This window comes from Humulus lupulus, chromosome 9, assembly GCF_963169125.1.
Source record: "Humulus lupulus chromosome 9, drHumLupu1.1, whole genome shotgun sequence".
Lineage (NCBI taxonomy): Eukaryota > Viridiplantae > Streptophyta > Magnoliopsida > Rosales > Cannabaceae > Humulus > Humulus lupulus.
The window spans coordinates 68,969,395-69,041,483 of NC_084801.1; positions in this window are offsets into that span (position 1 = coordinate 68,969,395).

Below are 72,089 nucleotides of genomic sequence, written 5' to 3' on the forward strand. Positions count from 1 at the left end.
TACAAATATCATAGGTACACGAGGTCCATGCATATTGCCACTAAATACAAAAGGATCCTCAACTTCAGGCTCAAAGGTTAACATTTTCCTTATGCAATCTATGGTCGCCCCATACTTCTCTAAACAGTCCCTACCCAGAATGTAATGCCCTACTTCCTTAGAGTTGTTACTGAGTGAATTTGAAACGTGAATTTAACTTGCTAATCAAGAATTCAGGTCAAAAGTGTAACTAAACTGTAATCAAATCACATAATTTGAAAATGTAGTCATTCATTGAAAATTATAAAGCGTTTAACATTCAGGATCCCAAAATACTGGTTATAAATATTTACAACTCAAAAATATGATTAAAGTCGACTAAACGACAAAATATGATTTAGTACAAAACATCTCCCAAAAATACCCCTGGCCGTGGCAACCAGGCAGGCCGAACATGTACGTGTCGCTTCACGCTCTCCGTACTCATTGTTGGTCGACTTTCTCCTTGCCCTTACCTGCACCACAGAGCACCCGTGAGCCAAAGCCTAACAAGAAAACTCCACACAAATAAATAACATATGCATATTAATCGCTTATTATATAACAAAACTGCCAACAGGCTAAACACATACGGCCATGCCGTCCTAGGCGCTTTACCAGGCCCTGGATTCGCGTTCTACACCATGAGTATATCCCAGGTATCCTTTAGGGTCTCACCCTAGCAACTCCCACTCCACGTGATAAACGCTACTCCCGGCCCATTGCCGTTCTCAGCCTTCGTCGTTCCTAGCTCTTTGCTGTTCATTCACATATATGCACACATAACATAATTAGACAAATACTTAAACATGTATAAACATATTCAATGGGGATACGCCCTGCAACACAATTATATAGGGTCGTGCCCTGCAACACAAACTATAGGGCCTCGCCCTGCTCTATGGGTACAATCATTTTCTTACCTATGTCCCGAGCTTCTTGAGCACCAAAATCCCAAGCACAGTCCTCTAACCCGAGCCTCGCTGAAAACCTAGTCACAACACATACATAAAACTCTCATTAGTAACCAATTCATAAACATACCCCTGGAACCAATCCCCTACTCTCGGGACCTCCCGTTTCCCCACACAAGGCAGAGAAAGCGTCCCCCGAGCCCCCTGAGCCAAAACACTAAAAAAACAAAATCCCCATATCATGAAAATGGCCTAGCGTCGTGGCACAGCCCTATAGGGGCCGCAGTGCCTAGCAGGGCTCCCTTGTTCTGATTCAACCCAGCGTCACGGCACAAAAGAACAGGGTCGCGATGCTCATACGCGAACCCAGAAAACTGGGTTTTCCCCAACATTTTTCCCAAGCCAAAACTGATCCAAATCACTACCAAAGTACACCCAAGTCCCAATTTGGCTTAAAAACTCAAATAAATAGTATAGGAACTCAGAAACAACAGCAACAAACCCAAACACACAATCAAGCCCAAGAATCACCTAGTGGTTTAAAATTCACAAAAACTTAAACCACACTTCACAATGTTTAAACCACCCTTCAGAAAACTTAAACCACACCAGCAAATAAACTTCAGAGATGCATTGAACTCTTACCTCAAGTAGAAATTCGACCCTGAGCTGCTTTCCCAATCAAATTCCAAACTCAAATCCACAATTCCCCAAGCATAATAACATAATTTAACTCACTATTCTAACATTTCCAGCAGAAATTCAATAGAGAATTGACTAGGAAACTTACCCTTGATCTCAATTATGCTTTTGAATACTTGAATCTTTGGCCTAGGTCCTTCACAATCAAACACCTTAGAGAGGGAGAGAGAACCGAAAGGAAGAGAGAGAGAGAGAGGGAGAGCTGAGAGAATTAATCCTTCTGCCTTCCTTTTTCTCTATTTTTCCTATGTGGTTCTAGAGTCCCTAACTCCTAAATGAAGTCTATCCTCTTGCCAAAATGACCAAATTACCCCCCTTAAGTTAACCTAAGTCCTCAAATAACACTAAGGGTAGTTTATTCATTTGACACATCGTGCTAAATCCTCGAGTACACCTAAAAATCCCTATTCAATCCTGACATACCATATTATTGATAAGCTACTCACCATTACTCAATAATTCCCAAACACAAGTTATATTCCCAAAATACCCCTAGGCTCCTCCCGAGCTGGGTAATTGACCCCGTTGTGACTTTCTAGCTATACCGCTCTCTAGGTTCTTCCTTTAAGCCCTCGGTGGGCTAAAATTACAAATATGCCCCTAACAACCAAATGGGGTCCACATGCATATTTAATTCACCTAAACATGCATTTCTTATCACATACTTATCAAATTCACATGCTAATACAATATATCAATTATTGCCCTCTAGGCACGCTAATCAAGGCCCTAAGCCTTATTAGCAAATTTGGGACGCTACATAAAATCATGTCAAAGTTTGTCATAACCAACTCTATTTAATAACCTGATAGCTCTGTGCCCTCAACTATTACTAGCAATGATCTGACCCATCTCCTGCATACTACTAACTCCCCAGTAGGCAATAAGGTCTTGAACCCCACAACATAATAATCACATGGTCTACACAATCTATCAATAATTCTACTAGCAACAAAAGAATGTGTAGCACCATAATCAATGAAAACAGTATAAGGGGTCTCATCACTAAAAAGCTGACCTATGACTACTGAGGGACTAGCCTCAGCTTCTGCCTGTGTCAACGCGAACACTCGAGCTGTGGTCGAGCTGTTCACCTTTCTTGGTTCTTCCTTTCTTGCCTTTGGGAAATCTTTCTTTAAGTGCCCCACTATCATACATAAAAAGTAGGCCTTTGCCCAACACTCCCCTATATGGTGCCTCTTGCATGTGGCCAAAATTACAAAAATGCCCTGCTAATAAGAAACGGGGCCACTTATTGCCCTGCTATTACAAAAAGGCCCTGCTAATACAACCTTATAATAATACAACTCATATAATCAAGCCTATAATCACATAATAAGACAATAAACCAATTATTGCCCTCCTGGCCCCCGAATCAAGGCACTATGCCACATTAGAGAATTTTGGATGTTACACCCTTCACCAACAGTATTTGAACAAAGCGTGTAAGGCCTTTTTATTGTAACTAGATAGTAAGTCATCAGTATTTGACCAATTCAACTCAGATTTTACCATTATTTTGCTAGTTTTTGCGTCAACCTCAGTTGGTGTTGACCAACCAATCAAGAAAGATTTCCATTCCTTCTCATCTTGAGATTTGATGAAGGCTTTCATTCTCACTTTCGAGTAAGGATAGTTTGAATCATTAATAAATGCTGGATGAGTTATAGAACTCCCTTCTACAAAATACGACATGTTGCAAAAAAATAATACAAACAAACAGAAATAATACCACAAGATCTCACTAAGAGTTTAGTGACAAATCTGATACAAATTGAAATTCTATTTTTTAAGATTAGCAACTGGTTTTATCAAACAATTTAATTAATGTGGAATAGTTAAACAATTATTTGATTAGAAGGATATTCTAATGAATCAGGACAGGTTGCTGATGAATAAGAATATTCGAACAAAAAGTAAATACTCTAAAAGTAACATGACACAAGAAGTTTTTACGTGGTTCAGAATTCCTAGTCAACGGGGCCACGCCCAGAGATAAAATCAATCAATAAAGTCTCAAGAATAAAATAAGCAATTGACTTAGACAAGTTTAGACTCCCTCTAAATACTTTTCGCAACCTTGAAGTACTCCACTTTTATAAACTTATTTTGATAAACACCAAGAACATGAAATCTTTTATGAACTTGATTAGTGCTCTTCCTCCCGAATTGAGTCTTATGGAAATCTTCTCTTGAAGATTGTGTGTCATGTTCACAAGTTTCATGACATGTTTAAGAATAAACAACATAAAGCAAAACAAACAAACAAAGAGATAGTTGAACAAAGACTACTCTTTACATATAGAAGATCTCTTCAAAGCATGAAACGTTAGAAAGGTGAAGAGATGAGATTAGTTGCTGCTTTGGTCTATATTTGTAGATTATATGAAACCCTAAGCCAGCAAATCTCATTCATAGTCCCAATTAGACCAAATCAAGAAGCTACTCAAAATAGCTTCCAATTACATTAAGTGCACGATTTTCCAGAAGAGACAAAGAATCATTCTGTAGCATCAAGAAAATGGACGAAGGTAGACTTAAATCCCAACCATATGCATTTCAAAATTTCCTTCCTTGGGCACAAAGCATCATTCAGTTTCCTCTTTTTAAACCAAATAAAATCAAGGAAAATATGTCGAGAATAATTCTATCATACACATACTTATTATTGACAATGTTCCCATAAATAAATAAGGAAACTTGACAATATATAAAATGCACTTAATAAAGAATTTATTCTTACGAAAATGAGACACAATACACTTACTTACCCAATATATAACTTCAAAAATACCTATTAAATAATAAAATATATTTATTTAAAAAGCTTAGCAAAAATAGGATTTACAATGTATATAAAAATATTTAAAAAAGGTGTATAATATTTAGAAAAAGTAAAATTATCTATAAAAAAAACTTATAGCTAAAGTGATTTAAATGCTCATACTTTTAAAACTTAAACACTTAATTGAAAAAAAAAAATTATCAAGGGACTATATTTCTAAGTAGTGAGAAGTTCAGGGACATTTATGTGAAAAATCCCTTAAACATGGGGGCTTATATTTGCGCTCTAAGAAAGTACAAGTACACCCCATTTTATTTATTAAAATATTATTTTTATAAAGACACCCACCTCTTTTTACAAAATTGGGTCTTCTTAAATATATAGAAAACTTTACCTTTGTATAAATGATTTATACATTGATGAAATCTCAATATTGTATTGTTATTTAATTTTTTTAGTTCATAATTATGTTAAAATTTGGGTAAGTATGGTGTACTTATTTAGCATTTGAACATTTATTTTTATAAGATCAAGCTTTTCTTTTCAGACGATTAATTTAAGCATTTTTATCAAAACTCTCAATTTTAGAATTTTAACATTCGTTTCAAGTTCATCATTTCTGTAAGAAATAGATTTAATGATTTTTGCATTTGATCTAATCACAACACACAACTTAATTCATTCATCATACATTTTTTTGCAAGATTCTTCTATTGAATCTTCATTGACTTCTGATTCATTAGAATCAGTCTCAACAACATCTGTAGTTATTGTCGTATTATGAGTAGCCTTATTTACCAAAACAGTATAGTTTAGGCAAATTTTTTTTCTATTTTTCATTAAAAAAATACGAAAAATTTGATAGTACAGATTTTAAAGCAACATTTCTCTTCTTCATCACTACTTTTAGAATCATTGTCACTCCAAGTAGCATTCATACATTTTTTTATTTCTTTTCAAGGTATATGCACATTCTGATTGAATGTGACCAAATAATTCACATTCTGTGCATTGAATTCCCTTTCTATTATTAGGAAAAGAGGGTTTTGAAGAAGTATTACCTTTAGAGAAATTATTTTTGTTGCCCAATTTTTTCACATATTTTTTTAAATTTCTTGTCAATAGGGCCAACTCATTATCATCTTCAATCACAGAACTTACCTACTCAGAACTTTTTAGGGCAATAGATTTCTATTTTTCTTTTACCTTGGTCAGTTTTTCTTTTTGTCTAATTTGTTGATTTAGTTCAAAGTTTCAAAGAGAACCCATTAATTCTTCTACCTTCATGGTATTCAGATCTTTGGGCTCCTCCATAGTCGTTAGCTTGATGTTAAACCTGTTAAGTAAGACACGTACTGTTTTTTGAACTAAAACAAGTTCTTCTAATTTTTATCCTAAGGCAAAAAAATTGTTAGCAATATAAGACAATCTTTCATAAAATTAAGTAAGAGTCTCAATCTCAAACAATCTAAGATCCACAAATTTTGTTTGCAACATAATGGACCTAGAACTCTTGACATCAGCAATTCCTTCAAATTAAGTTTGAAGGATTTGCACAGCTTCTTTGGCTGAATCACAAAAGGATATGAGTTTAATATATCCTCTGCCAAACCAATTGATTAAGGCATGTAAGGCTTTGTTATTGTAACTAGACAGTAAATCATCAGCAGTTGACCAATTTAACTCAGATTTTGACGTTGTTTCTCCAGTTTTTTTGTCAACTTCTGTTGGTGCTAACCAGCCTATCAAAACTATTCTCCATGCCTTCACATCTTGACATTTGATGAAGGCTTTCATCCTAACTTTCCCGTAAGGATAATTTGAATCTTTAAGCAACGGTGGTCGAGTTATAGAACTTCATTCTCCAAAAAATACAACAAAAATACAAAGAAACGGAAGGAAAACCAAAAGATCTCACTAAAAGTTTAGTGAACCGCTCTGACACCTATTGAAATTTCATTTTTTAAGATTACCAACTGAATTTAGAAAACAATTTAATTAATGTGGAATAGTTAAACAATTGTTTGAACAGACATATATTCTAATGTATCAAGATAGATTGTTGATGAATCAGAATATATGAAAATAATGTAAATACACTAAAACTAACGTGACACAAGAAGTTTATTACGTGGTTCAGAAATCCTAGTCCACATGGCCACACCCAAAGATAAAATCAATTAGTAAAGTCTCAAGAATACAATAAGCAATTGACTTATACAAGTTTAGACTCCCTGTAAATCCTTGTCATAACAATGAAGTACTCCACTTCAACAATCTGATTTTGAACATGAAATCCCTTCTGAACTTGATGAGTGCTTACTTCATCTCGAAGTAAGTCTTATGAAAATATTCTCTTGAAGACTTGTACGTCACATTCACAAACTTTATGAGTTGTTTAAGAACAAACAACACAAAGCACAAACAAACAAAGAGATAGTAGAACAAGAACTAGTTTTTACAAATAAAATAACTCTTCCAAAGCATAAAATATTAGAATAGTGAAGATGTGAGAATGGTTGCTGCTTAGGCCTAATATTTGTAGAGTTCAAAAATCCTTAAGCCAGCCAATCTCGTTAATGGCCCAAATCAGACCAAATCGGGAAGTTACTCAAAATAACTTATCATTTCATTTATTCCAAGAATTTCCAGATGTAATAGACAACCATTCTATAACATCAGGAAATAGACGAACCTAGTCTTAAAACCCAACCAGGTTCATTTCGAAATTCCTTTCTTTGGGCACAAGCATCAATCAATTTCCTTATTTTAGACAGATATAATCAAGGAAAAATATACAAAGAATAATTCTTTAATATACATACCCATTATAGACAAGGTTGTCATAAATAATTAAGGAAACTTGACTATATATAAAATAACCTTAATAAAGAATTGATTCTTACCAAAAAGAGAATACCCAATAAACAATTTCAAAAAATACCCATTAAATAAAAAAATATATTTATTAAAAGGGTTAGCCAAAATAGGATTTTACAGGGCTCTCACTAAATTCATTATCATAGTACATACATAAATTACGCGCGTACCATAATAAATTTAAAAAACATAGTGTTATTTCATTTGAAACATGTAAACAAGAACTAGTTTTCTTATTATATAGATACATTTTTCCTCTTAAAACAACATAACTTAACTACTATGAAATTACACCCAACATACAGAAAGACTATTTATAGGCCATAATCACATCCACAGATAATATATATAATAGTGAATTAACTTTTACATATATATTTCTTCTTACTTATTACAAGCCAAAATGTCCTAACCTACATTTTCTTTTTATTCTCATCAGGATATCTTTGTAGGAAAAAATAACGATGTTAAAGACTATAGCATCTCAGAATTTTACTTAATTAGCTAGATGTAGTATTTTAGATTTCGCAGATATTGGTTCAAACTGAGACTTAGTTGGAAACTCCTAACAATAGTTATGGAATTTATAAGTTTAACCTATAGTTTAAGAACATTAATTATAACATAAGGTTTGATTAATATTGATGGTCCTAAATATATTTCTTATTATAACATATGGTTTGGATGGAGCCAATAGGAATATGACACTTGTCATAAGCATGATTATTAAGGAATTATTATTTTAATGATAAAATAAGGAAATACAAGACTTAGTCTTCGCCAGAAACTGTTAGGGTCGTAGTTTGACTCAGTCAAGGTAGTTATCCAACCTTAATTATGCTGAAAAAGTGCAATTACGTGTTTAAAGTAATCACGTATGCTGATATATCACAGCATGGGAGCCGATATATCGCCTGACGAAGAATACGAAAAACACGTTGACGTTGCACGATTGTACGAACGGAGACTCGGGACTAGGGGGCAGCCAATATATCGCCACATAGGGACGATATATCGCCTATATTGTATTTTTTATTTATTTTTGTTTTAATTTTTTTAAAATAACTTTGACTCCTTAGACCTACCTCTGATAGTTTTGACTGAGTCTTCAGCCTCTGATTGACGAATATTCAAATATCTTCAATTAAATTCATTATTTTTATTCAAGCGAAAAAGAATATTTTTTATTCCTAGAACTCTATAAATAGGACTTATTACCCAGCCTTTCATTACTCTTCAGCTGTGATCAGACTCCAAGGTGCTAGTGGGATCATAAGAGTAATAAACACTTGGGTTGGGAAAAAAGCTTTTCTATTCTTATGCTTTATAAAACACTTTGGAAAGTGAGGTTAGTGCATTTTGGTATTGGTGATAGACCAATCCATAAGGTCAATAAAGGTACCCTTATTCTTAAGTTCAATTCTGTTTGATTCCTTAGTTTCTTCAGCTTTCATTCAGGTTCTAACTTTTGTTATGGTTTTGTGGTTAGGCTTTTAAGTTCTTTGAACTTAAGGTGTCTTTTCTGTAAGTTTTCTCTTGGTGCTTTATTTCTATTCCTTTCATCTCTTTCCTTTAGAAATACTCATCATTTTTATTGCTGGTTTTAGGAGTGTTCCAAGTCCTGCATTTGTTCTCAATTATCCCGGTGTTGGTAAGGAAAATTAGATAGTTTAGTATTATGATTTTGTTTATGTAATGTATGATATAGTTTATGTTTGTATGACCTAACATTTCAGGTATAATAAAGGGGTAAGTATGTCTAGACCTAAGGTGTCCAATGATGTATGACGAACTATGTCCGGTAGGCTCGGTTGCCAAAACTTTATGACAGACCTATGTCCGGTGTATGACGGACTTTTGTCTGGGGCTTAATTGCCACCCCTGTATAAACACTTGTATTTTTATTATATTTGACTTGTTATTATAGTTATGATTATGATATATGACCTATAGTTATGATTATGATCTATGATCTATGACTTATGACCTATGACAGATGACTCAGAGTATGATTTATGATTTATGACTTAGATTATGATTTAGAATTATGACATAAGTTATGATATGATCTAGAGGTTTGTGTTTGTATGACTCATGTGAATTTATGTTATGTTTGATTATATGACTAACCCTTTGTTTGTATTTTCCTTACTGTGCTTAGAAGCTCACTCCTTATGATGTTGTTATTTCAAGAAATTAAGGATAGAAATGTTGGTGGAGAGTGGGACCTAAGAGCTTCGTGATGTATTTGTTGGGGACCATATAGTCGAGCAAGATCAAGCGGGCCAAATTATTTATTTATTTATTTATTTTTAAGAAAGTTATTTTAAAATTTTATTTAAATGTTGCTCATTTTTTTTTATCTTAAAGACAAGTATTTTATTTTTGTAAAATCATGGATCCATGTATTTATTTTTAAGTTTTTATTAAATAAAAGAGCAATATTTACGATTATGACCCAATGTTGTGTTCTCGGTAATCTATTAGAAATTATGGCGTTACAAAGAAGATGGGAAAGAGAAGAGCAACGACATGAAGGAGATGGAAAAGAAGAACAATGACAAGAAGGAGAAGGAGAAGAAGAGCAACGATAAGAAGGATAAAGAAAAGAAGATCAGCAAGGGCAACAAAGACAGAAATGGTGGACAGAGCAATAAATCCCTCATCAAGAAATTTTTGGATGGAAATAGAACACATGTGTGGGTGATCTAATAATTAATGAAAATATTATCAAAATGATGAATTCATACCTGTTTTACTCTATACATCTATGGGAAAATGTTATTAGGTGTAAATATGTACCTAATGTTTCCCATTATGCAAATAAAAATCATAATTAATATGTATAGGGTACTTAGGATATTTATATATATTAATATTTAGTATTTTTCCTCTTGAACTTTTTACATTACCAGAATGTGCCCCTAAAATATACGGTTTGTTAAAATTTTCACTTGACCTATTGATACTATCATATTGTGCCCCCTGTTATAAATTGCATAAAACAATTAGCACTTTTCCCCCCAAACATGATAACTACTAAATTTTTTCCCCTTTAATTATAAAAATTTAAAAATCTATTTTTCTATTAGTTCTTAAGAAATTTTAAAATATTATTAAAAAAATTCTATAAAAGACAAATTATTTAGAATTCTTTTTAAATACATTTGAGTTTAAAAAAGTTTTTTAAAAGAAAAACTAAATAGTTACAATTAAAAAAAACATATTCCCTTCTTCTTTACTCTATTTTTATTATTTTTCTAATTACTTTCTATTCTCTCATTTTTTCCCCCTAAAATCTTTTTAAAAATTATATATATAATATTATATTTTGTAACCCAAAATAAACGCTAACTGGATCACTCAGCTCGGGGTGCAGCTGGTAGATAAGCGCATGGAGAAAGCGAACAACTAAAACATCAAGCTAACCCTGGCATGAGTAGTTCAAGTCAAACATCACAGTACGATACCCAGATATTCTTCAAGTCGCCAAATGCACCAATAACTGAGTTCAAGATGCATGATGACTAGATCACCTTCTAGGTACTGAACATGGCCCATGTCAAGTTCAATTAGCTCTTCGACATCCAGCTCGAGGGAAGTGTTCAGCTCGTGGAAAGCCATCACAGTGAAGGATCCCAGAAGACTCAAAGAATCCTTATACGCTCATTAATGCCCAAATTGTATCAAATATTTATCACCTAAGATAGCGGATGATAAGTCCATAGGCAATCATATCCCTATGTAAATGAGATATTATTCTAATTGATTATTGACCATATTTATGCGCGTGGTTACCCAAAGCTATCCAGAAAAAACCCACTATAAATATCATGGGAATGGACAATTTTTTGATATATTGAAACTCTGCTGAAATTGTAACAAATAATTTCATCCGGAGCCTGAAAGAGATTATAATATTGTCTCGTGGACTAGGTGGATTTTAAACACTGAACCACGCTAAAGTGTGAGTGTTTGAGGCATTATTCATTTGATTAATTACAGTTTAGTAAGAGAGCAATCATATCTCTCTTATTGGATTTCTCAATCTACTGTTGGCGAAAAATCGTGTCAACAGATTGGTACTTTCGTTGAGAGCTCATTAGTCCTTAATCCCTCACACAATGTTTCACACAACATTCATCATGGTGGTCACCCAGTCTATGGATGAAAATGAAATGGAACAACCTGGTGATGAGGAGGCGCATCATACGCCAGTTTCTGCTGGAAAAGGCCCAGACTCTTAGCAATGCACTGGAAAGTACCATGCAGGCCAAGATGATACTGGGAGTTTAACATCACGCCCATCGAATCCCGATCCGGGGTATCTGACAACCATCGAGATGGAAAATGCCCAATTAAGGAGCCATCTATCTAGGGCTAACAAGCAGATCGAGGAGTTCCTAACTTGGTTACCCCCTCTTGCTATCGATGTTAAAATCGGAAGAGGAAAAATGGGTCCCATATGTCCCACAGGAATAACTGATCCAATCCCAGTTGTTCCGTCTGTACTGCAACTCCGAGCTCCGTACCTTCAGAGTGAAATTAGTGGAGTACTGAACCTACCAATCATCATAGGAACCATCTGCCCCATGTTAGTCGATCAGTCAGAACAGCGACCCCTAGCTCCATGCCTTATGAGAAAATTCCAAGGAATGTTCAGAACAACCCAACAGGGCATGTTGGGACCAATTCCAGGAGGAAAAACACCCCAGAAAATCCATTTGAGCCACGATCATATCCTCCAACACAGAGGACCCAAGAAATCGGAGTAGAACCGAGACAGGCTAACCTAGTGTGCTCCGGTGGATTGAGGGTAGCATCACCGATAAGACTCCCGCCATCACCGGTTAAACATCCAACACCACCTCGCCTGCAAAGGAATGCTCTAGTTCGAGGGGATAACAGGAGAAATTATCCTCCCTAAGAAGACATCTATGTCCCATGACCTCGCGCTAATAATCCAAGTCGTCGATATCAGTCACAGGTTGTAAGTTTTGCTAACGAATGTTACTAGACAGAGAGCCAGCGTTGTGGCAAGTCTGAAAGCGACTTGAGGAACCATTTGAGTTCTGCACAAAGTATTTGTTCCAATCCACACCATGACATGCACGATCATCTGAATTCACAAAGGAGGTATCCAGCTCGGCATGATGAAGTGAGTTATAGTCAGCACGGGGGAGATCTGTTTATCGTACGTGATAATGGGAATGTCCCACCTATCCAATCTTAAGCTTGGAGGGAAAACAACCCATCTAACGCGTATAGTAGGATTGGGGCTGGCGATTAGCTCCCAACTAACCTAGAGACCAATGATCAACCATCGAGTGGCTAGCCTTGATGGAGGAGCAGATGAAGTGGCTCCTGTTTGGAAAATGAGTTGATGATCGTGATTCCAATGAGGAGTTCGAGCCTTTTTCTCCAAACATCATGGCAGCATCATATCATGTTGTCTTTAGGATGCTGACCATGCCTGCATATGATGGAAACATAGAACCATCCAATCACCTCGAAACATTCAATACACTAATTATGGTCAACAATGTGGGGTTTGACCTGAGATGTTTCTTCTTCCCCGCTAATCTAATTGGAACCGCCGGGTTGTGGTTCAACATATATAAAAAGACCTTCAATCACCTTGTTGAAGAAATAGTCTTTTGAATTTAAGAGACTATTCCAACCTATGAAGGAAACTCGCGTTGAGGCCGATTCATTTGCCAATGTAAAACGACAACCTGGCGAGTCCTTGAAAGCATATCTAAGCAGATTCAATAATGCAGCAGCACGAGCTAGGGATGTTGATGATAGCTCCTAGCGCATGACGATGATGATGAAAATCACGGTCGGAGGTGATTTATGGCATGAACTCCAATGAAAATGAGTAAAATGTGTAGATGAATTCCTAGCCTGAGCTTTGGAATGGATAAATCTGTAGGAGGCACGATCTACTATCGTGTAGATGAATTCCTAGCCCAGACCTATGTTCAGCCCGTTGGAGTGGTGGCAGATGTTGTAGCTATAGCTCAACCTGTTATCCAAAATAACTATGTGGGGGACAATAAGAGGAAGGGGGCTGGTGAGGGCGACCAGACCGGAGCATAAAAGAACAAGCCAGGAGAAAAGTTCAAGCCCTTTACTCCAAATATGTTTTTGGCGAAATCAAATCACCTTCCATGGAAGAAGCCAAAGCCATTGAGGCACCAGAGGGTGAAGAGAGAACCCTCTAAGTTCTGCCAGTATCACAATGACATCGACCATAACACTGATGATTGCCGACAATTAAAGGATGAAATCGAAACTCTCATCTAAGCTAGACCGTTAGCCAGTATGCCCGAAACTGAGTAGTTCTAAACCAGCAAACCAGGAAGAATACTCATCCAGCTCTGAATAATCCGAATGGCCAACCCCGGGCTTAGACAGACCAGGGGAACAAAGTCGATCCCCTTCAAATAGTAGGAGGGGATATAACCACCGTTGGCACAAGCAATGGGGCCCAAAAAAGGAATATACAGGAGCTCAAAACCCACAATAGTGCCGAATTTATCCCGAAGCAATAATTATCAAAACAATAGTAGTTGGAGAAACAACCAATCATTTCATAGAAGAGGATGCTAGCCACGTTCAGTTCCCGCATAAGGATCCGCTGGTGGTAACTGTTCAGCTTGCCAACTGAAGGGTACGAATGATATTGGTTGATAATGGGAGCTTAGTAAATGTTTCATTCAGGTCCACCCTAGAAAAGATGGGGTTGTCTGTAGCCGATCTTAAGGCAACCTCAATGACATTGTATGAATTCTCAGGAGAAGGAACGAAAGCCATAGGGACGATCAGACTGGTAGTCACGCTAGGAGATGATACGTGAACTACATCTAAAATATTGGAGTTCGTCGTAATTGATTGTCCAGTCGCATACAACGCGATCTTGGGACGACTCGCGTTGTTGACTTTTGAGGCTATCATCTCAATCTGACACCTAGCGATGAAGTTCCCCTCAACCACGGGTATATGTACTGTGAGAGGAGACCAACTTGCTGCCAGGGATAGCTATAGCATTGCTGTGAAGGGAAAATCACAACACGGGCAGCAAGCAATGGTCGTGATCGAAGGAGGAGAGGTGGCGCAGTCAATGGAAATATCCTATGAGGTGGAAGAACCTCTGGATGAAAGTAACGAGGTCAACTTGGAGGACGACATTGATCCATGATTAGGCGAAGAAAGGTCCGAGCTCCAAGCGTTCGAAGAGCTCAAGGAAATCGACATCAACCTGGAAGTACCTTCAAGTGTGGTAAAGGTTGGATAAAACCTTGGAACTGAGAGGAAGAAGAAGCTAGTCTTATTTTTGAAATACAACTTGGACGTCTTCGCCTGGTCGCATGAAGATATGGTGGGAATCAGTCTGAATGAAACAATTCATACTCTGAATGTAGACATGAATGTGCCTGCAAAGTCACAAAAATGAAGGCTTCTGGGGAGAGAACGATCAGAAGCTATAAAAGAAGAAGTGGCTCGCCTACTTAAATATGGGTTTATCAGGGAAGCAAAGTATCTGACCTAGGATGCAAAGCCTATATTTCTCCCAAAACCCAATGGGAAGTGGAGAACTTGCATTGACTTCTCCGATCTAAATAAGGATTTTCATAAGGATTGCTTTCCACTACCACAAATATATTAATTGGTAGACGCGACATCCAGTGACAAGCTCATGTCTTTCATGGATGCATATTCTGGATACAGCCAAATCGTGATGAATCCTGCGGAGCAAGAGCATACTAGTATCATGACTAATCATAATGCATACTGCTACAAAGTTATGCCATCCAGGCTAAAGAATATCGGTAAAATGTACCAACAGCTGGTCAACAAAATGTTTATTAACCAGATTGGGAGAAACATGGAAGTATACATCGATGATATGCTCGTTAAATCAAAGACTGCCAGTAACCATGTATCTGACCAGGAAGAATATTTTGGCGTGCTCAGGAAGTATGTCATGAACTAAGCCCCCATAAGTGTACCATTGTGGTTTCATTAAGAAAATTTCTGGGCTTCATAGTCAACACGAGGGGAAAAGATGAACCCAGAGAAGATCAGATCGTTACTAGAAATGCCTTCACCTAGGTTGCATAAAGAAGTACAAAGCTTAACAGGAAAGGTGGCAGCCTTAAACCACTTCATTTCAAATTCCATTGACAAGTGTCTCTCATTTTTTAACTTGCTTAGGGGGAAACAAAAAGTTTGAATGGACCGAAGAATGCAAACAGACATTTCGGGATCTCAAAACTCACCTAGCTGAACCCCCCGTACTATCAAAATCGTCCTCTGGAGAATGTTTGCTCCAATAGCTAGTTGTGACAAAGAAAGCGACCAGCGCCATATTAGTTCTAGAGGAAAATCAGGCGCAGAAACTGGTGTACTAAGTGAGTAAAATACTTTTGAGAGTTGAGTTTGGATATCTGTTAATAGAAAAACTCACGTTCTGCTTTATCCTCACCTTAAGAAAACTCAGGCTGTACTTCCAGTCGCACACCATCCACGTCTTAACCGATCAACCTTTATGGCAGGTCTTGCAAAAGCCTAAAACATCAGGACGTCTGCTTAAGTGGGCCATCGAAATTAGCTAGTTCAAGATATTATATATTCCGCACACAACAATCAAGAGACAAGGGCTCGCTAACTTTGTGGTCGAATGCACAGGTTTTCAGGACTAGCCAATAAGAGAACCAGCGCAAGAGTTATGGCAAATATTTTTTGATGGATCATCCAACAAGAATGGGTCTGAAGCTCGGATAACTCTGATCTCACTTGAGGGGCATCAGTTCCATACAACCCTAAGGTTCGGGTTTGAACCATCCAACAATGAGGCAGAGTACGAATATCTACTTGCATGGATAAGAGTGGTGAAAAAAATTGAAAGCAAAGGCAATACAATGTTATAGTGATTCTCACCTTGTGGTTCATAAGATATTAGGGGAATATCAAGCTCGTGGTATCAAAATGGTGGCTTACCTAGCTATGGTTAAAGGTGAGTTGTCAGAGTTTGAGTTCTGCTCCATTGAGCAGGTACCCCGTGAGCAGAATTCCAACGCTGATGCCTTAGCCCGAATTGCCACCACCAAAGAGGCACATACACTAAATGTAGTCCAAGTGGAGTTCCAAGAACAACCAAGCATAATGGAGGAATCGGTTGAGGTCAAAGTGATTGACACAAAACTGACCTGGATAACCCCTGTTGACGCGGTTCTTCGGCAACAGGTAATTAAGAGAAGAAGAGAAAGAGATTAGTACTTAAAAGTAGAACCGCCGCAGATATGAAATCTTTGTGAAAAGAACTAGGTGACCTTAAACACGTTTTTAAGTGGTTCGAAGGTTAAAATCCTTCTACTCCACTAGTCAATATTATTGATCTTTTCTGGGTAATTGGTTTACAAAATATATAGTTCTTACAAGACTATTTTTTCCAACCCCTATCAATTCCCAGGGTCTCCATATTTATAGGAGAAGGCACCTGGAAATTGGTAGGGAGGTCATCCCGTGACCTTTCCATTTGTCATATCAAGTCTGTGATATTCATGATTAATTCCTAAACCTGACACACAAGTGCGGTCTAATCAGTATGGAAGGAAACAATGGGCCGCACGGCCCAACCTGTCCGTGGGTGTCTGAATACGCACGTTCCTGCTGCGTGTCCGAGAAGTCAGGGGGATATCGGACACGTGATGGCAGGATTATGCACGTTTATCTTGCGTGTTGACTTCCCATAGGGTCAGAGCTTCCTGAGAAGCTCGCTGCCGAAACAATCCATAACCCGAGCTAATCCGTCAGTGGTCGCCGGATGTTGTTCCCAGCTCCTGGAACAGCAAGAGGGAGCAGGAAACTCCATCCCCTCGAGCTAGAAAGGGCCCGTCCTGAAGATAAAGCCTCTGGCCTGTGGGAGCCTCGGGCTAAATCATGTTTAGTCCGAGGATCGTCCTGCTAAACAGCCCGTGGGAAAGCCAGGGCGTACATCTGCCCCCCAAGCTCCTGCTCATGGTCCATGACGTCAGATATGGGAGACCACAGTAGGAGCTTTTAGACTTCTCCCACAACCCTTCGCATTCCATGCTTTTCGCATGCGTTTGATACGTGGAACGCCGTGGGTGGCGACGGTACACTCTACGAGAACCGCATTAAATGGCCTAGCCTACTGTCCAGCCATCGTTTCACATTTCGAGTGGAGGGTCTCCCAGGAGCCTTTTACACGTGATCCTCCCTTGTATAAAAAGGGGGCGGTCATCCCACGCACGGGCCACCTTACCATTCAGAACCTCTCAAATTTCCTTCTTTTCTCTCTGACCTTCCGAAGAACAAAACCCTCATTTCCATTGCTCTCATCTTCTCCGTTCACGAAGCTTAAGCGTGCGAGTTCCTTCAAGGCCTTGGAGACTACTGTGCCAACGAAGCTCCTACCAGCGCAGCAACCTCGCTCACCATCCAACCCTATACTGTAAGTCTTCTGTCCCTGTATATTTTTGAAAGCATGCCACTGTAGCCTAGGTAAAAAATTTTACTGTAGCCACATGCAGAGGTTTTCTGGGTCGCGCGGATATGGAGGGTGATGGCCCTTCTTAGATTAGGGCACACTTGCCATGGGACATCGCCTTAGAACATGGGTTCCATGATTCTCTCTTAGGAACAATTTCTGGGTAGGATCCTTAGGAACTTTGGGTGCAAAAACCGGGTAGCTTAGGGAATACGCCTTAAAAGCGGTTTTGCCACGCCTTGCCTGTTGAAACTTTCCCCCCAAGGCAATTTTTTTACTCTGAGCCATCTGACACACGAATTCCGAGTAATCTGGGATCTGTTGAGGGCATAGGCGCGTGTTCCTTGGAACGCGTGGCACCACTCTCCACGGGCTGGGCTTACCCCAGCTTGTGTACTTAATACTTGCTTCACTCTCCTGCTTGGGTCGCCTTTTCTAAAGTGTTTTCTTTTGTTCGATAGGCGACCAGATGGCTCCAAAGAGAAATCTGCCACAGAAGAATGTGGGAAGTTCGGCCTCCCAGAAGGATAAAGGAAAGGCGGTGGTGACCAACTCGCCAATTCCTCACTTTGGGCCGGCGGTGGAGAAGCAGGCCGAGGTGGCTCCTGACGCGTTTTTCGAGGCGGAGAGAATCGTCTCGAAGATAACCAGCCAGGCAAAGATCACCAAAATCTTCCTTAACCACAACATTCCTCTGGGGAAGACCTCCGTGATCGCCCGACCTGCTGCGGATGGGGAGAGGAGCTGCACGCCGCTCGACGAGTCGTTCGCGGCCTGGAGCGGGGAACACTTCAAGGCAGGGGCCTTCCTCCCCTTGGATCAGTATTTTGCTGATTTTCTGAACTATGTGGGGTTGGCCCCATTTCAGGTCCCCCCCAATTCCTACCGTCTGCTGGCGGGACTGAGGTATTTGTTCCAAAAGCATGAGTGGGAGGTCCCCACTCCTGCTGATATCCTATATTTCTTCTGCCTCAAAGCCAGCCCGGACCAGCGGGGGCGAGGCGACGGGTTCTATTACTTAACCCGCTTCCCTAACACAGCAGCAGTGATCGAGCTGCCGAGCCATCCAAACGACTTCAAAGACCAGTTTTTTATGTCTACTGGGTTCCGAAACTGCGTTCATCATTATTTCAACCGCCCTCGTAAGTAATCCTCCATTTAGCTCGCCTTTTAACGGTTATCTTATTTTAGCTCGTCCCTTATTCCAATTCTGATTTCAACCAACCTTGCAGCCATCTACTCGAGGACCGAAAAGTCCGTGACCCTCGGGGGTCAATACGATACACTGGCGAACCTGCCCCCCAGTGAGAAAGACTACCGCGTGCTCGTGACGGACGAGGCGATGGTATTCTGCAAGCTGATTTTCCCAAATCAGACTTTGAATTTGAAAAGGCCCCGGGGTCCTCCCCCAGCCCGCGACAACAGGCCGATCGTCGCGGAGGAGGTCGCAGATGACGAAGGCGAGGAAGAAGGTGAGGAAGTTCCTCTGGTGAGGAACAGGAAGAGGAGCTTGGAGGTCGCCCAGGGGATGAGCGAGGAGAGGGCCCAATCCGGAGCAGCCGCGGGTCCTTCCGGTCAAGGTAACTCTTACTTATTTAAGAACGTAGATAGGGCCACTGCAGACCCCCGGCTGGTTAGGTTCAACCCTAGGCAGCTCGTCCATCGTCACCCAAGGAATCCGAACCTGGACACGCTTCTGCTCCACTGCGTTGACCAGCTCGTGCTGGACAACCAAGAGAGTCGGCCCAAGGGTACCGTAGTAGTAGATAATACCCTAGCCTTTAGGTCGGCCATTTTTGAGGAGTACGGGACCAATTTACGCACGTGGCCTGCGCTCCAGAGGGGCGTCTACGCTCCGGGGATTAGGCAGTACGTAGAAGAGTCCAGCCCCGATTCAGAACCGGACCTAGAACCTTCGCCAGTTCGTGAGATAATCGTCCTAGGCTCTTCCAGCTCGGGGGGTAGGGCTCCCTTAGTATTTTCTTTCTTATCGCCTTTATTTCTGTATGATTGCTGATAACCGTGTTTTTTGCTCTTTGGCAGAAGAGATGTCTTAGCCTGGGAATAGTCTGCGGGGCGTTGTGTTCGGTGGGAATCCCCCAGCGGGGCCGAGGTTAAAGAGGCTTCGCGAGTCTAAGAGCTCGACCGGGGTCTCCACCAAATCCCCAGCTACGGAGAAGGAGAGAGACCCGCCATCCCAGGTCGCGGGGGCGAACCTCCCTGTCGCCAGGACAGGACTCATGCATCCGCCACCCCAACGATCTCCACTGGCCGCCCAAGACGGGGTAATAGAGGTCGGGAATCTGGCCGCGGCAGCCCCGGACGTGCGTATCCCGGTCGACCCCCGGGCTCTGGAGAAGATGCCCGAAGCATTCCGGGGTACGGTGTACGAGTCGGCCAGCTACGCCGTCAGCCACTATTACAATATCAGGGAGAAGGAGCTCCGGGCCATCGAAACAACGAGCCCGGTCCGAGTTATAGAATCTGCTATGGACATGACTTTAACGGTAAAGTGCCCCCTTCTTCTAAGGCTTTGACACTCACACGCCGCCTTTCTCCTTCCAGTTTGCTAATTTATCATTCTTTTCTTGCAGGGCATGGCTGCCGCCTATAGAGGCATCGTTAGGACCAAGGCCCAGCTCGAGGTTTGGAAGCAGATCGCCAGACTGCCCTCCAGGAGCCTCAGGAGGCGAGAGACGCCCTGGCGGCCTCCAAAGCTGAGCTAGAGAAGGTCCGCTCGGAGAACCAAGAGCTTAAACGCTCCCTGGTCGCATCCGAGCTAGAGAAGCTTTGCTCCGAGAACCTAGAGCTTAAAAACTCCCTGGCCGCATCGCGGGCAGACCTTGAGGTGGCGAAGGCCGAAGTCCAGACCTCCCAGGCCGCCCTGAAAGACGAGTGGGTCGTGTCGGAGCAGTCCTTACAGGACCTATTCTATCACTGCTGGTCCCACAATCCGGACGCGGACTTCTCCTTCATGCCGCCGGACCTCTGGGCATTCCTGTTGCCGCGGCTTCAAGCCCACCTGAATAAGGAGGCTCCTCCTTTGGAGACTGGAGAGGCTTCTGCCGCGGTGGAACAGGGCGAGACCGCGACCTCCAAAGGGCCAGCTGATGGGGCTTAGGATGCTCCTCGTTTACGCACTTTGAGCATTTTTCTTTTTTTTATTGTAATTCTCTTTTTTTGTGGGGCGTTTCCGCCTCGAGACATCTTGCTCAGCCAGTTTTATATATATACTTGTATGCATTTGGTCACAATTTATCTTTTTATTTTTATGACTTAGTTCAAGTTAACATTATTTGTGTCCCGGGCTCTCTAAAGAAGATCCGCGTTCAACAAATTTTAGCTAACTTCTATGTTTTCCGACCTGGTTAAGACCAGGAACTTATTTTGAAAAAACTTAGATCGCGTTAACTTTTATCCGTATCCCGGGCTCTTTAAAGAAGAACCACGGTCAACAAATTTTAGCTAACTTCTAAGTTTTATGACCTGGTTAAGACCAGGAACTTATTTTGAAAAAACTTAGATCGCGTTACCTTTTATCCGTATCCCGGGATCTTTAAAGAAGAACCACGGTCAACAAATTTTAGCTAACTTCTAAGTTTTATGACCTGGTTAAGACCAGGAACTTATTTTGAAAAAACTTAGATCGCGTTAACTTTTATCCGTATCCCGGGCTCTTTAAAGAAGAACCACGGTCAACAAATTTTTGTTAACTTCTAAGTTTTATGACCCGGTTAAGACCAGGAACTTATTTCGAAAAAACTTAGATCGCGTTAACTTTTATCCGTATCCCGGGCTCTTTAAAGAAGAACCACGGTCAACAAATTTTTGTTAACTTCTAAGTTTTATGACCCGGTTAAGACCAGGAACTTATTTCGAAAAAACTTAGATCGCGTTAACTTTTATCCGTATCCCGGGCTCTTTAAAGAAGAACCACGGTCAACAAATTTTTGTTAACTTCTAAGTTTTATGCCCGGTTAAGACCAGGATTTTATTTCGAAAAAACTTAGATCGCGTTAACTTTTATCCGTATCCCGGGCTCTTTAAAGAAGAACCACGGTCAACAAATTTTTGTTAACTTCTAAGTTTTATGACCCGGTTAAGACCAGGATAGGACTTAGTTTGTGATGACTCTTATCCGTAGATAAAAATTAACACCTAAGTCGTTAAGGAGACCTGGATATATCCAGGTACCATATGCCCCCCAAGTAACTGGGAAAGGGCCTTTCGTTGTTACTTTAAAATTACCCTTGCAAATGAGAAACATTTGATTTTTATTTATACATGGAAGGTGACCTTCTAGGTCTTACAAATGTTTATTGATAATATTTCTTTAGGTGGATTCCATTCCAAGTCCGCGGGACCGCCCCTCCACCAAGTCGAGCTAATTTATACGTCCCTTCTTTGATGACTTCGATGACCTGGTATGGTCCTTCCCAACTTGGTCCCAAAACCCCATCTTTGGGATCTTTCCCGGCCAGGAAAACTCTCCTCAAGACCAAATCGCCGACGCTAAAGGCACGTCTTTTGACCTTAGTGTTGAAGTAGCGAGTGATTTTCTGTTGATAATGGGCGAGCTGGAGTTGTGAATCCTCTCGCCTCTCATCCATCAAGTCTAAGGAGTGGCATAGGAGCTCGTGGTTCTTGTCTTGTTCGTAGGACCGGACCCTGTGCGACAGGACCTTCACCTCCACGGGGAGGACCGCTTCACTTCCAAAGGTTAGGGAGAAAGGAGTGTGACCCGTGGGAGTCCGATGTGAGGTCCTATAGGCCCACAGAACTTGGGGGAGCTGTTCTGGCCAGATCCCCTTTGCCTCATCTAACCTCTTCTTGAGGCTTGCCTTCAGAGTTTTATTGACAGCTTCGACCTGGCCGTTCGCCTGGGGATAGGCCACGGATGAGAAACTTTTCACAATTCCGTTCTTTTCGCAAAATTCGGTGAACAGGTCGCTGTCAAATTGAGTGCCATTTTCGGAAACGATCTTTTTGGGTAGGCCGAATCGACAAACGATGCTTTTAACCACGAAGTCTAGCACCTTTTTCGATGTTATTTTCGCCAACGGCTCTGCTTTGGCCAACTTTGTGAAGTAGTCAATGGCTACCACGGCGTAACGGACCCCGCCCTTTCCGGTGGGCAGGGCGCCTATTAGATCTATGCCCCAAATGGCGAAGGGCCAGGGAGACGATATCATTTTTAGCTCGGTCGGGGGTGCTCGTGCAACCGCGGCGAATCGCTGACATTTGTCGCACTTTTTTACATATGAGATCGAGTCTTTGGACAGAGTCGGCCAGTAAAAACCCTGCCGAAGGATCTTCAAGGCCAGGCTTTGCCCCCCAGTGTGATCTCCGCAGAATCCGTCATGAACTTCCTGCAGGATGGCCTTCGCTTCACTTGGAAGAACACACTGGAGGAGAGGTAATGAATGCCCACGTCGGTACAACACCCCCTCGACTAGCGTATATCTCGGAGCTTGATAAAGGACTCGCCGTACGTCGTTGCGCCCTTCGGGTAACTTGCCCTCGACGAGGTACTCAACAATGGGAGTCATCCAGGTCGGCCTGATTTCAATCATCTCAATATCTTCTCGATCTCTGTCTATGCTTGGTTTGTCCAAGAACTCAATTGGCACCAACCGCAGGGTTTCTGCCTCCCCCGAGGTGGCGAGCTTGGCGAGAGCATCTGCATTGGCGTTCTGCTCCCGAGGTATCTGCTCGATCGACCCTTGCCCAAATGTAGACAATTCGGATTTTACCTTAGCCAAATAAGAGGCCATCTTGGGACCCCGCGCCTGATACTCGCCTAAGACCTGATTCACCACGAGCTGGGAGTCGCTGAAACATTGGACAGAGCTTGCCCTTAGCTCGCTAGCTATCCTAAGTCCGGCTAACAAGGCCTCGTACTCTGCCTCGTTGTTGGACGCCTTGAACCCGAACCTCACCGCCGAATGGAATCTATGTCCTTCTGGGGATATCAGAATGATTCCGGCCTCGGAGCCGTTCTCGTTAGATGAGCCATCAACGAAGATCCTCCACGATGAACCTGAGGAGGTGAGCTGCTGTGAATCTTCCAATGGGATCTCACGGAATCCCGCGCATTCTGCCACGAAGTCGGCCAAGGCTTGACTTTTTATGGTAGTTCGGGGAGTATAGAAAATCTCGAACTGACTGAGTTCGACCGCCCACTTTAGCAAGCGTCCCGAGGCTTCAGGCTTTTGCAAAACCTGCCTTAGAGGCTGATCGGTCATGACGTGTACAGAGTGGGACTGGAAGTATGGCCTGAGTTTTCGCGAGGCCGTGATTAGGCAGAACGCCAGCTTTTCCATCAACGGGTACCTTGACTCAGCTCCGAGGAGTCTCTTGCTGATGTAATAAACCAGTTTTTGAGCCTGGTCCTCTTCTCGCACCAGAACGGCACTAGCTGCGTCCTCAGTCACGGCCATGTAGAGGAAAAGAGGTTCTCCTACCCTGGGCTTTGATAGCACAGGTGGCTCAGCTAGGTGCGTTTTTAGGTCGAGGAATGCGTTCTCGCATTCTACTGTCCATTCGAACTTCTTGTTTCCGCGGAGCAGGTTGTAGAAAGGCAGGCACTTGTCGGTTGATTTGGAAATGAACCGGTTCAGTGCTGCCACCCTTCCTGTGAGGCCTTGGACATCTTTCCGCGACCTGGGGGATGGAAGCTCGAGCAGTGACCTGATCTTGTCGGGATTTGCCTCGATTCCTCGGGTATTGACTATGAAACCCAAGAACTTCCCCGATGCGACACCGAAAGTGCATTTCTGAGGATTGAGCCTCATGCCATATTCTCGCAGTATGTTAAAACATTCTTCCAGGTCAGCGACGTGGTTGGTGGCAGTCTTGGACTTGACAAGCATATCATCGACGCACACTTCCATGTTTTTTCCGATCTGATCCGCGAACATTCTATTTACCAGCCTTTGGTAGGTTTCCCCGGCATTCTTAAGACCGAACGACATGACCTTATAACAATAGACATTAGTCGGGGTCATAAAGCTGGTATGATCCTGGTCTGCTGGATTCATCGCGATCTGATTGTAGCCCGAGTACGCGTCCATGAAGGACATGAGCTCGTGCCCCGCCGTGGCATCCACCAGTTGATCGATCCTCGGCAACGGAAAGCAATCCTTGGGGCAGGCTTTATTCAGGTCAGAAAAATCGATACAGGTCCGCCACTTGCCATTGGGCTTTGGAACTAACACGGGATTGGCAACCCAAATGGGAAATCTGGCTTCGCGGATAAAGCCACATTTTTTGAGCCGGGCTACTTCTTCTTCAAGGGCCTCGGCTCGGGTTGTCCCTAAACGCCTCTGCTTTTGAGACTTTGCAGGGACGCTTTTGTCTAGGTGGAGCGTGTGCATGATTCCGCTCGGACTGATCCCTATCATGTCCTCGTGCGACCATGCGAATACGTCTAGGTTCTTTTTCAGAAACGCAGTCAGATCCGCCTTTCTTCTATCGCAGAGGTTCTTTCCGAGCTTCACCGTCCGTGAAGGATTTTGTTCATCGATGCCTACCTCCTCGAGATCTTCAATAGCTTGGAGCTCGGACCTGTCCTCGCCTACTCGGGGGTCAATGTCCTCGCTTAAGGCGAGCTTTTTGTCTTCGGAAACCCGAGGTTTTTCAATCTCAGGGGCCGCCTTGGGTCCCTGCGATTCCTCTTCATCCTGAATGGCCATCGCCACCTGCCCGGGTTTAGATTTTCCCTTCATGGAAATGCTGTAGCATTCCCTGGCAGCGAGCTGATCGCCCTTGATAGTGCAGACCCCTGTCGAAGTAGGGAACTTCATGGCGAGGTGCCGGACGGATTTGATAGCTTCGAAAGCAACGAGCGTTGGTCGGCCCAAAATTGCATTGTAGGCAGCGGAGCAGTCAATGACTACGAATTCGAGTAGTTTGGACACTGTTCGGGACTCGTCGCCTAGGGTGATCACCAGCTCGATCGTTCCTATCGCTGCTGACCCTTCGCCTGAAAAACCATATAGCATCATAGAGGTTGCCTTTAGCTCGGAGACGGTCAGACCCATTTTTTCTAAGGTTGAACGGAATAAGAGATTCACCGAGCTCCCATTGTCCACTAACACCCTCCTTACTCTCCGGTTGGCGAGCTGGACTGCTACGACCAAGGGATCGTTATGAGGGAATTGGACATGGCCCGCGTCCTCCTCCGTGAAAGTGACTGGTTGTTTCTCTAATCTTTGTTGTTTTGATTGACGCTGTTCCGGGACGAACTCCCCTCCATTGTGGGCCTTCAACTCATTTATGTACCTCTTCTGGGCGCCTCTGCTCGTGCCAGCCATGTGTGGCCCTCCAGAGATGGTGGAAATCTCTCCCTCGACCACGGGGGGAGGGACGTCCTGATCTACTCGAGGTCCAGGTTGACTGGCTGGGATCTCCGGAGCGGGTCGACCTGTCGGGACCCTGTTCCGCGAGTATTGCGCCAACGAACCTGCTCGGATGAGAGTCTCGATTTCATCTTTGAGGTGCCTGCAGTCGTCGGTATTGTGCCCGACGTCGTTATGAAAACGGCAGAATTTGGAAGCGTCTCTCTTTCCCTTAGGGTGCTTTATTGGCTCTGGTCTTTTCCAGTGGACTCGCGTAGCGTTGGCCAGGAAAATATTCTCTCTGGTTTGGGTGAGCTCGGTATACGTTGTGAACACGGGCTTGAATTTATCCACGGACTTATTCTTCTTTTGACCGTGCTGGACGTTTTCACCATTTCCTTTTCTTTTGCCGCCACCGGGCTGGTTGCTCTGCGTGACGTCGGGAGTCGCTACTATGATCTCTGTTCCCGCCCCAGGAGCTGATTGACTGCCTTTTACTTTGTTTGAACCACTGCCTGGCAGGTCCAGTTAGGGTGGAAGGAAAGATCAAGCAACGAAGCTCTGGCCCGATGTTATGAGCCATCATTAGGGTGTTGAACATCCCTAAGTGGTCAGATGGGTCTCCATCCCCGTTGAACTTTGACAAGTGAGGCATACGAAAGCCAGAAGGGTATGCCGTTGCTGCTATGTTGGGGGCGAAGAGCTCCATCTCATCCCCTGAATCATATTCGTCTTTTTCCTTCTCCGACAGGAGCTTCTTCATCAGCTCCTCCATTTGAGTTAAGCACTCTAGGGTTTTGTCCTGAGATCCTGGGTTATTCCGGGGCTGTTCAACAGCTCTGGACCCGTTGTACATATTAGGCGGGTTATTGCCCCTCCTATCTGGAGATAGGTCATTTGGGGCATTCCCGCCATTACGTACTTCGGATCGGACCCCAACTGAGCGGGCCTGGCTACCATCCCTAACTGGACCCTCTCTGTGAGAGTTGAGGCGATCTCGAAGGTCGCCTCCATGGGAATTATGGTGACTTTGTGCTGAACTTAGTCGCTGTCGCAGGTCCCCTCCCGAAAGATCACTCCGTGCACTACCGGTCCAGTGACTCCTGCTGGACAGGCTCGATGTGCGTCTTTGGCGGCTCCGACCTGCTCCTCCTCCCGGCGCCCTGCTGCGGCGGGAAGGCCCGGCCGATGGCGGGTCTCTCCTACTATTTCCATAGGTCGGGATGTCTCGGACAGTCTGAGGAGACGGATATCTGATGGGAGAAGGAGGATGCCTGACCGGAGAGGCGATCCTAGTGCCGTCTGGACGGACTAAATTTGGTGGGGGCCTCTCGGCCCTGCCAGCTTGATGGTTTCGCGCTGGGCGATCTGGACGAGGAACTAGACGTTCTTCGGGGACGGGCTGACGTCTCCGGATCTCCTCGGCCCTCCTTTGGGAATTTCCCCTATCTCTTCTGGGCGTCCTCGAGGAAGGCTGAGAGCTAGGGGTTGATGTCCTAACCGAACGACTGTACTGCTACGGTTCGGTCTGAGGCATTTCCCTGAAGTTCGCCTCTTGATGGCGTGATGAAGGGGTGGAGTTGGCTGCAGGGAGTCTACCCGAACGGCTATGCCTGGATCGATTACTCCGGCGAGACTTAGGAGCCTCGCCTTGCCTCTCTCCAACGTTACCGTTGGTTGTGAGAGGGGGTAGTCGACTCAGAATATCCTGGATTTGCTGACCAGCTACTGCTAGCTGGCTCCTCAGCTGAGCATTCTCCATCTCCACCGTAGTATAATAACATGGATTCGGATTAGGCGGCCGGGGCGCCGAACTACCAGTGTCGTCTTGGCCGGCCGGCTGCTTTCCTGGCCTTTGCTGGACTTCAGGAACTTGCTCCTCGGGGAGGGCAACATGGCGGGCCTCCTGCCCATCATGCTGTTCTGTCTCGTTGCCATGTTTGGATCGAGTGGTCACCATAGTTTTATGTTTGTGGTAGTACTAATTGGACTTGCTCTCAATGAAAGCACCAAACTGTTGACGCAGTTCTTCGGCAACAGGTAATTAAGAGAAGAAGAGAAAGAGATTAGTACTTAAAAGTAGAACCGCCGCAGATATGAAATCTTTGTGAAAAGAACTAGGTGACCTTAAACACGTTTTTAAGTGGTTCGAAGGTTAAAATCCTTCTACTCCACTAGTCAATATTATTGATCTTTTCTGGGTAATTGGTTTACAAAATATATAGTTCTTACAAGACTATTTTTTCCAACCCCTATCAATTCCCAGGGTCTCCATATTTATAGGAGAAGGCACCTGGAAATTGGTAGGGAGGTCATCCCGTGACCTTTCCATTTGTCATATCAAGTCTGTGATATTCATGATTAATTCCTAAACCTGACACACAAGTGCGGTCTAATCAGTATGGAAGGAAACAATGGGCCGCACGGCCCAACCCATCCGTGGGTGTCTGAATACGCACGTTCCTGCTGCGTGTCCGAGAAGTCAGGGGGATATCGGACACGTGATGGCAGGATTATGCACGTTTATCTTGCGTGTTGACTTCCCATAGGGTCAGAGCTTCCTGAGAAGCTCGCTGCAGGAACAATCCATAACCCGAGCTGATCCGTCAGTGGTCGCTGGATGTTGTTCCCAGCTCCTGGAACAACAAGAGGGAGCAGGAAACTCCATCCCCTCGAGCTAGAAAGGGCCCGTCCTGAAGATAAAGCCTCTGTCCTGTGGGAGCCTCGGGCTAAATCATGTTTAGTCCGAGGATCGTCCTGCTAAACAGCCCATGGGAAAGCCAGGGCGTACAACCCCCATATTGGAGTAACTCAATAATTTTAAAGTACAAGACGACCGAAAGGAAGCAAGAAAATTTCTATATGAAGCCCCATGGTGTGTTATGGTTGAGGGAATTCTTTATCGACAAGGGCATTCACTGCCCCTCCAACGGTGTGTTCTGCCAGAGGAAGCACAAATTATTCTACAAGAGATACATGAAGGCTTCTACGGAGACCATACTGTGGGGCAAAATTTAGCTCTAAAGATATTGAGACATTGCTATATTTGGCCTACACTCAAAAAGGACTCAACCTCGTACGTACAGAAATGCGACAAGTGCCAATGTGTTGCCACAATTTCTTGGGCTGCGCCTATTGAGTTAACCATGATCTCAATCCCATGGCCATTTGTAGTATGTGGAACCGACTTGATTGGTTCATTACCAACGGGAAAGGAGGAGTTTGCTATGCATTTTTCGCCATCGACTACTTTACGAAGTGGGTTAGAGCCGAGCCCCTAGCAACCATAACCTCGAAGAGAGTCCTAGATTTGATCGCAAAGAACATCATATGTCATTTTGGGCTCTCGAAGAAGATCGTGTCTGACAACAGAACTCAGTTTCATAGCGATCTATTCATAAGCTCCTGTGAGAAATACGACATAACCAAGAGTTTCTCTTTAGTGGTGTATCCACAAGTTAATGGGCAGGCCGATGCTGTAAATAAAACCCTAAAGGCAAGCTTAAAGAAACGACTAGATGAAGCCAAGGGATTATGGTTTGAGCAGCTCCCGCAAGTACATTGGGACTATAACACCTCACATCGCACCTCCACGGGGCATACACCATTCTCTTTGACCTTTGGAAATGAGGCTATGCTCCCAGTTGAAGCACTAGTAATGACACATAGATAAAAAATCTTCATTCAAGATATAAATCATGAATTGCTCCACGAATCTCTGAATCTGATCGCGGAAAATGGAGAAGAGTCACAATTACAGCTCGCCCATTATCAGCAAAGAATCGCTCGTTACTTTCACTCGAAGGTAAGAGGCCATAGACTCGAACTCAGTGATTTAGTGCTTTGAATATTGTTTTAGCGAGTAAAGATCCCAAAAAAGTTGTATTGGGACCGAACTAGGGAGGACCATACCAAATTGTGGAAATCATATGGGAAGGAACCTTCAAACTAGCTCGGTTAAATGGAGTGTTGGTCCCACGGATTTGGAATGCCATACGTCCTTAAAAAATACTACCATCAGTAGGAAGACATGATTATATTTTTTAAGGCTTATTTATGAAGGCCATTTTATTTAAATAACATTGGATTTCTACGTAATTAAAACGTAGAACAATTATGTTTATCTTACCTTCGTGTTGTATCACAAACCCATTTTGTAAAAGCGACGTAGAATATCCATAAATTCTGATTGCTTGGGGGACATATAAATCTCAAAGTGATTTTAAAAGTATTTAGCTTGTGGATAAAATTCGAAACATAGAATTTGGATGATTGATTATTCTATGACTTTTTATAGCTCGAATTTTTTAAGCAATTCCAAATAAGAACTAAGTTAGGAGAATTCAAAAACAAGACAAAACCTAGAAGACAACCAGGGATTCCAGGATATAACCAAATCTGAGGCCTGATTCCTAACAAGTATAATGCTATTAAGCAGACAAACTCTTCGACATAACAAAGTCTGTGACTTGATTCCTAACAAGTATAATGCTATTAAGAAGACAAACTCCTGGACATAGCTAGGTCCGAGACCTGATTCCTAACATGTATAACGCTTTTAGGCGAGAAAAATCATGGGTATAACTAGGATATCAACTAGAATTGTTTGATCAATCTATCGGAAACCTCTCTTAATCTAAAGATAACCCCTATGATTGCGAATGTGCAAGAATTTGAAATTTATAAGCATGACGAGTTAATATATTAAGGGAAACAAAAATAGATCATAAGAATAATGAACATATACTAATAAGTGTATGATTATCACGAGGAGAAATAACCTTGATCTAAGCCTAAAGGCAATTATTTCAGTGAGCATGGTCATAAAGAAAGAAAAAAAGAAACAACACAGAATATGGAAAAGATCCCTGAGCTCTAGCAACATGCTCATGTGATGACATCTCTTCACCGTCCCTTTCGAAGCCCCAGAAGCATCCGCAGTCTCGGAGGGCTCTTGTGAGAATCGGCTCTGAAACTTGGCAAGATAATGCCCCCAAAGCTACAGCTCCATAAAAGAGAAATCTTTGTCCCGGTTGTAAGCCCAGCACTGGTAGAGCATTTCCTCCAAGGCATTTTTTGATTCTGCAACGTACAACTTCACTTTCTCAGCATCCTCCTTGGCTTTGGCCTCAACCAGAGATATCTTGCTCTTTAGTGCATGGACCTCTTCATATATCTTCTCGATCTCGGCCTGCAGCTGATCCCGTCATTGGATCACGTCAACGACCTGGTCATTGGCTATCTGCTCATTCTCCTTAGACAGGACCAGGGTGGTCTGGAGCTCCTCTCTTTTGGCTCGGAACCTGGTGATGCCACGGAGTTGGGGAAAAGGAAACTACAAAAGAAAGACAAAAGACAGGATTAGCTCGTGAAAGTAAAAGCAAAAAGAAAAGGAAATAATATAGGAGGAAGAAAGATGACTCATAATTAGGATCATCCCCAAGGCAGACTCGAGAACATCAGTACGGGAATGATCCTCGATGGCCCTTAGGTCCTTAACGTTGGCTTGATAGGCGTGACCCACCATATGGTTCAACATGTCATAGAAGGTTCCTTAGAGTGCTTCTGGGATCCTTGCTAGTTCCACGAGTTTGAATGGGATCTGAAAGGAAGGGACTTCGCTCTGAACAACCTGAGGAATCGAAGTAGGTTCATCGCGAGGAAGAGGTAATGGAGCCTCAAGAATGGTAACCGTAGTTACAGGAGCTGGTGGTTGCGTTTGATGTTGATGTATCTGGGTGGAGCTAGCACATTTATCCTTTGAAGGAGATTTGGTTGCAGCTTCGGGTTTGGAGGCGCTCTTCTTTGATATTCTGGCCTTTTTAATTACGGGTCCAGCTCCAGGTCCATATCTTCACCTACAAAGGGACAAGCAGAAAATTCATATACAATAAATAATTAGTTAAAGTAATGCAAGGAGATTATTATGATCGGCTCTGGGTTATGAATAAGACTGGGTAAAACCTCGAAGTACTGGACTATCGGGAGAGGGGGGACTCTAATATAATGATGCCTTGGAAAATACACCCTATTGTAGGGAAGGCCACGACACAAGATTTGTACCGTACACCTTAAAATTGGTTGACCTAAAGGGAAGGGTGTTGTCTACAACTATAGTACACCTGGGTAGCTATGGTCATAGTGTACAACAAGGTGATCCACATATTGGAGGAGGGTCGTGTTCAAATCTGGATCAACTGGATGTCAGCTCACGAGCTGTCGGGGGTTGAATCGAACGAGCCTAAAACTTGCAGTAGCTCGATTTAATTCTCTATAGCAGTTACCTTGGCCAGAATCTGGGCCAGGATGTTGCCCATCTTTAGGGACCTTTTGTTTGAGCACCAGCTGTGTGACGTCTTCTTCATGCTCGGTGTCTTCGATGGCAGGGAGGACTTCCCAAGGAGGAGGGAGCCTAGGGGGAGGAACTCGAGCTCTAATGGCCCATGTCTGATTCTTTCTGATCAGATTGCAGGCCACCATTGTAGCATCATTAACTACCATCTGAAACTCCTTCTCCTTGGCAGGGATACAAGACAATGTCTCATACTATCCTCGAAGGCTCTCTGATCACCTAGGCCTCTTGTATATAGCTGCACACAATAACAACTCATTCAAAATATGTCTAAGCTCATTCAAGAAGAAATTCAAGTACAAAATTCGAAGAGTTAAGAAACTTACGAGGTCGGTTGAAATACTGGTGGGTACAGTTCTTGAACCCATTTAACTTGAAGAACTGATCCTTGTAGTCATTCGGATGGATGGGGAGGTCGATGACAGAGGCCGTGTTGGGGAATTTGGTGAGGTAGTAGAAACTGTCACCTCTCCCTTTTTGTTCAGGGTTGGTTTTGAGTTAGAAGAAGTACATGATATCCGCAGGAGTGAGGACCTCCCAATTGTGTTTTAAAAACAAATACTTCAGCCTTGCCAGAAGCCAGTATGAATTGTGGGGAAGCTGGAATGGTACCAGCCTGACGTAGTTCAGAAAATGCACAAAGTATTGGTCCAGTGGTAGAAAGGCACATGCCCTCAAGTGCTCGTCACTCTAGGGCCCAATTACATCCTGGAGTGGAGTGCAGCACCGCTCTCCTTTCAATGGAGTTCGTGCAACGAGCCCCTTGGATCCCAATTCGATCCTATGCCTCAACAAGAACTTGTTCACTTTGCCCTCTGTCTTTATTCGGGATTGAATGTGTTTTGCCTCAAAGAAGGCATTAGGGTCAATTACGATCTCTCTATCCACCACCGAGCAGATGTGGGGAATAGGGGTCTCAGGTACGATCTTCTTTCCCTTACTCTTGCTTTAAGAAAAGGAGCTCCCGATCGTATTCTTCTGATGGGCCATGATCAAGCTCGCATGACAATCAAAGCGGCCTGTTAAAGGCGACCTAATACAAAACCTTTCTATGAAGATAATGGTACGACGACCTAAGACAAAACCTGAGAGTTTGAATTCGATTTATTCAATCTAAAAAATATATGTCCGAGCTAAGTCATCTCCTAGCAACAATACATGTGTCCACGCATGTTCAGTAGCCACACGCTGCAAATTCGGGAAATCCCCTGATACTTCAGGATTCGTGTGTCAGGCCAATACCTTTTTCAAAGCACAGAAAATTACCCAATTTATTTACGCACATTATTTCTAGCCAAACCTAGGATCATTTGTTTGGGTCTATCACAAACCCCTATAAAACTTGAACGTACCAAAAGCAAGAAATTATAATGGAAATTTTGAAAACTAGGTATAGGAATACTTACAGTTTGTATGGTTGATCGGGAGAAATGGTGATAGCACCGAGAAAAGGTCTTTGAGACGCTTATGAAGAATGGGAAGATGCAAAAGATTTTTTAAAGTTCTCTGAGAAGAAAAGGGAAATATTCTGTATGTGAAATTTCGGGAACCAATATGGGCCACTGGATTAGGTTAGTTCGAGATCCAAAGGACAAGATTAAATGACCCCTGTGATGGAAAAAAGTTGATAGGACAGTTGTCATAGTACTCGAAACCCGAACATGTACCTATTACAGATGGACACATGTTTAACACTCGAGTAGTGGGTTGGCACGATCAGATAACAGAAGCCTAAGAGCCCCTATTGTGCGTGTCAGAGGTGAGGTCATGCACGAGCAAGAGCTTGGGGGGAAAATGTTGTACCCAAAAATAAATGCGAACTGGATCACTCAGTTCGAGGTACAGCTGCCAGATAAGTGCATGGAGAAAGCGAACAGCTAGAACTTCAAGCTAACTCTAGCATGAACAATTTGATTCAAACATGGTTGTACGACACCCAGATAATCTTCTGGTTGCCAAATGCGCAAATAACCTAGTTCGAGATGCATGATGACTAGATCGCCATATAGGCACTGAAGTTGGCTGATGTCAAGCTCCATTAGCTCTCCAACATCCAACTCGAGGGAATTATTCAACTCGAGGAAAGCCTAATCATGACGAACATTGAAGGATCCCAAAGACTCGAAGAATCCTGATACGCTCATTAATGCCCTGATTGAATTAAATATTTATTACCTGAGATAGCGAATGTTAAGTCCATAGGGAATCATATCCCTATATAAATGGGATATTATTCTGATTGATTATTTACCATATTTATACATGCGATTATGCAAAGCTCTCCAGAAAAAACCCACTATAAATATTACTGGAATGGGTAGAAAAAGAGACGAATTTTTGATATATTGAAACTCTGCTAAAATTATAAGAAACTATTTCATCCAGAGCCTGAAAGAGATTAATAATATTTTCTCATGAACTAGGTGGATTTTAATTAGTGAACAACGTTAAAGCGTGAATGTTTGAGGCATTATTCATGTGATTAATTACGATTTAGTAAGAGAGGACTAATATCTCTATTATCAGATTTCTTAATCAACTGTTGGCGAAAAATCGCGTCACTATTATAACTTTAAAATATACTAATTTAAGAAAATATATATATAACACCCCCTACCTTGGCATGTCTAACGAATACTCATAGGACAAGTCCTATAAATATGTAAGACATCTAACTCTAAAACTATAAAATAATGCCATTAAAAATATGGATAAAAAATTAAAACCTTAAACATTATTAAAACTTACAAACTTTACATATATAGTCAGGAAAATAAAACAAAAATGATTTAAGTCCACAAAACTCTTGAATTTCATATAAATAAAAGTCATTGATACTGAGTCCGAAGTCCACACGCTGTCCAAGAACCAAGCGACGACTGAAAAAGGTTGGAACAACAAAGTAATGAGCTAACGCCCCGTAAATAAATCTCATTCATTACATAAATTCATATATATATATAAATATATATAAATTTTTCGTGACATACATAAGACAACCATGAAAGTCTATAATCTGCCACCAATATCTCAATCATTTCAAAATCATGCTCAAATAATCAATTATTCATATTACAATTTAGTGTCCACACTTATTGTGACATTCGAATATATAAATTAGTCATGAAGGCCAATAATTACATGATTTATGGAATTTAAGTATGTTACATAAACTAAATATTTGAATACATTCTTATAATTGTGTTATCATCACAAATTATTTGTAACGCCCTACTACCTTATAGCCGTTACTAAGTGAGTTTAAAACAGAAATTGTGCAACTAACCGACTCTACGAGGTTTCTAAAACCAAAAGTGTGACTAAACCAGAGTTAAGGCTATAATCTTTGAAAATGCTTAGTTTCATTGAAAACATTAAGTATCAAACATCCGGGATCTCAAAATAAGGTTTACAAAATAATTACAACTCAAAAATAGATTTACACTTGGTTAACTATCAAAACAATAGGTTAATACAGCCATATACAAAATGCCCCCAACCATAGCAGTCGGGCAGGCCGAACATGTACGCGCCGCCCCCACGCTCTCCATACTCATGGCCGGTTGACTGACTCTTTGCTTTTACCTGCAACACGGAGCACCCGTGAGCCGAAGCCCAGCAAGAAAACTCATACAGTACATAACATATGCATAAAATATAGCTGACATATAATCCACTGATAAATAGGAAAACCATCAGACTGAACAAACACGGCCATGCCGCCCCAGAGGCCTTACCAAAGCCTGGGGTCTCGGTCCTCACCGTAAGGATAACTCATGTATCCATTGGGTCCCACCCTGGCTATAAGCACTCCATGTGCTAAGTGTTACTTCCGGTCCCAAGGTCGTACCCAGCCTTCGCCGCTCTCGGCCTTAGCCGTTCATTTCATTATAATCGCACGTATAGTACATTTCGAAATAATCATTCAAACATATAATAATTAATCGAAGGTTACACATTTGCACGTAATACAATCTAGGGCCATGCCCTGCAATAACACTGTGGGCCCATGCCCTGTTCTCGGGTGTCACGGTTTTCTTACCTTTCAATTCGATAGCCTTGATCACCTGACTCCTCGAGCACGATCCTACTCGAGCCCTAGCGCTCACCTAAAAAAAATCCATAAGTCAAAGTCATTACCAAACCTCAAGTCCAAAACCTAGCCTCGGGACCAATCCCGAGCCCCCGGGAAGTCCTAGATCCCCAAAACAAGGTGGTGGAATCGAGCCCCGAACCCTAGGTCAAAATCCCTCAACAAAAGCCCAAAAACCCCTTTCTGTGAACAGTGCAGTGCTACAACGCTCTAGAGAGGGCGTTGTAGCGCTACAAGCAAAACCACACATCTCCAGAAATAGGGCCTAGCGCTACAACGCCCAAGGACTAGCGCTGTAGCGCTAGTTGCAGACAGGCCACACCCAAAAATCGTTTTCTGCGATTTCCTTCAACCATTTCAACTCCAAACTTGTCAAAATCTTTCCCAAACCCAAAAACAAACTTATCAACACCTCACACTCACCCCAAGCATCCCAAGAACCCATAACCCAAGCTCAAGCAACCCAAAACTCAAGATCTACCATAATGAACGTTAAACCCAGAAATTCAGTCAAACATCAAAGTTAAAGACTTAGAAATCATACCGTGGATGGAAATTCGACCTTGAGTTGAACCCTAGACCTCCTTAGCCCGCTCCTTCTCAATCTTGGCCTGATTTCCCCAAAAATCCCCATCTATTTAGCTTAAATACACAGCTCAAACCAGTCAAACCCTAAAACTGAAATTTCTAAAAGCTTACCTCAAATTTCTGATGTGCTCTTGCTAATCCCTTGCCAATCCTCAAGTCTAGCTTAGGATCCTTGATGCTCAGCCTATCCTAGCTCACCACTGAGCTAAACTCCAAGAAAAATGAAGGGAAATGGTGGGAGGACCACAAACCGTTCCTTTGAAGCCAAACCCCTCTGTTTTTCTCTCTTTTCTTTTTCTTCCTTTTTCTTTCTTTTCTACAGCCTTACAACTCTTTTCTACCAATTCCACTAATGACCAAAATGCCCTCCTCACTAATTCTAAACCTTTTTGTCCATGTCGGGCCCTTTTAGTCATTTTACCCAAATTCCCACTAATTCCTCAAGAAAAACATTTTACCAATTATACATTCCTCATCATCAAGATTAACCTCAATATACTTTCCAAATTCCCATTTAAACTCCCCAGGCTTGACCCAAGCCGGGTATAAATCCCCGCTTTGACTTTTCTGCTAACCCGCTCATTCTAGGATCGTCTCGAGTCACAGATCACAGATATCAACACAGTCATGCCCAAAATGGCTAAATTACAATTATGTTCTTTCTAAGGCAATCAGGTCTGCATGCATACTAATACACATAGTCATGCATCTCAAATAGTCAAATAGTCATATAACATGCATTAAATCATAATCATGCATTTAACTCATTAAAGACACACACAAAATCCCATTATGCCCTCCAGGCATACTAATCAAGGCCCTTAAGCCTTATTAGCGAATTCGGGTCGTTACATTATTACTCTCGAAGTATATTTTACTGTGAAATGCTCAAGACTTATTCTTTCGTACAAGATTTAACACACGTTATTGGTTAATTCAATTATTTCACATCTTAATTTTTATTGCTAGATATACATATATAAATGCTTTATGATTTTTATTCATTTTTTTTTTCATTATTCTCACTATAGAAGAATTTACTTTAAGCTTATCATATTTAAATAATATAAATTAGTTATGTTGATGGTTATTAAGTGTTATTATATATATAATTATATAAGCCAAAATAAGAATATGTTTTATTATTATTATTATTATGCGATATTTGTGGTGAAAGTACTTAAATTATTATGTTTATAGCACTTAAGTACCCAAGTTATTTTTTTGGCAGCAAAAGTACCTTCAGTCTATGTTTTGCTCTAGTTTGGTACAACCGTAAATTCTTACCGTTAAATTCGATTATGGCACGTAGGTGAAAATACCTATTTAAATAGATATTTGAGGCAGAAATACCAAATTAAATGTATATTTGTAGCGAAAGTACCCAATTTAAGATATGTTTGCGGCAAAAGTACTCAAGTTATAAGTAAATTTCACGACATGTAGGCGGACTTAACAGTGAAATAAATAGCTACACTAAATTGTACCAAAACATGGATGGAAGGTACTTTGGCCGGCAAAAACTAACTTAGATACTTAAGTGCTGCAAACAAAAAAATCTATTTACTTTCGCCGCAAATATCCCTATTATTATCGGGTGTATATTGGAAACTTAGCATCTAAGTCGGCTACTCAAAAGTTAAAGATTATTATTTAGTGTATATGATGAATTTGGTATAAGGGGAATTTCTCTTATGGTCTCCACCGCCAAACACTGTAACACCCTAGATAGTCAAGACCATTACACTGTGTGTTTATAAAGGTGCAAGACTTGCTAATAAAGTCATTTAACTTAAAACGTGTCACTGAAGCAATAATAGAACTAGGGTTAAAAGATTTTGGTCTCAAAAGCTTCATTTCTTTTAAATAAATATTCTTTTACATGGGATCCCAAAAGTAATAAGTTAAAGACTGTTTACAAAATATTCAAGATTTAAATATAGTGGTTAACCACTCTAAGGAAAAACAGACAGTTAAGCATTTCTTGTGTTGTTCCACTCCTTGGCTGTGGCGGCCGAACAACTGACTATGTACATTCAGCCCCGCAACTCTCCAACTCAGGGTGGGTCCAACTTGCTTTTGCCTTTACCTGCACCACGTAGCACCCGTGAGCCAAGGCCCAGCAAGAAAACATAATAACAGAGCATAGTCAGTCAACAGGCAATCAGATAACTCAAACCGCATAAGCATGTACTCAATAGTCTAAGCATTCATGTTGATCAAGTATTCAACATACCAAGTATATCATTCATATCAATAATCAAACCACATATGACAACCAGGGTTAATGCCCTTAGGCCGCACCCTCTATTTATCCCACTGAGCCCGGCCCGCTTAAACCGAGCTTAGTGAATATTAAGCTGTCCTCAGCTACCAGTGGCCGAGTCGCGCCCTGTGCGCAAGTATTGTTTATGGCACCCTTAGGCTGTTTATCACATGTCCCATGGCATAATACCATCTATGACATTACACAAATATAGGGAGCCCTTAGTCCCATCACAAACACATAACCGGGTGCAGTTTTCTTACCTTTAGATTCACTAGCTTTGTTCAATATGATCCTCAAGCACGATCCCGTCCGAGTCCTAGCACACACCTAGTCACAGCCATAGATCAGAATCATCACCAAACCTCAAGGCCAAAACCTAGCCTCGGGAAGCCCTTATTCCACCAAACAGGGTGGTGGAATAAAACCCCGAACCCCCGGGAAAAAACCCTTAAAAATAACCAAAAAACCCCTTTCTGGAAACAGGGTAGCACTACAGCGCTCTAAGGAGAGCGCTACAACGCTACAAATAGAACCTAAAACACCCTAGAACACATGGCCTAGCGCTACTACACCAAGTGACTAGCGCTGTAGCGCTAGTCACAGCACATCAAACCTTGCATTTTCCTCCTTTGATTTTCCCCGAGCCAAAACTTACCAAAACTCTTCCAAACTTCAACCAAACATAAAAACAAGCCTATCAACATCCTCCACTCATCCCAAACATCCCAACCCCACACAACTCAATCACATGCACCCCAAATCAAAGAAATCACCATGGTTGTACCTAAAGCTTAGAAACTCAATAATTACAACAACTGAAACCACAGAACTTGAAGTAGAATTCCTTACCTTTGCTGGTTGAGCTTAGCCTAGGATGTCTCCCACTCTTGCTTAGCCTTCTCCTCCTCAAATCCTCAGCCTCAACTCCCTAGAATTCCAACAGAACTTTGCTTAGAAAAACCAGCTCAACACCAACACCAGGAACTGAATATTAACTTCAAAATATTACCTCAAATGATGAGCAACCTCAGCTAGTTTCCCCAACCTGATCAAGACCCCAAGTGTACAATCTCAGCCTCAAATCTCCAGAAGAAAATGATGAAGATGTTCCAAATCGTTCTTGGAAATTACCCTATTTTTCTTTCCCTTTTTCCTTTTCTTCTTTCTTTTCTTTCAGACTTCTAAGACCTTCTACTTATTCCACTAAGGCATAAAGCGTGATAATACTTATCCTTTATAAAAAAAGTCACCACAATATCCTCCCTTTATTTCTAAGCCTTTTAATCCACGTAGGGGCATTTTGGTCATTTCACCAAATTCCCGCTAATTCCTCGAGTGTCTCAAATATCTACCACTTACTTCCCGACACCCAACTAACCACCAGCTATATTCCTTAATATCAAAATAACCTCCAATATATTCCCTAAATTCCCATAAACACCCCCAGGCTCGCCCCGAGCCGGGTATAAATCCCCGCTGTGACTTTTTCGCTGAACCGCTCACTAGGATCGTCTCGAGTCACAGATTACAAATATATCTGCATAATAATGTGGTCTCAAAAATTTATCACATATATATACAGTTATGCCCTCAATGGGCCAAAATTATGATTATGCCCTTCTAACCTAATCAAGGCCTACGTGCATACTAATACACATAGTCATGCATCACATATATTCAAATAATCATATATCATCCGTTTAATCATTAAATCACATATAATCCAGTTATGCCCTCCCAGCAGACTAATCAAGGCCCTCAAGCCTTATTAGTAAATTTGGGTCGTTACAAACACTATCTAGAAAATAGCACGCTCATAAGATTCACTACAACAAAATATGGGCTTTAGGGGTGACGGATGTCACCTCTAAGAACACCCAAAGTCGTCGATGATTGTCATTAGGGTGACATTTAAATATTATGGGCGACATGTAAATATTAGCAGTGACATATTCCATACATTCCTAACATACATTTCTTATAGCAATTGCTAGTGTTGACCCTGATTTTGGTCAACTGATACGGAGTCAAAATTGCTTTATGTGGAAAGAAATGTTGAGATGAGAATAATGAAAAAAACAATAAAACACACAGGAATTTATAGTGTTTCGGCCCCAGAATCTGGTAATAACCTACATCCACTTGAGCTGTTATTGATATAAGATTCAATGGAGTGATCAAAGAACTAGGGTTCATTGAGTTTCACAAACCTCTAAAGAACAATATAATATATCAAATGTGATAGCTCTAATACACTTGTAAAACTCTAATCTCCAATAATTAGAAAGCCAAAAAGTATCCCTTCCTTGAGCTATCTTTCTCTATTTATAGGCTTAAGGAAGATTACATTAATTTGTTACAGATATTCTTTCCTAAATAATTAGATTCTCAGGAAATCATGGGAGATAATTTCGGATATGATTATAACTGCATAAGATTTTCTCCAAATATAGTGAGTATATGACCAGGCTGGTCGTATATAAAGATTGAGCGTTGCGCCATAGACATCTTTCTGGTCGATGGTCGAACAAGAATCCTGCCAGATGTCAGCCACGTGTATTAAACGTTTGCCATGTCATCCATGCCTGTTTTTTGGATAACATTTTCCCCCCAAGTTTGTTTAGTGCGACCAACAATAAATAAACTTTAGGGAAACAACCGTTCATATGCCCCACGAAATCTGTCTGAATCCTCGTGCGTTTTTGAAAACCGTGACATAATTATGTCTAATCAAGCCCTTTCATTTTTCAAGAAACCAATTCGACGGCTTATACACTCCCCCACATTTTGAAAATGGGAAAGTCATGATTGCCACTTTTTGCAATACTTCACCCTCTATAAGTAACCTCTTTATCTTTCGTACAATTTTTTACTCACCATTCCAATCAAGAACTTCAAGAACTTTGCTTTGGAGCCCAGAATTTCGAAACCATTCAGACGTCCTGCCGAAAGTCTTTCTGACTTGAAATTTCTATCTTTTCTGAATCTCCACCCTTTGCCCAGGTAATCACTTCGTCTTTTAAACTCTTCATTATGCCATGCATGCTATTTACTGTGCTCTGCGATTTCCTGCGTTCTTGAGTCGAAATTATGTGGATTTTTGTATAAACCATCTGATGCTTGGTAAGAGAGTGTATTTCTGCTTTATATAAGATAGGAGCTAGTTCGATAGTAAGGATCATAGGTTTAGGGCGTAAGATCGACGTAAAAATTCAATCTTTAAGCTAGTTGAAAAAACTGGGTTTTTTCCCGCCCTTTAGGAGTTGAAAAAGTTCCTTTTCAAAAAACATTTTATTTCCTTTTTGATCCGTTTTTCAAACTGTTAGCACCAAACTTAGTGTATGGGTAGGATGCTGTTGGTCCATAGACGTGAGCAACGTTATCCCAATCTCCCATGTAACTCCGCAGGCTATGTGTCTTATCTCCTCCTTTGTCTGTTTGCAGTTCATATGCAAGACCCTTGGGGAGGAGAAAGACCCATTGAAGACGACCTCCTAGCTCAGCTGCTTGAAGGTGAAGAAAACCCCTCTACTCTGATACCAGATATCCCTTTCTCTCACCCTAGCCCAAACCCTTCTCCAGTCCCAACCCAGAGAATGGCTCGAACAAAAATAAAACCTCAAAAAAGGAAAATCCCTAACTCCTCGTGCCAGTCTACTAGTGAAAGTGTTCCTGATGCAAATGTACAAAGGCATGCCCATCCTCGACATGCTGCTCAGCCGGATGTCAGGTGGCATGTTGTTCCCCAGAGTAGAGTGACGATGCGGATGATCGCCAACTACTTAAACAAGTATAAACTGACAGGGGTGCCCCTGGTCAGACCTTCTATCGACCAGAGGGCCAACCTGCCAGGCGGGGTCTACAGCGCCTGGTCGCAGTTTCACATTGAGGCAGGTGCCACTTTGCCTCTTCACCCATTCTTTCAGGGGGTGGAAAATTACTTTGGAGTTGCCCCCTTTCAAATCACCCCAAATGGATATAGAATGCTGGCCGCACTCTATATCCTTTACAAATTCAGAAAATGGCCAGAGCCTACTCCCCATGAGGTCAACTTTCTTTTTGACCTTAAGTCCAACCCTAACAAAGAAGGCACGGGGTTTTTCCATTTTTGTCACCAAGAAACCGGGCGTACTTTCTTGTCCGACACTACTCACATCTCCAACGTGGGGAGGTATCACAAAGAATACTTCCTTACTCCCAACATAGCCGCAGACAACCTGGCCTTCACCCGAGGAGGTAAAAATTATACGTCACTAGCTTCTTCACTTAGTGTTTTTCTGTCACAATGTCTTGACATTCCACTGTGTTCCAGGCCCATGGTTACGTCCAATCCCAACTCCAGGGATGCATTCAAGGGTGGCACTCTTAGCCAGCATGACGAATGCTGATAAGAGTGTCAAAAATTTAGTAAATGAAGCTAACCTTAGGCTGGTCGGCCTCTGGAATCCTCAACCAGCGACAAGCGAACCTTCGGCGGAGAACGCCCAAGCTGAAGTGGAACCCGAGCAGCAACCCCAAGCGTCTCCTCCGCGGAGGAGACCAACTGGGGTTACGATTAAGGAACCTGCCGTCCCTCGTAGAGCAGAGAAACCCTTGGCCCTCGAGGGCAAGGAAAACAAAAGGCTGCTGAGCCTACCGAACTTTCTGACGACTCGTCGGATGAAAACGGTATAATAATCTCGCTTTTAAATCATTTGCCAATTCCCTCTCATCTATTTGATGGGGATGGCAACTTTAGGAATGCTCCCTCCTTAAATTCAGATTTCTTCCAGGAACTAGGTAGTTCAGTAAATAATGTTACGACCAGTAATTGTAGCGCGGGTACTTTACTTGTAATCCTCTTACTTTTATTCTTTTATCCTGCATGACCATTTAGTCTTACTGCTTGTGTTGCTTCCTTTGGTGCAGGTATGGACTCCGAGGATGTCTTTGAGCACCATGAAGTTGTCGCTGCCTCTTCTGTCCTGAAGAAGGATAGTAAGAGGGCTCAAGGGGAAAGCAGCAAGACCCCCTCGAAGAAGGCTCGAACAGACGATGCTCTAGCCACTGCCTCCTCCAAGGAAAACTCACCACCTCCGCCCCCTTCCAAGCAGACGACTCCCACTCCTGTTAATCCAAAGCCTTCTCCTATGGCTGCTGACAAGGAGGCATTGGAAAACTTGCCCATAGGCTCCCTGCCCAGCTTCGTGGTCGGCTCAGCCAGGGAGAGGATATACAAGCTCTCGAAGCACAGACGCAACCAGCCCGCCATTACTGAAACTGCCTCAATGGAGGCTGATCAAGTCTTCAACAGAGGATTGAACGAGATAGTTAGTGTAAGTTATCTCCTGCTTCTTTATCATTTATGTCTGATTTCTTTTCCTTACTTTATCTCATTCTTTGTCTTCAGGGGCTGCTAACTTTAACTGCTGGCTGGCGCCGTGTTGGGGCGTTGGTTTCTTGGGGAAAGAACTTAGACTCCAGGCTTGCCCAGACTAAGCAAGCACTTGAGGCGGACAACAACAAGCTGCTCGAGGAGAATAAGGAGTTGTCCAAGCAGAACGAAAAAATGTGTGAGGACCAAGCCACTCTCACCCAGGAGCTTCTGGATGCCCAAGATGCCCTGAAGAAAGCCAACGAATCCAGAGAAAAATTCAGGGAGGGTGCCAAGCTCAAACTCAAGAATGTAAGCAGCTTGATTTCGATTTCATCGCCAGCAGGCAGGAGACGAGGGAGCTTGAAAAGCGAGTGCAAGAGCTCGAGGAGGACGGGGCCAAGAATTTGAAGAAGTATAAGGAGGCCACTCACCTCTGATCTATGAATTCTGGAAGGACAGCCGGGAGGCCAAATTCAACTATCTATCCGAGCAGTTTAAGAGGACTCTGATGGCGCAGTGCGCCATTCGGCTGGAAAAAGAAGAAAAGGCCAAAGTGCTTGCTGCTGATGCTGAAGCTGGTCCTTCGGCTGACAAAGGCACTCCTTCCAATCCTCAGGACCCTCCTGCTCCTTAAAAATATTTTTTTTCTTTTATTTCGTTTTAATGGCCCACGGGTCGTATTGTAAAGACAATTTCTTTTTATTGCTGCGAGGGCAGCTTTTTACTTTGCTACAAGGGCAACTTTACTTTTAATTAAACAATTACATCCGAGCAGTACTGCTCGCGGTGTAAAAGAATGCCTTTTGATATTATAATATTTTTTTCTATTATAACATCTGTTCCATGACCGAACTTAGCATAGTACTTTGGCTTGATTTAACAAAATATAAAATTTGAAAAATACTCTAAGTACCGTAGCATGCTTTCACTCATTTTGTTCGTGTGTTTACATACCTCTTGATATGCTTTGCTATCGATGTACCTTATATGCCCCCTAAGTGATCGAGGAGCTTTAGGTCCTTGGTCACTTGCCTTGACCACGACCTGTGCGAACATTACTGCTCGGTAAGAAACGTAACACTTATAATACAACAAAATAACACACGTAATGAACAAATACTTGTAAAAATAAATTTACAAAGGTTGGCAAGAATGACTGGCTGGGCACAGTCCCTTATAATCTTGTATTAAAAATGGACTAAACATGACTTTACGAGTGATCTTAAAAAGATCTTTCACTTATAAGCGATTAGCCATACAACGTGGCTAACCCTTTTTCGAAACTTGTAAAAAGTAAAAATTAATACAAGCCAGTCCTTTAAAAAGGATTGTTTATTGATAATACTTGCGCAGGTGTTCTCCGTTCCAATAGCGTGGAATGAGATCTCCATTTAAGCGTGCAAGCTTGTAAGTTCCTGGATGAAGGACTTCCTCAATCTCGTAAGGTCCTTCCCAGTGTGGTCGGAGCACTCCAGCAGTTGGGTCGCGGGTGTTTAAGAAAACTCATCGTAGTACTAGGTCTCCGACGTTGAATTTTTTTTCTTTCACTTTTGAGTAAAAATACCGGGCGACCTTTTGCTGGTACGCAGCTACTCGGAGTTGGGCTCTTTCCCGTTTCTCTTCAAGTGAGTCTAAGGACTCCATCATCAGTTGGTTATTCTGGTCCTGGTCATATGTAATTCGTCGATGGGAGGCCAGATCTAACTCGACGGGCAACATAGCCTCATACCCGTATGCTAAGGAAAACGGGGTATGACATGTTGCTATTCGGTGAGATGTTCTATACGACTAAAGTACTTCAGGCAGCTATTCTGGCCATGCTCCTTTTGCATCTACAAGTCTTTTCTTCAGGGTCTCCTTAAGTGTTTTGTTCACTGCTTCGACTTGCCCATTTTCATGCGGATGTACAATCGAAGAAAATCTTTTGACGATTCCATGTCTCTCACAGAAGTCTATGAATAAGTCACTGTCAAATTGGGTGCCGTTGTCTGAGACATTTGTTCGAGGCAAACCATATCGGCAAACAATGTTCTTGATGACGAAGTCACGAACCTTTTTGGTCGTTATGGTAGCGAGCGGCTCAGCTTCGGCTCATTTGGTGAAGTAGTAGACTGCTACGACTGCGTATTTTACTCCACCCTTTCCCGTTGGCAGAGATCCAATCAAATCTATCCCCCATACTATGAAAGGCCAAGGACTCTGCATCTGCTTTAACTCGTTGGGAGCTACATGTAGGATCTTGGAAAATCTCTGACACTTATCGCATCTTCGCACAAACTCCATTGAGTCTTCGTTCATAGTCGGCCAGAAATAGCCCTGCCTTAGAATCTTTTTTGCCAAACTTTGCCCCCCAGCGTGATCCCCGCAGAAGCCTTCATTTACCTCCTTCATCAGCTCTTTAGCCTTTTCCGGTGTAATACATCTGCGCAGTGGCATGGAATATCCTCTTCGGTAAAGAACACCATCGACCAGTATGTACCTAGCAGCCTGCCTTTGGAGGGTTCTGGCTTTATTTCTATCTGCTGGTAGTACACCATTTGCGAGATAATCCAAGTATGGTGCCATCAATGTATCCTCCATTCGGATTTCCATATTAGTTTCATCTGCTCGTATGCTCGGCTCGCACAATCTTTCTACTGGCACAATATTCAAAGTGTCAGCGTCTTTCGTGCTTGCGAGTTTGGCTAAGGCATCTGCGTTCGAATTCTGATCCCGATGTATTTGCTGGAGGGTATACTTCTCAAACTGAGCCAAAAAATCTCTAGTTTTGTTCAAGTAGGCCACCATTTTGAGGCCTCGTGCTTGATATTCCCCTAAGACTTGATTTACTACCAGCTGTGAATCACTGTAAATATCCAGCACCTTTATACCCATGTCTTTTGCAAATCTTAACCCAGCGAGGAGTGCTTCATATTCGGCTTCATTATTTGACGGAGTGAAGTTGAACCTAATAACACAATGAAATCGATGGCCTTCTGGCATTATCAATATCACTCCCACTCCTGCGTGAGATTCATTGGATGATCCATCCATGAATAACTTCCACGAAGGAGCTTCATCCTGGGGCTCAGGCGCACTAGACTCTTCTCAATGTTTGTTGTCTGGGAGCTCAGTGAACTCGGCAATAAGATCAGCCAAGACTTCTCCTTTTACTGCTAATCGCGGTGAATATGTAATATCGAACTGCCCGAGTTTGACTGCCAATTTTAATAAGCGCCCAGCCGCCTCTGGTTTTTGCAGGACTGGCCGAAGGGGCTGGTCAGTTAAGACTGTGATGGGATAGGCTTGGAAGTAAGGACGTAACTTCCTCGAGGCCAAGATTAAGCAATAGGCTAATCTTTCGATGGGAGGATACCTCAACTCTGCTCCGATTAGCCTCTTGCTTACATAGTAAACCGCCTTTTGTACGCCTTCTTCTTCTCGTACTAGTATCGCACTAGCAGAAACTTTGGTGATCGCCAGGTAGATGAACAAAGTTTCTCCTTCGATTGGCTTTGATAAAATAGGAGGCTGTGCCATATGGGCTTTTAGGGCTTGGAAAGCCTGCTCGCAGTCTCCTGTCCATTCAAACTTCTTGTTGCCTCTAAGTAGATTAAAGAAAGGGATGTATTTATCCATCGACTTGGAAATGAATCTACTTAGTGCGACAATTCTCCCTGTTAAACTTTGCACATCCTTGATTTTCTCTGGCGACTTTATATCGATCAGGGCTTTTATCTTGTCGGGGTTGGCCTCGATTCCTCTTGAATTGACAATGAACCCCAAGAATTTCCCTGATCCTACTCCGAAGGAACATTTGAGAGGATTTAATTTCATTTGGTACTTGTTCAGAACGTTGAAACACTCTTGTAAATCCTTCACATGTCCTTCTGCTTTTTTCGACTTTACCAGCATGTCGTCCACATACACCTCCATGTTTACTCCTATCAATTCCTTAAACATGTGGTTAACCAATCGCTGGTAAGTCGCACCTGCGTTTTTCAGTCTGATGGGCATTACTTTATAACAGTATAACCCCGAAAGCTAGTGTGATCCTCGTCAGGGGGATGCATACTAATCTGATTGTACCCTGAGTATGCATCCATGAAGGAGAGGATCTCATGTCCTGCAGTTGCATCGACCAGCTGGTCGATCCTTGGGAGTGGGAAGCAATCCTTTGGGCAGGCTTTATTAAGGTCTGTGAAATCCACACAGGTTCACCATTTTCCATTAGGCTTGGTAACCAGTATTTGATTAGAGACCCACGATGGATAAAACGTCACCCTGATGAACCCATTCTCCTTTAATCTTTCAACTTCTTCTTTTAAGGCTTTCAATCTATCCTTATCGAGCAGCCTTCTTTTCTGTTACACGGGTGGAAAACTCTTGTCAACATTCAATACATGGCTGATAACTGTAGGATATATCCTAGCGATGTCTTTGTGTGACCAGGCAAAAACCTCCTGGTTCTTTCGCAAAAATTCCACCAGTGCCTACTTCGTGGTTGCTTCTAAGTTTTTCCCAACCTTTACAACTCTGGTCGGGTCTTTTTTGTCAAGTTGGACCTCTTCTAGGTCCTCGACGGGTCCAACATTTTCCACAAAATCCCCAAAGCGAGGATCTAAATCCCTATCCTCACTTTGGGCAACACCATATTTGGTGACTCCATCACCGGATTGGGCTTGTGTATCAATTTCCATCTGCGACCTATCTGGGGGAGTGCTCTTTGATGTTCCCTTCTTAGCATTTGTGGCTGAGGTATTGTAGCACTCCCTGGCTTCCCTCTGATTTCCCAACATGCGTCCTACCCCTGCGTCTGTCAGGAATTTCATGGCCAAGTGCCATACTGAGGTGATGGCCCGAAGATCAACCAGTATGGGCCTTCCAATGACAGCATTGTATGCCGAAGGACAATCGACTACTATAAAAGTAGTGAGTAATGTCCTGGTAGCAGGCGCTGTACCTGCTGTGACTAGAAGTCTGATTGACCCTGCTGGGGCGAGTCCCTCGCCTGAGAAGCCGTAAATTGTCTGGTTGCAGGGTTCCAAGTCCTTAACGGACAACTTCATGCGTTCCAGCGAAGATTTGTACAGGATGTTCACTGAACTTCCTGTATCAACTAGTACTCTTTTCACCATCATATTGGCGATTTGAACGTCCACGACCAGCGAATCAGAATGTGAGAACCGGACATGTTGGGCGTCGCTATCAAAGAAGGTTATCTCACCTTCCTCTGACCAAGCCTTCTTTGATGCCCTATCCTCCACAGTCATCATCTCGATGTCCTGGTCATGACGTAGGGTCTGAGCATATCGTTTCCTCGCCTTTCCACTTCTTCCCGCAAGGTGCGGGCCTCCATAGATGGTGAGTAAAGTGCCAGCTGCGGGGTCAGGCTACAAAGGTGGCGAGCATTGGCGTGAGGGCGCATGCTCGTTGCCAGTTGGAGCCTCTCGTTGGGAATTACCCAAGGCCCCGTACATATCTTCTCAAGTGTCCTTGTCTAATAATGAACTCGATTTCATCCTTTAGCTGGTTGCATTCATTTGTATCATGTCCATAGTCGTTATGGTAACGACAGAACTTGGTAGTGTCTCTCTTTGAAATATCTTTTCGAATGGGAGCAGGTTTCTTATAAGGCACACTGAAACTCGTGGCCTGATACATCTCTCCCCGAGACTCAATAAGGGCAGTGTAGTTAGTGAACCCAGGTTCATAACGATTACCCTTGGCTCGATTATTGTCAGAGTTGGAAGGCTCATTATGTGTTCGTTTCCCCCCATTCTTGCTATTGCCATTGTCGTTCCCGTTGCCATTGGGTTTCAACCCATTAGCTGCTTTGGCGGGCTCGGCAGTCTCCTTATCTTTGCCTGGGGGCTTTCCTTCACTGGCTATGGCGTCTTTGAGCTTGATGTATCGATCAGCTCGATCTAAGAATTCCTAGGTAGTCCTGACCCCATGCTTTCTGAGCCTGTTCCAGAGAGGCGTGCGGCGCTTAACCCCTGCAGTTATGGCCATCATCTTGCCTTCGTCTCCCAGTGTTTTCGCTCCAGCAACTGCTCGCATAAAACACTCGACGTAATCTTTCAGTGATTCTCCGTCTTGCTGGTATATTTCGACCAGCTGATTTGCCTCAATTGGGTGCACATGACCTGCATAAAATTGTCCGTAAAATTCCTTCACGAACATCTCCCAGGAAATTATACTTGTAGGAGGGAATTTGAAAAACCACTCGTGTGCTGCCTCAGAAAGTGTTGCAGGAAAGATCCTGCACCGAGCGTCTTCAGACACTTTCTAAATGTCCATTTGTATCTCAAACTTGTTGACATGAGATACTGGGTCACCATACCCGTTAAAGTTTGGAACCGTAGGCATTTTAAACTTGCTAGGAGTTTCTGCCATAGCTATCCTTTGAAAAAAAAAGGGTGCCCTTTCTCCTATCGTGATCGATATAAGACGTTCTTCCCCCGACCAGCTGTTGCACTGCCTGGTTGAGGGCATCTATCTAGGCTTGCACGGCGCTAGGAATCGTCGGGGCCTCTGCTGCTGCTGGGGGAATGTACTCATCGTGTCGTTCCCTACGATCGTTGAGTACATCTCTTAAATCCTCGTCTCTTCTCCGCTGCTCGCTAGCTCCGAGTCGGTTAAAGATGTTATTATGTCTGGGCTTCCCCCCAGCGTCACATCTTTCGGGTTAGTCATCCCTAGGTGGTGGGCTTCTGCCCCCACCTCTTTCTTCATTCCTCTGACCGGCGTTTCTTCTGCCTGAGTCGGCCTCGTTATAATCATGGCCATCTCTGAATCTTGATTGGCTATGATGGGATCGACTGTTCCCTTGGTTGCCTTCTCGGGCTGGAACCTCCCAAGCGTTAGATGGTGGCTTGCGTTGGTCGGTAGGTCCCCGTGCATTATCATGTCGTGGGGGGCCCCAGACCGCAGAGCCTGTCTCTGAGTTCCTTCTATTGCCAGAAGGACGCTGTCCTCTGCTCGGAGGGTTTGGCTCTTCGCCCCTATGGCGTCTAGGACTTTGGGGTGGCTGCCCGGCCCTATTCTGCCTTGGCCGCGGGGGATTGCCGTGACCATCCTGGGATGGAGGCTGCGCTTCAAGATCCCTTAGAGGGACATCGTCCTGAGGCATTGGTAGCTGCTTGGGCCTTTGGGGGCTCAAGGCCTGGATCGGCGGGCTAGGATTAGGGACCCTTTGGGGTGGCCCATTTGAAGGTTGATCAGGCTGCGATGCAGGTGTAGCCTGACTCCAAGCCAGCTGTAGGGCTGCTTCGAGGGCTGCCATGGCCACCCTCTGACGCGCGGTCCATCTCCGCCTGCCTTTCACTCAGTTCCAAGCGTTGTCGCTCAATTTCTTGTTACTACCGTGCCATAATCTCAGCAACACTTTCCTGGCTAGCCCTCAAATTGGCCAGTTCGTCTTGCAATACCCCCAGGGTATTCTTCAGCGTCTCGGAATCCAGTTCTTCCTCATCGAATTCCAAATGTGGCTCATCTTCAGTCACGTTTGGAGGAGTAGGAGGCGTCTGAGATGGTGCAGTGCTAGCCGCCTGTCCAGTCTTCATGGTTGTTTTTGCCATTACTATATCAATGGTTTCGTATCAAGCTCTCAATGAAAGCACCGGAATGTTGACCTTGATTTTGGTCAACTGACACGGAGTCAAAATTGCTTGATGTGGACAGAAATGTTGAGATGAGAATAATGACAAAAACAATAAAAAACACAGGAATTTATAGTGGTTCGGCCCCAGAATCTGGTAATAACCTACATCCACTTGAGCTGTTATTGATATAAGATGCAAAGGAGTGATCAAAGAACTAGGGTTTAATGTGTTTCACAAACCTCTGAAGAACAATACAATATATCGAATGTGATAGCTCTAATACACTTGTAAAACTCTAATCTCCAATAATTAGAAAGCCAAAAAGTATCCCTTCCTTGAGCTATCTTTCTTTATTTATAGGCTCAAGGAAGATTACATTAATTTGTTACAGATATTCTTTCCTAAATAATCGGATAATCAGGAAATCATGGGAGATAATTTCGGATATGATTATAACTGCATAAGATTTTCTCCAAATATAGCGAGTATACGATTAGGCTAGTCGTATATAAAGATTGAGCATTGCGCCATAGACATCTTTCTAGTCGATGGTCGAACAAGACTCCTGCCAGATGTCAGCCACGTGTATTAAACGTTTGCCATGTCATCCATGCCTGTTTTTTGGATAACAACTATCAACAAAATTCAATTAATAAACATGATACTATTTGTAATGCCCTACTAATCTAGGACCATTACAACATGTGTTTAAAATATTGTTGGACTCGCTAAACGAGTCATTTGGACTTAAACGTGTGATTAAAGTAATTAATGGTTCATTTATTAAAAATTTTGGTCAAAGGAGTAAATACATTTATTAAAAGTTTCAATCTGTACATGGGATCCCAAAATAGAAGTTTAAAATCTATTTACAACTCAAAGATTACAAAACAAGCCACCCTAAGCTACAAAATAGGGTTCCACCCTAGTTCCTCCGTGATACCATGGTCGTGGCAGTCAAGCAAGTTGCATATGTACACGCCGCCCTAAAAGTCTCCAACTCATGGCTGGCCCAGCTTCTTTATACCCTTACCTGCACCCCATAGCATCCGTGAGACAAGGCTCAACAAGAAAACTTAATTAAACAAATTCATATAGTCAACAGAACATAAACAACATGCTTAGCAGTAATAATTGTACTTGAGCAGACACATTATCTAGGTACACGACCATAGAGTCACACAAGTGCATATCACACATCTATTTATTAAAGTGACATTCGAGTTGGACAAGTCATTAGGGTATTGGATAAGTTCCATCCCTATCATACTATTCTCAAACAATACCCAAATCAAAATCAAATACTTTAGTTGTACCTAACAACCAACGATACACACTTAACATGATAACCTACATTCAGAAAATCTCTAAAAAATCGAGATATATATAATTACAAAATTAAATCAACTCAACAAACATAGAGGATCTTGGCTCCTTCCTGGATTCCCTTTTAACGTCTTAGCTCTAACGCAGATTATCTTACCATGTCCTGGCTTCAACCAAGACTATAATTTTACCATGTCCTGGCTCCAACCCAGACTATAATTTCACCATGTCCTAGCTCCGACCCGGACTATATTTTACCATGTCCTGGCTCCAACCCGAACAGTATTACAATAAGGTTCTGGCTCCAACCCGAACAGTATTACAAGAAGGTTGTGGCTCTAACCCGAACTCACTTTCCCCAAAGACGCATGATGCATAATCATTGCAAAGGTAGGCATTAGGCATACCCTGGTCTTAACGACCAAAATAAAACTAGCGTAATCTACTACTATAAGCAAACACGAGTATGTTCATGTTGTAGCCAAGAAAGAGAAAGGCTAACTTACTTGGAGTCCTGAGTTCCCAGCTGGATCTTTAACACCACTATTTGTTTTCCTTTTTTGCGGTTACTATAATTAATACAATGTACTTGAATTAAACTATGGCATACTCTTATAGCTAACATTCTATGATTGCTAAATGCAATAAAGTTCTCTTAGAGACTCTATACTATAGCCTCTTATAAACCTTACAATGTAGAAGGCTAGATTTCATTTCAATCTTCACAGTATCAAGAGAAAATCGGCCTCACCGCAACACGCTTTCCATGTCGTGCATCTTAATATTCTTTAACTAAAGAACCCTCTTATCAGATAACTCGTATTTTGGTTTTAGGAAAAAGGAGTTCTACTCAACTCAAAACTATAGAAAAATACCAACTTGTTGTCCTCTTACGAAAGTTTACCATTTTCTCTCAGTTACCAAAATACCGCTTTTCGACCTTTTAAAATTAATATCCGATAATGTTTTCTCGTTCTCTTAAAGGTTATACAAAATGCAAACTCCCATTTTTAAAATTTTTATCTATAACCTAGCATCTCTTTTTATGTTATTTTTTAAAAAAGGGCAATTCGACCCTTACTTATAAAATGGTAAAAGATCAACTTTTAAATTAACTCAAGCTGATTTGCAATTGGTTAAATCTCCAAATCCTTAGTTATCTTTGGAAAAAATTATTTCTTCTTATTTCCAAAACTTTAATGTCATTATATGTTTTGAAGGGATAAAGTCCTGTTTATAAGTTTTTGCCCTCAATTGAGTTTTTTAACCAAAACCGTTAAACTATCATTTACGTATTTTGTATCATAAGGACGGGAACTAGACAAAAGTCTTGCATCATAACTTGTTTTAGGTTAACAGAACTACCCTCCCAAAAATCATTTTTCGTTTAAGGTTCGAAATTACTACTTTTCATATTTTAGGACAAATTAGAAAAATCATTTCTCTTAAACTGTGACATATTTTTTATAAACTTTTACAGAAATTCTTATAAATATCTTAACTAATTCCTTTCAAAATTTCATAATTTTTGGGATGGCAAAACTCATTCAAATATTTAAATCAATTTGGGCAGTGCCTACTTCCCGGAAGTTTTTCCCAGATTTTGAGGTATATTGGAAATATATTTATCTTACACCGTAGCCCAATTATTTCTAAAATTTTATAGGGATCTTTTTACATGTCTAAATTAGCTTCCTTCAGAAGTTCATAATTTTTGGAGAAATATAACCCATCAAAATTAGCTGCCCAGAAGTTTTGTTTCCAGATTCTAGGGCAAACTTTGAAAACTCATATCTCTTATAACACAACAAATTTTCCTCTAACATTTTATAGTGACCCTTATAAATGTTTTAAAAAACGCTCTACCAAATTTCATAGTTTTTAGATTAGGAAAACCTGTTCAAAAGTCAAAACAATCCAAGCAGTGCATGCTTCCTAGAAATTTTACAGATTTACATTAAAATGTGAAAACGTGCATAACTCGAGTTTAAAAATATATTTTTAAGATTTTGCAAAGCCTATCATCAAGTACTCACAAATAACTATGCTAATATACAAATATTTTTTACAAGCAAAGGCAGTGGAGTGCGACCTGACCCGTTGGAATCCATACCACAAAATTTTGGCAAGCATTTTTACACAACCTAACAACAATAAACATTTCTAGCATAACTCAAGACACATGCATGCATGAAAATCATTAAATTACACAATCTCAACCTTAAGCACAAAATAAACTAAAAAAATTATTAAAACAACCTATACAACCAGATTTACAAACATAAATCACAAAACTCAAGAACAACCAGAAATTTCTAACTTTGATAGTTCTAGCTTGGAGAGGTGTTTTCCATAGCTTCCTCAAACTCCACCGTGTGCTCTACACTCTCAAACCAAGCCCCAAATTTCCTTAGATGAGGGAGAAAACATACAAACTACCAAGATCTCTTACCTTGCTTTCACTTGATCACCAAAGTACTAAATCCTTGAGATCATACCTGTACATGCCTCTCTTGAACCATAGAACACAAGTTTAAAGCTATGCATGGATATTAGATCGCATGCATTCGACATAAACCATTAGGGTTTCATGTGTGATGAGGAAAAGAGGAGATAAATTAAGTAGCTTTCAAAACTTACTTTATCCAAGTGTACTCTTGAGCTTCTCCCTCCTTCAATGAGGAAATGAGTGCTCTTGGCTCATGGAGAGAAAAATTGCAGCAATGGAGAGTAGAGAGACTTAGGGTTTCAGTTTTGGGGAGAGGAAATGGAAGAGAGTGTTTTTCTTGAGGGAAAATGTAATTTTTAGAAAATAATTAGATGTGTAAGAGAGAAATGATTAGGGTTTAGCCAATGAGTGGGGTAAGGCTCTTACTCTTCCTAGGGTAGATGTCCTAGTCTCTTGAGAGCCCTAGGCATAGCCTTGCTCCCCCCTTCTCCCTCTCCTCCCTTGGAAAAGATCTTTATGCCCTTACTAATTTTTACTTCTTTAAAAAATTCCCTAAAATTTTACCTTATAGTTTTTAAATATCTCCATGCTCAATTAATTAAATTAATTGTGACCCAAAAATAAAATTTGTCACATATCACATAATTTTGTTAATTTTATCAAATTGACTAAAATGCCCTTAGAGGCCCGAGAAGAAATTTTAATTCGTAAGGCTGGTTTATTGGAATTCGAACCTCAATTAATTTTTCTTAAACTTATTGGCTCGACTATAAAGTCTTAGTTGCTAGACAAAATTAGTATTTTTATGCCATAGTATTTCCTAAAGCTAGATCATTTACTAGATCATTACAGCGTCTTGAATCCAAATCTCGAGGTTCACTCCGAACCCCAACTTATACAGTCAATATTCCTCAGATGTTGGGATGTTAGGAACGTCCATCGATCCCCCTAAGTGGCCCCAAAACGGATTCCCAAACTCCCCGATCCCTAATTCTAAAAATCACAAAAACCACCTTTCAAGGCACAAGGTGCGGTCGCGCCCACAGAAAAATTGGGATTTATAAGGCACTGGCGCGATCGCCCCCCAACGCCTCAAACCCCCAAATCGAATTTTAAATCCATTGTTTCTCAAAAACTACCGCAGTTGCACTAGGTCTCGAGAAACGTAATTCAAACCCAAAACAAAAAGTGTTCTTCCCCAAATAATATCCCTGCGATTTCTGCAACTTCCCTGCTAAAAACCAGGGCGCAGAATTGGTTCAACCAGACTTTTAACATAATTTCAACCATTATTTCACCCCTAAATACTAGCAAGGCCTAGTCCACAACTCAGAATACACAAAACTAGTTCAATTAACAAAACATGAACCAAAATCATCCAAAACCTCAATAACACTATTAACATAGCAAGGAACCAGAGAATTACCTAAATTTCCCCTGCCCAACCTAAACCCCTACTAAAACCTCAGCTTAGCAGCTCTTAATCCCCAAGAACACTCTTCAATCTTCACCAAAGTTGCCTCTTGGTTGGATCTCTAGGTAGGATTTCTTAAAAGTTCTCAAATGAACACATAAGAAGGAAAGAGAGGGTGTTACACGTGAATAACCCAACCCATCAGCCTAAGTCACCATTCTCTAGCTAGGTGTCCAAAAGACAACTTTACTCCTAGCCCTTAACTTATCCCCAAAACATTCCCAAGGGCACTTTGGTCTTTTTCCCAAAATTCCTGCTAATCCTCAAATTTTACCATGATTTCCCAATTAATTGACTACACAAAATACTCACCAATTTAATTCATGTTACTCAATAAATCCTGGTAATTAACCAAAATACCCCTAAACTTGCTGGGTATTTTATCCTGTTGTGACTTTTCCGCTAAATTTCTCACTAGGACCGCCTTGTGCCATGTATTATAAATATATCCACATAATAATGTAGTCGCAATCATATAACGTATAATGATAGAGATACCCTCTGTAACGCCCTGGATAGCCAGGACCGCTACACTGTGTATTTATAAAGGTGCAGGACTTGCTAATCAAGTGACTTAGTCAAAACGTGTCACTAAACCATAAATGTGCTAGGGTTAAAATAGTTTTGGTCTCAAAGATACATTTCATATATTCAAACAGATTTACATATGGGATCCCAAAAAGGAATAGTGTTAAAAAGTTGGTTTACGAAATCTCCACAATACAGACTACCATCAGCCACTCTAAGGCAAAACAAATATTTATAGCTCTTATGTTCTTGTTATCCTCTCAACCGTGGCGGCTGAGCAGCTGGTTATGTACATTTCGCTCACAGATCTCTCCAAGTCAGGGATGATCAATTTTGCCCATGCCTTTACCTGCACCACGTGGCACCCGTGAGCCACGGCCCAGCAAGAAAACATAATACACATCTCAACAATCATAACAAGAGTATAATCCTTTAAGCATGATCAAACACTTAACATTCCACATTAATCACATAGCATGTAATCAGAATCAATGATGCAACCAATCATTAATAACAGTCAAATCACATAATAACTAGGGCCGACAACTTAGGCCGCACCCTTTGTTTACCCCACTGACTCCGGCCCGCTTAAACCGAGCTCAGTGCATAATAAGCTGTCCTCGGCTACTAGTGGCCGAGCCGCGCCCTGTGCGCAAGTATAACCTTTGGCACTCTTAGGTCGTTGGTTTACTATTTACATGGCATAATACCATCCTTTCAAAGCATACATATTAGGGAACCCTTAGTCCCATTACAAATACACAACCAGGTGCAGTTTTCATACCTTTGGCTTCCAACTTAACTAGCTACGAGCGATACTCCTTGAGCGTGATCCGATCCCTAGCTTAGCACCTAGTAACAACCAAGATAAAGGATACCATCAACAATCTTAAAAGAGATTCTAGACAAAGTTCTAGTCTCCGGAACATTGAACTTCACCAAACATGGTAAAAGATTCAATCCCGAGCACCCTAGGTTAAATTCCCAAGCCTAGAATCTCAAAATCCCAAAAGCTCTTAAGGGTCGCAGCATTAGCCACCCATGCCGCAGCATGGCCCCAACTAGAGGCTTCCCAATGCCCAAAAACAGACACGGGCCACGGCCCTACTCAAACCATGTCGCGGCCCGCTCTCCTTCCTCAGCACACATCAGCTTCGAAGGACCGCGACTCACCAAGAACTACGATGCGGCCCTACCCCTTCGAACCCAGAAAAACGTCCATTTTTTACTCTCAATGCTCATGCAAACTCATCCAAAACTACCCCAATTCCACAACTCAACTATCCAAAAACTTCCCACAAGATTCCAGCAACATAACCCAGTTGAAACGTAGTCTAGAAACCCATCAAAAACCTATTTCAATCACTGAAACTATCTAAGTCAAGAACACAAAACCCAGCCATGGAAACACTATAATTCAGCCATTAACCTTTGAATTCGAGCTTAACTCAACTGCAGAACCACTCCTCCAAGAGATTACCGGGCTAACTTCCAAGGTTCTAGCTTCAATTTAATCTTCAAATCAGAAAGCCCAAAACCTCTTAGAACACACTCAAAAACACAGAATTTCAACCACAAAAAATGGGATTCAATACTTACCTCAACCTTGATTAAGTTCCTTTGAAAATCCTTGAGCTAATCCTCTAAATCTCAACTTTAATCTTCAGAATTCCAGCCACAATTCTATGTTCCATTGTTTTTCCTTTTAGAGAGAAAGAGAGAAGGAAGAAGAGGGTCAGTCTATTTGATGTTCCACTCTTCTCTAAAATATTCTTAAGTCTATCCTTAAGCAATAAAGCTAATCCCAAAGCTCGGGGTACCAGAAACGTCCCTGAGGGCAAAATGGTAAAATTCCCCAATGTTCCCACCTAGACTTCCTAACCTCAGATATATCTCCAATTATTTATTTTCATAACCCGGTAATCTAAATAACCACTCGATACTTGAAATACCCCTTGACTTGTCCAAAGTCAAACGTTAGGCCCCGTTGTGACTTTCCCGCTATCTAGCTCCCTAGTATCGCATCAAGTCGCTCGCTGCAAATTTACCCACATAATAATGTGGTTCTCACAAATATAACATTTAACCACATTTACATTTATATAATCATACAAGCATGCTTATCATATAATCATGCATTAAATCAATAAATTCACACATAAGCCAATTATGCCCTCCTGGCACACTAATCAAGGCCCTTATGCCATATTAGTGATTTTGGGTCGTTACACCCTCGGTGGATCAAAATTAGGAAAATACCCTTTCTAACAGAAATGGGTCCATAAACATATTTAACACACGTAAGCATGCATAAACAGTCATATTATAATGTAACTCATATATTCCACATAATCACACATATAATCCAAATCATGCCCTCCTGGCACACTAATCAAGGCACTAAGTCTTATTAACAAATTTGGGACGTTACACTATTTGTGACATAAGCATAATTGTACATCATAAGATCGTTATCATAACCATAAGATCATTTGCAACATGAGCATAAACATTCAACGTAAGATCATCAACAACATAATCATAAACATACAACATAAGATCATGGCTCCCCTATTGTCCAATGATCACATGTGACTCCCTTTTGGTCACTTCCATGGCACCCTTTTGGCCATGAATTTCACTAATACCCTTTTGGCCAGAATTTTAGGCATGTATGCCTTTAATAATGCTGCAGCACTAGGTTGAGCAAACAAAAACAAATCCACACATATCATATAACTAGATTCCATTCAAAACAAAGCAGAAATCTAGCTAACTACATTACCTCAGGTCCAAGCAAGATAAGAGTGGGAATACTTCACAATGAGCCTAGAATAAAAATCAAAACACGTGTTTTAATATCATGTAAAGCACACATGAACACGTCTAAACATATCCCACGTGTGCATGAGCCATGCACATGTGACATCTATCTCATAACAAGTTGCACCACTTTCTAGATTCTAGCATAACTCATACACATAATCATGCTTGCATGTCACACATAACATCATGAAAAAAAATGTTGATACACATATCAACCATAAAGGTCTTCAAGCAAGAACCTTTGACTTACTCAATTAACTTATAATTACGCGTAAAAATATATTTGCATGTAATATGCATATGTGTGACCATTCTTGGAAAGTATGCCAAAGTTTATGATATCATACACTTATTTCTTAATAATTTTACAAAAATTCAGCAAGCATTATTAACACTTAACTAATTACATATTAATTTTCCTAGCATGCTTGCTACCATTTTGACATCTTAAAACAATTAGAAATCATGCATCAAGACTTAATCCCTTAATCAAAACCAAAACCCACATACTATTCATGGCCTAAATAAACAATAGGCAACTGATACCAAACTTTAATCCAAACATATATACAAACTTATTTAATTCATAATTGTTATACCCAAAAATTGGAGAATGCATCCTAGGAGGCTAAGGAGAATGCATTCTAGGAGAGCTAAGGGGAGTGGTCCTAGGAGACCCCAAGGAGGATGTGGTCCTAGGAGACCCCAAGGGAGTGGTCTTAGGAGACCCCAAGGAGAAAGTGGTCTTAGGAGACCCCAAGGAGGATGTGGTCCTAAGAGACCCCAAGGGTGTGTAGGAGGCAAGCCTCCCAAGGTTTCCTAAGTGTTGGCTCGAACGTGTCCAAGGTAAGTAGCTAAGGAGGAGGAGTCTCATGCAAGAGGAAGGAGACTTAGATTTTGATAAGGAGAGCCTATACAATGTTCGATCGGACATGTTTGGGAGATGCTAAAGGAGAATGCCTTGATCTTGTCCAAGGTGAGATGTTATGGAGGAGGTTGCCTCAATGTTGTCCAAGGTGAGGTGCTAAGGAGGTTGCCTCAATGTTGTCCAAGGTGAGGTGCCAAGGAGGTTGCCTCAATGTTGTCCAAGGTGAGGTGCCAAGGAGGTTGCCTCGGACCACCTTGGTCTGAGGAGAAGCCAAGGAGATTGGTTCAAGGAGGAACATGGCATGCTAGAGGAGAGTGCCATGTTAGAGGAGAGAAGTGCATGCCCTACCACCATGCACGTTCAACCCACGAAAACATGTCCTACCACCATGCATGTCCTACGACCATGCACGTCCGACCAACACTTGCATGAGTGGTCAGTAGGAGGTGGATCAACTAGCTAGAGGAGACTAAGTCAAGATTCCCGGAGACAGCTTCAACAACATACGCGGGAATCTCTCATTCTTCCTACAAATGGGGGGTTTGTTACATTTCGAATTTTGAATGTTTAAATGTAATAAATGTAATAAATATAATAAAATATCCCTATCATAAGGGGATATCAGTGGAGGATCCCAGGCCTATAAATAGAGAGCTTATGGGATGAGAGAGGGTCTTCTTCTGCTTCTTCTTCCTAGAGAGAGAAAATTGGGACTGTGTATTCTAGAGAGAGAAAGTTGGGTCTGTGTATTCTAGAGAGAGAATTCTTGTATTTTTTCCATCTGTACTGAAGAAACTCAGTTGGCTCAGTCCATCTGATCTTGAGTACAGATCTATAAATCACAACTCTAAGTGGATTAGGCTATTACCGACAATCGGGGCTGAACCACTATAAAAATCTCCTGTGTTATTTACTTTTCTTGTTTAAACCGTCTGTGTCGTTTTTATTTCTCTTGAAGGCTTGTCGTATTTGACGTTCTCACGTCGTTGGCTAAAAACGCGGTCAACAATAATAATTTATTTTAGAAATAATATTACCTAAATAATTACTCAATTTCTAACATTCTTCAAATCCAACAAAAAATACGAAATAACAATTTTCTAAAAATAGAAATGTAATTATTTTTAATTCTCTTTCTAGAACACTTAATCACATAAAATTATGGAATTCCCAATTATTCAAAAAAAATTTAAATTCATAGTTATAAATACAATATCTTTATGGCACAAAAACTACCCTTAGATATACATGCTTGCTAATCTCAAAAAATTAAAAATAAAATTCAGCATGTAATTCATTTATTTGCTTTTATTTTTTAAGCATATAAATTCACTACTACAAAAAAGGCTTTTTAGGACTCGCGGGGCTTGAGTCCTCTATTTGAGAGCCTTAAAAACTAAGGTTGCGAGTCCTAAAAGATCCCGTTGAGTGTCTTTAAGTAAGATTTTAGGACTCGCTTTACACGCCCTTAAAAGTAAAAAAAATAAAAATGCAGCTAAAATTTTCATTTTGATTTTAAAAAAATATATCCCTTTGATTGTCTAAAATGTTAAAAGAAATTTGAAAATAAAATACTAAAAAAACGGCAAAAATTTTTTTTAAAAGAAATTTAAATTTCTCAACATGTATTGTAATAAGCTAGCTATTATAACATCATTCATTTTGCTCTAACCAATTGTAAAAATGACATCGCCCATTCTTCTCGAACTTTGTCAATTTCTTGAGTAGTATATGGTTTGTCAGAGGTGAATTGAAAAAATAAAGAAACAAAACTTTAATTATAATTATATTAGTTGTAATAAATTCAAAGCATATACAAAAATTATACTAGATAATATTATGTAGCTGTATATTCTTTGTTACCTGTTTCGACAAGAAAGGTTTGATATGAGGGGCATTGATAAGTACATTCTTCATCATCCTCATAACGTAATATCCACAGTCGATATTGTTTGATTGTTTATGACACTATATAAAGATTGGTAACACATGTACAAATCTTAGTATTAAATATCTTAAACATCTCTACATATACATAAACTCATATACAAATAGAAACATACCGTAGGTTAGAAATACATTATTCTCGTTGGGCATTTGTTGATCTTTTCACGTGCTTTCATTCTTTCCTTGAAATACATCTCAAATGCATCATGGATGGTCTCCTTGATGGCTGTCCTATTATCTAATGGTGCATTGAGAGGATCTAGAAAACAACAATAATGCCAATTGGGATATAATAAAAATAACATCCAATGCTCCATGTTGAAAGAACAAGTATTACAAAGTTTTTAGCTTTAGATTTAATTTTTTTTATCAATGAAAAGCATATTAATTAAACGCACCCATGGTTATAAGGCATAACTATCCAATCATGTTTTTTAGACGTGCAATGTAACATCCTATCACATAAAGCTTAAGCACGACTATCTGCACGAGTCATGGAAGTAGAAACCTTATTCGGATTCGTAAACAACAACGATCCTCTATTTTCCTCGTCTAATAATAGTGTCTAATACAAAATCCTACCAACAAATATCATTAATTAAAAAGAAAAGTTAAAAGAAAACTAAATATTTGATGGAAAAAAATCCTTACAATAAATATTATTAACTTCATATAGAGCATACCTCATTTAGAAGACAATGCATGATTATCCAATCATCTCCTTTCTACAAAATTCAAGTATTTCATCCCAAAACAGAGCAAAGTATTCACAAGCATGGCCAAACACATCAAAGTCAATGGACACTTCAACAGCACAATCATGTTTAGGCCAATCATTGATGAGTTCATATACTTATCTCAACTTAGGCGACAATGGAGATGGTTGTTGCACCTCGTGTGACAATGACGCCTTAGATGCTCATTTTGGAACTAGTTTTTGAGTTTGCGGTGTTAATGGTAGAGAAGTTTTTTTCCCAGCTTGCTTTCCTGTTTTTTTTCACAACCTCCTAATAAACCAATAACAAATAATTAATAATGGAATAAGTAGATAAAAATTTAATAGTCTTTAAAAAATTACTTGTGTCGCTCCATTGAAGATGACTAGTGACTTGGGCCAACGTATCAAAGTCCCACTAGCTTGTTTGACTATATAAACCTCACTATTAGGGATCCAGTTAACAAGTAGAGCATAAGGTTGGTCAGCAAACTCAATTGCATCACGTTAGTTTTCTCCTATGTTTTCTCCATAGATGTCTGTGCTACTAGTAACTAGAATGTATCCCCTACCAACGATGTTGGTGATAGAGCCTAATGCAAATTTGCATTCAATCATTTTATCCTGCACATATTTAGATAGGTATAAATATGTTATACAAGTTCAAAAATTTAGATTTCAAAAAGATAAAGTTATACCTGATTTGAGCCAAGAGTGGGGATAAACACATGTGCCTCTTCTGGTTGTGGGGGCAGTGGTGCTAGAGGTTCATGTTGCAATTTCAGTGATGCCAGATGAGATGGTCTTGCCTGATCTATGTGTGATCCATTTTTTGGAACTAACGCATGAGAAGATCCTCCAAAGCCACTATGTTGTCCTTTAATCTGCTCCATAAATTGCCGCATCATTTCCTCTTGTCTTTTGATCATTTCCTGCTCTTGTTTCATTATTTGTTCTTGTTGATGGTATTTTTCTTCAATCAATGCAAATCGAGCATCAACTGAGGAAGTCTCAAATTCTTTTCCCTTTTTCTTACTGGATAGTGGGGTTTTCCAGAATTTGCTAGGCATTACATCGAACCCAATACCCCTCACTCGCCCTTTACGCTCAGGGGTGCCTAATTCCATAGTAAGCACATCCTTAGACCCATCAGGTTCAAATTTTTCATCACTCATGAACTTAGTATAGTGCTCCTGCAAACAAAATATAAAAATATAGTTATTCTCATTAAAAATAAGTAATCCAATCATATAAAAATTAGTACACTTACTATGTTGCGAGCTACGCTTGTTGCCTCAGTACCGACCGACTCACCCTTTTTGTTAGAATGTCCCACCAACCACAACTGTGACTTGTCGATTTCAGACACCTCGAGTCCAAAATTTTATTGTTGCAGCATTTCCAGTGCCAACAAATACCCACCACCTGACATATGATGGTCCTGTTAATTTTTTTTCGAAGATCTTGATGTATTTTTCTTTTTTTCTTCCAATCACCAGTCATACGCGAAAACCAGAATTCATCCCATTATGTTTTAGTGCTAAACTGTGAGTAACCTCTTGGCATTTTGAACGTCTTGATGGTCGAATTTGCATCAAGCATATCATAGATGCATACCTTAGTCAGATAAGATTTGAATGATCTCCATTGTTTTGCCGCCCTTGACATAATTTCTCTTTTTTCTTTGTAGTCTATGTCAAATGTAGCCTACAATTGAAAACAATACATATCATTAGTCTATATTAAAACTACAAACAACATATATTATAGTGATAGAGAAAATACCTTAATGATATCATTTGTCTGATTGTGGGACTTTATCCCAAATCGCGTGTGTGATTGAAGCACACCTCTTTATAGTTGATTCGATCATTGGTCCTAATTTTGATCTAATTGTACCGATCGCATGTCTATATTCATTGAACTTGATCGGTACCTTAACACCTTCACTTTGCATCTTGGCTATGTCGGGCATGGTACATAGTCCCCTACCAGATCTCACATCCTCTATAACATTATCATCATTCTCCTCCTGACCAACATCATTTTCAAGTCTAGGAAGTAGACAATCATCATCAAGTCCAGGAAGTGGACAATCATCATCAAAACCTCTTGGATCAGCCATGGAAATATATGAAAAGGAAACAATTATAAACAATGTTAATAGACAATCATCAACATAATAGGAAAATTGAATATAAAATGAACAAATCCAGCCTTTAGAAGAAAAAAAAAAAAACAAGTCAACATTTATCAACTTATATGATCAATCCATACACCGTCACCATCAAAACACAAATAAATATCATCGTCATATACACCATCATCAATAGGGTATTCAGTAAGCGGTGGATCAGGAATTGTGACAGGTTGCTGAAGGAGTGGTAAGTCATGTACATCATTCTCTTTGTCTCTCCAATCTATCGGTTGAGTAGGAACCACGACTGGCCATTGCTTGTCTGATGGATCATTCACATAAAAAACTAGTTTGGCTTATGTTGCCATTATGAAACGATCATTTTTGTGTCCAAATCGATTTAAATGAACTGATGTAAAACCTAAATCATCACCCTTTACTCCCTTGTCACTTTTCACCCAATCACATAAGAAGACTGGCACTCTAGTTGTAATATAATCTATTTCCAAAATTTCTTGGATTACTCCATAAAATGTCATATCACACTCTACAGGATTTTTGTCCTTTGAACTAGAGATTTGCATAGTTATTGCTATAATACAAACTCCACTATTATGTGTGGCTCTTAAATTATCCCGTTCCAAATTAATGAATTGAGTACCATTGACGGTGTATGATGAGTACTTAAACACATTCAGAGAAAGACCACGAGAAATCCACTTAACTATGTCCGACACATGACTCGATGTTTGGGTCACTTCAATTGCAACCTTTGTTAAAAACCAAAAATGAAATAATAATTAATAACATGTCATGCAATCGAAACAAAAGATGTAAAATTATTTACTCAAATCAATACCTTGTTCTCTAACAAAGTACTAAACGTACGATAATGTTCATCTTGGATCCATTTTTGGTTCTTTGCCTTAGATGGATAATTTTTTTCGAATCCAAATGAAACGATCCCTTCATAAATGTATACAAATTTAGTATGAATCAATACAAATATCACAATAATGTTTTATCATATAGTACTGTCAAAAATAACTTACTCGATGTATGGTTGAATCTCATCAATGTTTTGCAATACAGGACAATGTGCTTCATGTCTTTCATCTTGAGTTATTGAGAATAAAACACCACCTTTTCCACCATTACTTTTATTTAATGTAGATCGATCGCCCACGCTTGTCACACCATGCAAGTATTCTGAATAAAATTCAATGGCTTCTTCTACAATATAGCATTCAACAATACATCATTCGAATCTACTTCTATTTCTAACATTACCCTTAAGAATCTTCATGTATCACTCAAAGGGATACATCCACCTTAAGTAAACAGGTCTGCATAGTTTAATCTCTCTAACCAAATGGACTATAAAATGCACCATTATGTCAAAAAAATAAGGTGGGAAGAATTGAGCCAAGTAACATAGGATTATAGCAATCTCCACTTGTAAATTATCCAACGTTGAAACAGCAATCGTCTTACAACATAAATACTTGAAAAACAAATGCATCCGTGTGATTATCTCGCGAACCTTTCTAGGTAGCACACCACGAATAGCCACGGGTAGAATGTGTTGGAATAGGACATGAAAATCATGAGATTTCATGTCGACCAAATTCAAATTCTTCATATCTACCAACGTTCTTATGTTTAAATAATACCCTTTTGGAACTTTAATATTGTAAAAACAACCACAAAGTTCTTTTTTCTCATCATTAGTGAGTGTGTAACAAGCTGTCGGTAAAAATGTTCTGTTAGGGCCAACTTTTAGATGTAGCTTTTTTCGCAAGCCCAATGCAGCCAAGTCTTTCCGAGCTTTAATACTGTCTGTGGATGCTCAATACTCCATGCTTGTAAAAGATCCAAGGCACATGCTAAGGTCCCATAAAGGCCTAAATACATGTCTGAGCCGCGAGACCCTCGGGCCACCGTCATCTTGCAACTGCCTACTCTGGGAGCGCCTAGCGAGGCCACGTCTCGCGCAAGTACGTCTCGTGAGGCCCCTGCCTTGCACCACCTCTAGGCGCACCTGGCAAGGCGACATCTCGCGTGGCTGCCCTGAATGGCCTCACGACAGGCTTCCGCACACCTAGCGAGGCCATGCCTGCGTGCACCTGACGGCCTCGCGAATGGAGGCGTCTCACGCCTCGCACGCTCGGCAAGGCAGCACCTCGCGTGGTTGCCCTAGATGTCCTCGCGACACGCTTGCCGCACACCTAGCAAGGCCACACCTGCATGCACTTGACGGCCTCGCAAATGGAGGCGTCTCACGCCTCACGCCTCACGCACTCGGCAAGGCAGCGCCTCGCGTAGCTGCCCCAGATGGCCTCGCGATAGGCTTGCCGCACACCTAGTGAGGCCACGCCTGCGTGCACCTGACGGCCTCGCGAATGGAGGCGTCTCGCGCCTCGCGCACTCGGCAAGGCAGTGCCTTGAGTGGCTACCCCGGATGGCCTCGCGACAGGAGGCGTCTCGCGCCTCGCGCACTCCACAAGGTGGCGCCTCGCGTGGATGCCCTGGATGGCCTCGCAAGGCGGTGTCATGCACACGCCTACAGGCGCTGCACACAACCAACCCAAGGGCTCCTCCTCGTCCATGACACCTCAAGTGGATGTCTCCTATGAAGATCTATCAAGACTCCATCATTTAGAGGTAAAGGCCCAAGTATGATTCAAAAGGATCATGATAGTACAATCTTGTACGGGGTACGACCTTTAAGACCCTGTGTGCCTGATCCAAGCACTTATGCCAGACAAGTAGTGGGAGCACTAGGAGAGAGGACATAGCCTGCATGCTCCCAACCAGATGTCAGAATCGACACCACTACAACCTGCACCACTCCTCTGACATTTGTACGGTCGAGTAGTGGAGACATCCTCATGGTATCTGGCCATGTACTAGTATCAACACCACTACCCCTGAAACCACTCTCCTGATAGTGTACCTGTGTACTACTTGGTCCCCTGGACCACCATGTAACCAGGGCCATTAGAGCCCACTATAAAATAAGCCCCAATTCCAGATGGAAAGGGGTTCGAAAAATTACAATAGCATTGCACCATAATCAATACAAGCTGATTTCACCATTTTTCTTCTGCAATTGTTCTTGGAGTTTCTACTTAGATTTCTAAAGCTTTTCTTTTGACAATCTCTGCGCTGCAATTTTTCTAACTTAGCTTAGTTGACGAGTTCTCACCGTCAACACCGTCCTTACCTTTACTAGGAATATTTAACAAAGTTCCTATTAGACTATCACACACATTTTTCTCAATGTACATAACATCTAAATTATGTCGCAAAAGTAAGTTTTCCCAATATCCATGCTCAAAGAAAATTGATTTTTTCTTCCAAGGACTTTAGACTCATCTGCACTAGTCATACTAACTTCAGTCTTATCCTTTCCAACACTCTTTCCACGACCCTTCTTCTTCTTAATTTGACAAACAATAGGTTTTCCTTCCATAAAATGAATTACAGATACTTTATTAAGTACTTGATTCCCAGTCAAAGGAACTGGAGCCAAATCAAACTCTTGTTCACCATTGAATGTATTTTTCCAATTTCTAAAATAATCTGTCCGGGGCAAGAATTTTCTATGTCCCATATAGCACACCTTGCGGGAATGTTTCAAATATTGAGAGAAAGTCCTCTCCTCACAAATAGGACAAGCTTTGTATCCTTTTACACTGTAACCAGATAACTTTCCATAAGCGAGGAGGTCGTTGATTGTTTGTAACTACACTGCTCGAAGGGTAAACTCTTCTTTTCGGTATGCGCCATAAGCCCTAACTCCTTCATTCCATAAAGTTTGCAAGTCATCAATTAGGGGAGCTAGGTAGACGTCATTACTAGGTTGTTTAGATCTTGATATCAGCAAGGTCAATAAGGTAAACTTCCTCTCCTTACAAAGCCATGGCGATAAATTATATATGACTAGCATAACAGGCCAATTACTATACTTACTACTAAGAGAAGTATGAGGATTAAATCCATCCGTAGAAAGAGCTAGACGAAGTATAAGGTTCATTGGCAAATGAAGGCCATTCCAAATCCACTGTCTTCCACGCTGGTGAGTCAGCAGGATGTCTAAGTCTACCATCCTTTATTCTCTCATTTGCATGCCAAGTCAAATTCTTAGCAAGATCAACATTTCGATAAAATTGAATCAAACGAGGAATTGGAGGAATATACCACAAAACTTTTGCTTGTACTCCTTCCTTAACTTCCTCTGAATTCCTTTTCTTTTTCCATCTGAACACACCACAAGTAGGACACGAATTTGCATCTACACGGCTATTCCGATATAATATGCAATCATTAGGACAATCATGTTTTTTTTCATATTGCAAGCCTAATGAGCACATAGTTTTCTTAGCCTCGTAAAATGATACGAGCATTTCGTTATCTTCAGGCAGTAAATCTTTAAAAAAAACTAACAATTCCGTGAAACTCTTATCACTCCATCCATTTTTGGCTTTCATATTGTACAATCTAAGAAGGGATGACAACATTGTAAATTTAGTGCAACCAGAGTAAATCGGCTTTTCAGCGTCATTAAGAAGATTTTCCAACATAACGAGATCTACTTCTGATTCATAATATGCATCATCGATCATTTCATCTAAATTATCCTCATGATCAAATTGCCTATAATTCCGAACTTCATTCATTCTAGGAGGGTCCAGAGTAACATGAAGCTCTTCACCATGGCAATACCATATATTATAACTTTTGTCTATCCCGTGGAAATATAAGTGCTCTTTTATCATTGTGGCAGTCATCTTTTTCATATTTCCACACTTACTACAAGGACAACAAATATAGTTTGGATCTTTGGCATGATCCAAAATAAATTTAAGAAACTCATCGACCCCTTTTATATATTCTACTGACATCCATTCTTTTTCCATATTGTGCCTATTTGTTTTAATAAAAAATTAAAATTAAGAAAATAAAATAAAATAAACATACAAAACAAAACTAAGTATAAAAAAATCTATAGAAAATCAAACAGCATATCCCCTAATTTACTAGCCTAGCCATCTGTCACAATCAATACCAACATGTCAAACAAATCAAATAACATACAAGTTTTCATCCATATATCACCACAGCACACAAAATTCTCATAACCTACTTCACTAAGCCATGCAAGTTCTCAATTTTTCATTATCACCGCAGCACACATAATTCCCAGAACCTACTTCACTACGGATGAATATCTAAGATATTCAAACTCCACTAAAGTAATATAGTTGTCATTCAAAATTGTAAACTATTGAAACTTTCTAAAACTAAATCAAATACAATATACCTCTTGCCATTAGCTACCAATCCAATGCTTTAAGACCAATCAAAATATTTACCTATTCATTTTAATCAACATTATAAAAAAAGAAAAAGGTG